Genomic DNA, 72,089 nt, shown 5'->3' on the forward strand with positions numbered 1-72,089 from the left:
ACGTGGAAACCAATAGAACAAATGCATTTTGATTTCCAAAAGGTGTTCATTACGGTGTTTCGAATGAAACCACTTCAGATAAGAACCATGAGCCCACACTGTTTGGGCTATGTATTAGTCAAGCTTATTGATCAATGATTAGTATATGAATTTACGGCAGAGAGTAGAGATCAAGAGGCCATTTTCTAGATGGCAAATTGTAACTTGTGGAGTCCCAGATTCATCAATACTTGCCCATAATTATTGACTTGATTTACTGATCATGCGTATGATGGGAATGAACGTACTGTCGTTCGAAGCTGATACAAAATAAATCGCACAACGTGCAGACAATCAGGATAAGTAAACAAAAACTGACCGGAATGTACTGTGTGGAAAGTAAATGAAGTTTATGCATTTTGGCATGAAGAATAGGAAACCTGAATATTATTTAACTGGTAAAACCACTGCAGTACAACGAGAATTATAGGTCCTTGGCCTTGTCAGATGAAAGCTGGCATCCAGGTTCAGTAGGTAATCAGAAAAAGAAATGTTTTATTGGCCATCATTCAAATAGGATGGGGATGTATTATCGAAACTATACATGACACGAGTCAGTCACAAATAGAATTCTAAACAGTTTTTGTCCCCCTATTTCAGGAAAGGCAGACTGAGAATTTTAACAAGAGTGATATCAGACGAGGGGGATTTTCTCGGGAGATAGCACTAAGCCGACTGGTCCTGTACTCGTTGGAGTTTAGATGAAAGAGTGATGACCTTACTGAAAGAGATTAGATTCTGAGGGGCTTAATAGGAAGATTCAGAAGAACTGATTCAACTTGTTGAGAGTCGATGACAATAGGACATAATCTCAGAGTAAAGAATCACAAATTAACGACTGATTTGGAAATATTCCTTCGCATGGACTGAAGTGGAATTTGTGGAATTTTTTAGATATTGGCTGTTCAGTGTATCCAAGGCTGACATAAAGAGATTTTAATCAATAAGGGAGTAACGGGTTGGGGAAAATACAATAAAGTGAATCTGAGGATGATCCGATCAGCCCTGATATCATTGCATGGTTCGAGCAGACGTGATAGCTCGTATTGCCGCCATTTGTTTCTTAATTTTATCGTCTTTGTCTTTTTTTGGGTTCTCACTTGTTTTATTTTTCTTTCAACTAATTTCACAGGATATTAGAAGCGGAAGATTTGCAGTTCTAAGACTTAAAACCAAACATTACCACAGGACCTGACAGAGTCACTCAGTTGATTATTGTCTGAATATCATTGGATTTTGAAAATGGAAGGAAAAAAGCACCATTCGCAATGGGGAGGAACATTACACGCGTTGAACCTGCGGACAATGCTTCAACAGATCATCTGCCCTGCCAGAACATAAATGCAATCAGACTGGGGAGAGGACATTCATCTGTTCTGAGTGGGGGCAATGATTTTCTCCGTCGACCAAGCTGCTTAATTACCAGAAATTTCTTACAGATGGCAGAGCTTTTAAATAATCATAGTGCAGGATATGGTTATCTGGGGCGCTGACACTGCATCAGCGTCTTCACAGTGACGAGAGATTCTTCAATCGCTCTCATTGTAGGGCTGGGTTCAGAAAATCATGTGACATTCGCAAACATCAGCGGATTCACACGGGCGAGAAACCATTCACGTGCTCCCAATGTGGAAAGGGATTATTTTCGGAAATAGATTCTGCTCAAACACCAGTGAATTCATGCAGTGGATCGATATTTCAAACCAAGTACTATAAAATTCTTAGACCCTGATATCGCATCAACGTGTTCTCATTAATGAGAGAGTGTCCAGTTGCTCTCAGCTTGGGAGTGAGCTCATGTGTGGTCATCCTAAACCACTCTACATCAGCTCTCACACTGGGGAGAGAGCACAGGCCTGCACTAAGTGTGGGAAGCCATTCACTCAGAAATCCAACCTGCTGAAACAGCAACAGATTAACACAGAGGAGAGACATTGTCAATGTCCATAATATGGGAAGTGCCATAAAATCTGTGTGAATCTGATGATGCATCAACGTGTTTAAACTGATGAGAGACCGTACAGGTGCTCTCACTGTGGGCCTGTTTTTAAGTGGTAAACCCAACTTACTGTACACCAGCGATCTCACACTGGGGAGAGACCACACACCTGCACTGAGTGTGCCAATGAAGTTACTGTGAAATCCCACCTCCTGAAACGCCAGCAGGCTCATGAGACATGGCAGATATTGGTTTTTAATCTGAACATCTCCCTGTTTCATGGTATCCCTAACTCTCAGCCAGAAGGTCTGCTTTCAAATCCCCGCTGCTATGCAGCTATATCAAAAAGTTGAATTGTTTTTGATTAATGACAGAATGATGTTCATTGGGGTGTGTTTCTGCTGAAGGTAATGAACTCCAGTGCTGTGAAATGGATTACTTTCACATGACCGTCAAATAAATCCACTTTGTGCTGAATGCCTTGTATCAAGCCTATTTAAACCCGTCATCGCTAAGATATGTGAGGATTCTAGGTAATCTAAGATGGAGGATGGGAAAACATTCTGGTTGTCAGAGCTGCTCCTTTCTTGAGGCATTTCAGGTGTTGTAGGTGATTTCCTCGAATTCAAAGCGCAGCAATTACTGTTTTATATGTTGTTGCATTGTCTTGGAACTTTGGAAAAAAAGTCAAAACAACAGCAGTTCTAAAAGGGAGAAGAGCAGACAAAGGAAGCACTTGGTGAGGACAGTGCAAGAGAGAGAGACGGAGAAAGAAACAGAGCGAACCTGCACAGTTACTGCCTTTGCTGTTTGAATTCGTGTATCGCTGGACATCGGAGTGCATCTGGGAAAATTAACAAACGGTGGAATTCACTTCTAATCTTGGAGGAACTGTTGGGCGAAGTTCACAGCACAGAATCAGATAAGTTAATTGTTGTTTTAAGTCTGTCCAAGAGAAAGGCTGCAGTAGTGAGTATAGTGGATTCTTCTTGATTATATGTTTTTGGAGATAAGTCTCTTGAATAAACTTAACATATAGGCCATAGCTATTAACTTAACCTGGGGCAGTGTTTGTAGAGTAATAAGACAGTGTTATTTTATGGTTCTGTAGATTGTGAAGGAGCAAAAATGGCCTTTGAAATTATATGTACTTCTTGTCAGATGTGTGAGTTGAAAGAGAGTTTAAGGGTCACTGTGGAGTATATCTACCATAAATGCTGTTGTATACGAATCTTATCAGATCGACTGGATCGATTGGAGAGACAGATAGAAGCGATGAGGAATTTGCAACAGCAGCAGTATGTGATGGATGGCAGTTATAGGAAGGGGGGATGTCTCAGATATAGTCATATAGATGGGTTAACTCCAGGAAGTGTAAGAGAGGTAGGCAGCTAGTGCAGGAGTCTTCTGTGGATATACCCAGTTCAAACAGGTATGCTGTTTTGGAAAACGTAGGGAGTGATGGATTCTCAGGGGAACGTAGCATGAGAAGCCTAGTTTCTACTATGGAAACTGGCTCGAATGCAACGAGAGGTACGTCGGCTTCCAAGAGATCAATTGTGTTAGGGAATTCTGTAGTCAGAGGTACAGACAGACGTTTCTGTGGCCAGCAGAGAAAGGCAGAATGATGTGTTGTTTACCTGTTGCCAGGATCAAAGATGTCTCAGAGAGTTTGCAAAATATTCTTACGGGACGAGAGGCCAGCAGGAGATCATTTTCCACATTGGAACCAACGACTTTGGAAGGGAAAAGGTTGAGATTGTGAAATGAGGTTACAGAGAGTTAGGCAGAAATTTAAAAAGGAGGTCCTCAAGGGTAGTACTATCTGGATTACTCCCAGTGGTACGAGTTAGTGAGGGCAGGAATAGGATAGAGCAGATGAACGCATGGCTGAGGAGCTGGTGTATGGGAGAAGGATTCACTTTTTTGATCATTAGAATCTCCTTTAGGGTAGAAGTGACCTGTACAAGAAGGACCGATTGGACCTAAATTGGAAGGGGACTAATATACTGGCAGGGAAAGTTGCTGGAACTGCACGCGAGGATTTAAACTCGTAAAGTGAGGATGAGGGGGGAGTGGCACTCAGGGAGATACTGAGGAAAGCGATCGGTCTGAGACGGGTACAGCTGAAAGCAGAAGTGAGTCAAATAGTCAGGGCAGGCAGGGACAAGGAAGGACTAATAAATTAAACTGCATTTATTTCAATGCAAGGGGCCTAACAGGTAAGGCAGATGAGCTCAGGGCATGATTAGGAACATGGGACTGGGATATCACAGCAATTACGGAAACATGGCTCAGGGATGGGTAGGACTGGCAGTATAATGTTCCAGGATACAAATGCTAATGGAAGGATGGAAAGGGAGGCAAGAGAGAAGGGGGAGTGGCATTTTTGATAAGGGATAGCATTATAGCTGTGCTGAGGGAGGATATTCCCGGAAATACATCTCATGAAGGTATTTGGGTGGAACTGAGAAATAAGAAAGGGATGATCACCTTATTGGTATTGTATTATAGACCCCCCCCCCCCCCCCCCCATTAGTCAGAGGGAAATTAAGAAAAAAAACTTGTAAGGAGATCTCAACTATCTGTAAGAATAATAGGGTCGTTATGGAAGACGAATTTAACTTTCCAAACATCGATTGGGACTGCCATAATATTAAAGGTTCAGATGGAGAGGAATTTCTTAAGTGTGTGCAAGACAATTTTTCTGATTTACTATGTGGATGTACCTACCCCAAAAGGTGCAAAGCTTGACCTACTCTTGGGAACTAAGGCAGGGCAAATGACTGAGGTGTGAGTGGGGGAGCACTTTGGGGCCTGCGACCATAACTCTATTCGTTTTAAAATAGTGATGGAAAAGGACAGACCAGATCTAAAAGTTGAAGTTCTAAATTGGAGAAAGGCCAATTTTGACAGTATAAGGCAAAAGGTTTTGAAAGCTGATTGGAGGCAGATGTTCGCAGGTAAAAGGACGGCTGGAAAATGGGAAGACTTCAGAAATGAGATAACAATAATGCAGAGAAAGTATATTCCTGTCAGGGTTGAAAGGAAGGCTGGTAGGTATAGGGAATACTGGATGACGAAAGAAATTGAGGGTTTGGTGAAGAAAAAGAAGGAATCATATATCAGGTATAGACAGGATAGATCGAGTGAATCCTCAGAAGTCTATAAAAAAGTAGGAGTATACTTAAGAGGGAAATCAGGAGGGCAAAACAGGGACATGAGATAGCTTTGGCAAGTAAAATTAAGGAGAATCCAAAGGGTTTTTACTAACATATTAAGAACAAAAAGGTAACTAAGGAGAGAATAGGGCCCCTCAAAGGTCAGCAAGGCGGCCTTTGTGTGGAGCCACAGAAAATGGGGGAGATTTTAAATGAATATTTTGCATCAGTATTTACTGTCGAAAAGTATATGGAAGATATAGACTGTAGGGAAATAGATGGTGACATCTTGCAAAATGTCCAGATTACAGAGGAGGAAGTGCTGGATTTCTTGAAGCGGTTAAAGGTGGATAAATCCCCAGGGCTGATCAGCTGTACCGGCGAACTCTCTGGGAAATTAGAGAAGTGATTGATGGGCCTCTTGCTGAGATATTTGAAACATCGATAGTCACAGGTGAGGTGCCGGAAGACTGGAGGTTTGCAAACGTGGTGCCACTGTGAAAGAAGGGCGGTAAAGACAAGCCAGGGAACTACAGACCGGCGAGCCTGACCTCGGTGGTGGGCAAGTTGTTGAAAAGAATCCTGAGGGACAGGATGTACATGTATTTGGAAAGGCAAGGACTGATTCGGGATAGTCAACATGGCTTTGTGCATGGGAAATCATGTCTCACAAACTTGATTGATTTTTTTTGAAGAAGTAACAAAGAAGATTAATGAGGGCAGAGCAGTAGATGTGATCTATGTGGACTTCAGCAAGGCGTTCCACAAGGTTCCCCATGGGCTACTGATTAGCAAGGTTAGATCTCATGAAATACAGGGAGAACTAGACATTTGGATATAGAACTAGCTCAAAGGTAGAAGACAGACAGTGGTTGTTGAAGCTTGTTTTGCAGACTGGAGGCCTGTGACCAGTGGAGTGCAATAAGGATCGGTGCTGGGCCCTCTACTTTTTGTCATTTACATAAATGATTTGGATGCGAGCATAACAGGTACAGTTAATACGTTGCAGATGACACCATTATTGGATGTGTAGTGGACAGGGAAGAGGGTTACCTCAGATTACAACGGGATCTAGACCAGCTGGGCAAATGGGCTGAGAAGTGGCAGATGGAGTAAAATTCAGATGAATGCGAGGTGCTGCATTTTGGGAAAGCAAATCTTAGCAGGACTTATACATTTAATGATATATTCCTCGGGAGTGTTGCTGAACAAAGAGACCTTGGAGTGCAGATTCATAGCTCCTTGAAAGTGGAGTCGCAGGTAGATAGGATAGTGAAGAAAGCGTTTTGTATGCTTTCCTGTATTGTTGCGGCTGTGCAGGACATTGGTTCGGCCACTGTTGGAATATTGCGTGCAATTCTGTTCTTCTTCCTATCGGAAAGATGTTGTGAAACCTGAAAAGGTTCAGAAAAGATTTACAAGGATGTTGCCAGGGTTGGAGGATCTGAGCTATAGGGAGAGGCTGAACAGGCTGGCGCCGTTTTTCCTGGTGCGTTGGAGGCTGAGGGGTGACCTTATAGAGGTTTACAAAATTATAAGTGGCTTGGATAGGATAAATAGACAAAGTCTTTTCCCTGGGGTCTGGGAGTCCAGAACTAGAGGGCATAGGTTTAGGGTGAGAGGGGAAAGATATAAAAGAGACCTAAGAGGCATCATTTTCACACAGAGGGTGTTACGTGTATGGAATGAGCTTCCAGAGGATGTGGTGGAGGCTGGTACAATTGCAACATTTAAGAGGCGTTTGGTTGGGTATCTGAATAGGAAGGGTATGGAGGGATATAGGCCGGGTGCTGGCAGGTGGGACTAGATTGGGTTGGGATATCTGGTCGGCATGGGCGGGTGGACCGAAGGGTCTGTTTCCATGCTGTCCATCTCTATGACTCTATGTCTCTATATGGAAATCTGTGGAATTCTCCGCCCAGTGAAGTAATTGACACTAACGTATTCAATGTTTGTAAGGCTAAGATAGGTATATTTTTGAACAATAAAAAAAGTAAAGCAACTAAAAGATCAACCATGATCTCTTTGAATGGGGTGCCAGGCTCGAGCAGCCAGATGGTCTACTTCTGCTCCTAGTACTTTTGTTTTAGGTGCTTTTTGAATGGTCTCCCTCTGACAGAGGGAGTTCGAATTTGCTGTTAATCACATCCAGTACACACTGTGATTAAATGTGACATTTTTCATATAATCATAGAATTATAACAAAGTGAAAACAGGCCGTTAGGCACAACAAGTTCACATTAAACCTCCATTCTGTGTCGCACATTGCATTATGGTAGCTCAGCAGCTAGCAAGACTGCGTCACATCTTCAATGACCAAGTTTCGATTCCAGTCTTGCGTAACTGCCTGTGTGGCGTTTTCATATTCGCCCCGTCTCAGCGTGGGTTCCCTCCCACAAGATGAAGATGTGCAAGTAGGATAATTTTTCCATGCTAAATTGCCCGTAGTTTTCAAGGATATGTAGGTTACGTGCATTGGTTAGGAGTATATATATGGCAGAAAAAATGGGTGTCAGTGAATTCCTAGTGGGAGGGTCCGTATGGGCTTGTTGGGCCAAAGGAGCTATTTTTGCACTGTAGGGAGTATAATTCTACACAGACCCATTCCTCTATCATTTTCCTCGACATTGCCTCCAACTAATGCATCTAACCTTCTCATCCTTCATAACTATAGGCAATTTAGCATGACCAATTCACCTAAGCTGACATCCTTTGATTGTGGAAGGAAACCGCAGCACTCAGAAGAAACACACACAGGTATGAACAGATATTCAGCGTTCCATTAAATCCATGACTCTGCCTGCCACCTCACACGTGAACACTATCTCACACGTGAACACCTCTATCTCCTGCCACCTCACACGTGAACACTACTTTACCATATATGCGAGGCAAAGCAGAGTCAGCAGAACTCTGAACTATGTTCGTTCAGCAGTCTCACAGCAGCCACAGCTGCTCTCTGCTCATTCAGGAGGTGTACCTCACACACCATCTGTGTTTATCTGAAATCAGAATGGTCCGTTTCATTTTTTTCAATTATTTTGCTGTCATTTTTTCTCAGTTAATTCCCACTTCAAATCATCAGTTTCTTGACAAGGTTCGTACTCTTGCATAGTACAATCTACTTTACCGTACAAAAACACTTGCTTCCCGATTATTACTTTTCTATTACAATTGATATACCACCTGCCATAACTGCTATTTTTCAGCTGTTGAGCACACAAATGTGAACTAGACTACCAAAGTATTCTCGAGTGTTCCAAATTCAAGTGTTCCTTTCCGAACATCCTCAGGACTCTCAACCTATTTATTACTCTTCCACCAGTTTCAGTACTTTTCACTCCTGATGCTCCGTCAAACTGTGTGGAGGTTCCTTTCTAAAACAACCCAAAGTCAAACCACCAGATTCATTTGACAGAATAATAGTTATTTCAGCACAGAAAGATATCATTTGGACCATCACGCCTGTATCAATTCAAAACTCTGTTGCCATTCTGTTGCCTTTACCACATATCTCTAAACATCATTTCTGTGCAAATAATCATCAAATGTCACCAACAACGCAACACGCCTGCTGAGGTCGAACGGGTGTCTTGTACAATTTTAACATTGCCTCCGTGTTCTTGTGGATATATATCCACATGTTTCTGATCTTGCACCATCTTTAAAAATGTCATCCTGTTTAAAACACCTTTCAGTATTCTTGAGATGAAAGTGCATTACCACACACTTCTCTGCATTAACCCTGGCCTGTCTACTCCTCCAACTCAGGAATGAGTTTTATTACACTTTAAGAAGTGAATGGCACAGGTCTGACGAAAACACAAAAGTAAATTGAGTTGAATGAATTTTATGATTTCTGGAGGTAAACTGGCAAATCTTAACTCAATTGTTACATTACCTTCCTTCAGGGAAGGAAATATATCAGCTGTTCTGGACCGACTGCAGATCTGTGCCTGGATTAGTGAAGTTAATGGGGTTGCCGTGGTTCAACAAGAGGTATTTTAGAAACACGATTCTGAAGCAACTATAACCGTCTTAACAGCAAGCGCATGTTAGTAACTGCAACACCAAATTCTCATTCAAGTCACAGACTGTGCTGACCTGTTTGACATTCAGTTATGAATGAACAGAAATTTCCGTCATTTTATTACAGAAAATGGAGAAGCCTGAAATCACTGTCTTTTGTGCCTGCGACAAACGGCACTCTGAAGCTGCTTATTTCATCTGACACCGAACTACGCAGTGCACAATCGTACAAAATGTGAGAGTTGTGCACGCTTTTGATAATTTGGCAAGTCCAATCAGAATCGTTCTTCACATTAGCTGATCAGAAAACAACTACAGGACACAACTTATATTCAGGCACAAGCTTTCCTCGGCTAATCATCATTGTCAATGAAGGATTCACACCATTCTCTCCTCCTGTGATATAGTTCACAGATGCCAAACCAATCAGCCTGTTGAACATTCCCTTTCTTTTCCATTGCTTGACCCTGTATTTGAAGATGGTGTTGACTCACTTTCCTTAGTTTCTGCTGAGGGCTTTCATGTGACCAAACAGAGCCACAGGTCTTTGGACAAATGGGGCGAGACAGTGCAGGGATTTAGAGTGCAGGACATGAAGTAGGATCACCAGAGTCGAAATGTTAACTTTACTTTTCTCCATAGATGACAGCTAAACTGCAGATTTCCTTCAACAAGTTTTGATTTTGTTGCAGAATGTTTTGCCTATTCCTTCCTTCGTTATCACATCTTTGTCCCATCAGCTGGATTGACAAGTTATGATTCTCCACCTACGAAGAGGCTAGCCGCTCGTTGCCCTAATAAGCAATGACGTATTTTACCTCTGGGACACCAAGCTGGCCGACGAGGCCACGGTGTTTATACAATGTTAGTCAGACTACCCGAGGATTCGCTGATTCATCGCAGTTACCATCACCGTACACATACTGTTTTTGGATCCGAGGAACGATCATCCCTCCACCACCATTAATCTTTACGTGCATGTTCCATATCCTCTTCCTGATTGCGCCTGAGCATTGCTTTCCCATTTTATACATAGGAGACATCACCACCGTTGTCACTATTATGTAGCTCATCACCACTGAAAGGTCGAATTGGCTTGTATTAATTCATTTTAACCTAACCGCTACCTGGCAGTAATAACATCTAATTAAAAAACACACTTCGGGCCAATGTTAACTATTGCCTCTGTTCACTTGTTCCCCATTAATGTGAAATGGCATGATCATCAGTGTCAAATCCATTGTGTCATCTTCAATACTCCCTCGTCAGGTCCACACACCCCCACCAACCCAACCTCCACTCCCGGCACCTCACCCTGCAACCGCAAGAAATGCAAAACTTGCGCCCAGACCTCCCCACTCACTTCCCTCCAAGGCCCCAAGGGATCCTTCCATGTCCATCACAAATTCAACTGCACCTCCACACACATTATTTACTGCATCCACTGCACCCTATGTGGCTTCGACTACATTGGGGAGACAGGCTGCCGACTTTCGGAACGTTTCAGAGAACACCTCTGAGACACCCGCACCAACCAACTCAACCGCCCCGTGGCTGAACACTTTAACTGCCCCTCCCACTCTGCCAAGGACATGCAGTTCCTTGGCCTGCTCCATCGCCAGACCATGGCAACACGACGCCTGGAGGAAGAGCGCCTCATCTTCCTCCTAGGCACCCTCCAACCACAAGGGATGAATGCAAATTTCTCCAACACTTCCTCATTCCCCCCCCCACCTTTTCTCAGTCCCAACCCTCAGAACCGCCTTCATGACCTGCAATCTTTTTCCCGACCTGTCCGCTCCCACCCCCTCTCGGGCCTATGACCCTCACCTTAACCTCCTTCCACCTATCGCATTCCCAACCTCCCGCTTCCAAGTACCTCCTCCTTACCTTTTAACTTAGCCTGCTTGGCACAACCTTCTCATTCCTGGAGAAGGGCTTCTGCCCGAAACGTCGATTCTCCTGCTCCTTTCATGCTGCCTGATCTGCTGCGCTTTTCCAGCAACACTTTTTCAGCTCTGATCTCCAGCATTTGCAGTCCTCACTTTTTCCTCTTTGACCCACAAGCCTAATTCCTTGTGAGGAGTTTATGTCCGAAACGTCGAATGTACTACTCCTAAAATGTTGCCTGACCAACTGTGCTTTTCCAGCACTATAATCCTCGACCAATCAACTGTGTCTTGACAGATTGCTGGATGTACATGAGAAAAGAGTCATGTTCTGGCGACGTCGGTGTTGAACTGATGTGTACAAAGTTAAAAATCACACAACACCAGTTTATAGAACAACAAATTTATTTGGAAGCACTAGCTTTCGGAACACTGCTCCTTCATCATGTCATTGTGGAGAAGAAGATGGAAAGACACAGAATTTATAGCAGAAATTTTTAGTGTGATGCACCTAAAATTATGTATCGAAAATGTCTTGGATTATTTCATTGATATGCAAATTACAAAACATTTTTTAAAAATTACATTCGCAAATTTTGTTATAAATTCTCTATCTTACAATCCTTTTCTCCACAGTGACCTGATGAAGGAGTAGCGCTTCGAAAACTAGTGCTTCCGAATAAACCTGTTGTTCGGTAACCTGGTGTTTTGTGATTTTTACCTTTATACACCACAGTTCAACACTGGCATCTCCAAATCATGACTACAGTCGACACCAATAACTGCAGGCCTCAAGTGGAGAAGATCTCCAAAACGTTAGCTCATATCGATACAGTCATCAAGTTTCTACAGGAATGCAGGCAAGCCAGAAGGTTACCAAAAGGATAACGGATCAAGAACCCGCTCATGTCGACCAACAACACAGAATACCAGGACAGACTTTGCCACAGCACCTTTCGCAAACACCTCGATCATCTCGTGCACTAGCCTAACAGCAGGCGCCATAACTTCGAAACTAAGATAAAGAACACACCTCAGCCTGCACTCACTTATAGTTACGCAACATTTTCAAAGAGACAAGGCGACAACACTACACCACGGACATGCACAACGAAAACAAGAAATTGGAGAAACTTGGCATTAACAACAGCAGTAGCCAATCCCACCCTGGCACCACAGTGGATATTATCACCGTGGGGAATTCAATGGTTAATTTATCTGACCACCCCCTTCAACCGGAAGAGTTTGAAGTTCATAGCAGGGGTCTCATTTTTTGCCCAACCAACAAAAAGGATCCCGTGGAATTCCAGCAGTCGCTGAGGAATTCATCCGACGAATGAGGCCCCTGGAATTCTACAAGATGCTGGCAATGATCCCAATGAGCCCACCACCGAATGGGAACAGTCATCACAGGGATCTGTAAAGGAGCGACCAAAGAAGGAGTCAACCTGGAATTCAACGGAGGGCCGCTGCACTGAGCTTGACATTTATGCGCAAACCGACAGGTAATATATAAATGCCAGATTCATCAGTCGTACCCACAAGTTAGAAAAGAACATCCGATCACAACGCAACACCATCCATGCTCTCAAAATCAATCACAACATTGTCAACAAACCAGCATATAAAAGAGGAGCCATCGTCATTCAGAATAGAACAGATTACTGCAAGGAAGTGCACCGACAACTGACAACCAGGAACACTACAGGCAAATACCGCAAATCAGCTCAAAACCACACGCGTGAACAAAATGCATTGATCAGGAGTTTGGACAATATTCTTCAGAGTTCCCTACGCGCACACAAATCCCACATACTTGTCGTGTAGGGTACTTCTACTGCCTCCCGAAGGTACACAAACCAATACTCCAGGACGTCCTATTGCATCAGGGAATGGGACTCTCTGAGAAACTCTCTGGCTATGTCGATGGCAGCCTGAAAGCCATTGTACAGGGGACCTCCAGCTTCTGCCATGAGAATACACATTTCTTGCAGAAACTCAACACCCACGGACCAGTCGGGCCAGGAGCATTCCTCCCCACAACGAAAGTTTCAGCACTCCAAACCAGCATCCGACATAATGACGGCATCGCGGTAGAAGACTCAGTACTCAACACCAACAACTCCCCATCTCCAAGCACCGTCCCAAAACTCATTCCCTTTATCTTAGATCACAATGTCTTCACCTTTGACAACCAGTTCTTCAGCTAGCCACATGGAACAGCCTTGAGGACTAAATGTGCACCCCAATATGTCAACACTTTCATGTACAGGTTCGAACAAGAATTCTCCTTGACACAGGACCTCCAAGCAACATTGCACACCAGGTACATTGATGGCATTTTCTTCCTCTGGATCCAGGAAGAGGTGTCACTGCGAAAATTGCACAGTGATATCAACAAGTTGCATCCCACCATCAAAAACACCATCGACTACTCTCAACAATCTGTCTCATTCTTGGACACATGCATTTCCGCCAAGGAATGGCACCTCAGCACCACGCTGTACTGCGAACCCACGGATAACCTCACAAAGCTACACTTCTCCAGCTTCTAGCCGAAACATATTAAAACAGCCATCCCCCTCATAGGTCGGAGTAGGTCGGAGTAGGATGGAGGCAGAGAGGTCAAGAAGAAGACTGCAGGTCAGGAGGGCGGTGCCGAACTGGAGGGATTCGGCTGAGACAAGGTGGGGGGAGGGGGGATGAAGACACTGGTGAAGTCCAAGTTCATCCCCTGTGGTTGGAGGGTTCCCAGTCGGAAGATAAGACGCTCCTCCTCCGACCGTCGCGTTGTTGTGGTTTGGCGGTGGATGAGTACAATGACCTGCATATCCTCGGTGGAGTGGGAGGGGGAGTTGAAATGCTGTGCTACAGGGTGGTAGGGTTGGTTCGTCCGGGTGGCCCAGAGGTGCTCTCTGAATCGCTCCGCAAGTAGGCGGCCTGTCTCCCCAATATAGAGGAGGCCACACCGGCTGCAGCGGATGCAGTAGATGATGTGGGTGGAGGTGCAGGTGAATCTGTGGCGGATATGGAAGTTTCCTTTGGGGCCTTGGAGACAAGTGAGGGGGGAGGTGTGGGCGCAAGTGTTGCACCTCCTGCGGTTGCAAGGGAAGGTGCCAGGAGTGGAGGTTGGGTCGGTGGGGTGTGTGGATCTGACAAGGGAGTCGCGGAGGGAGTGGTCTCTACGGAAAGCTGATAGGGGAGGGGAGGGAAACATATCCTTGGTGCTGGGGTCTGTTTGGAGGTGGCGGAAGTGACGGCGGATGATGCGCTGTACATGGAGATTGGTGGGGTGGTAGGTGAGGACCAGTGGGGTTCTGTCCTGGTGGCGGTTGGAGGGGCGGAGCTCAAGGGCGGAGGAGCGGGAAGTGGAGGAGATGCGGTGGTGGGCACCGTCGACCACGTCGGGGGGGGGGAAATTGCGGTCCTTGAAGAAGGAGGCCATCTGTGTTGTACGTATTTTGAACTGGTCCTCCTGGGAGCAGATGCGGCGGAGACGAAGGAATTGGGAGAATGGGATGGCGTTTTTACAGGGGGCAGGATGGGAGGAGGTGTAGTCCAGGTAGCTGTGGGAGTCGGTTGGTTTGTAGTAGATGTCCGTGTTGATTCGGTCGCCTGAGATAGAAACAGAAAGGTCTAGGAAGGGGAGGGAGGAGTCCGAGACTGTCCAGGTGAATTTAAGGTCGGGGTGGAAGGTGTTAGTGTAGTGGATGCACTGTTCAACCTCCTCGTGGGAGCACGAGGTAGCGCCGATACAGTCATCAATGTAGCGAAGGAAAAGATGGGGGGTGGGGCCAGTGTAGGTGCGGAAGATGGATTGTTCCACATATCCTACGAAGAGGCAGGCATAGCTGGGGCCCATGCGGGTGCCCATGGCTACTCCTTTTGTTTGGAGAAAGTGGGAGGATTGGAAAGAAAAGTTGTTCAGGGTGAGGACCAGTTCGGTCAGTCGAAGGAGGGTGTCGGTGGAAGGGTACTGGGTGGTACGGCGGGAAAGGAAGAAGCGGAGTGCTTTGAGTCCTTCGTGATGGGGGATGGAGGTGTACAGGGACTGGATGTCCATGGTGAAGATGAGGCGTTGGGGACCGGGGAAGCGGAAATCCTGGAGGAGGTGGAGGGCGTGGGTGGTGTCACGAACGTAGGTGGGGAGTTCTTGGACTAATGGGGACAGGACCGTGTCGAGGTATGCCGAGATGAGTTCGGTTGGGCAGGAGCAGGCTGAGACGATGGGTCGTCCGGGGCAGTCAGGTTTGTGGATTTTGGGCAGGAGGTAGAAACGGGCGGTGCGGGGTTGTGGGACTATGAGGTTGGAGGCGGTGGATGGGAGGGCCCCTGAGGTGATGAGGTTATGGATGGTCTGGGAGATGATGGTTTGGTGGTGGGGGGTGGGGTTCGGAAAAGTAAATGTTTTTTTCGTTGAAAAGCTTTGCAGCGAAAGGAAAGGACGCATTGCGATTGAAATTGCATGCGTCCGGACATTGTGCTTAATTTTGAATATCAGAGCAAATGGTTAAGTCGAGTATGCGCGTTCGGAAAAGTAAATGCTTTTTTTTTCGTTGAAAAGCTTTGCAAAGAAAGGAAGTATTTCAGACGATCGTGCGATCGACATGAAGCAGAAAATGAACAGCCGCCGCGGTTGTGAGCACCGGGAATATAGGCATTTGTTTTCGCGGCTTGACAGCTCAGCTGGTTAGAGCGTGGTGCTGATAACGCCAAGGTCGTGGGTTCAATCCCCGCACTAACCATATGAGGCGCTTCCGTCGTTAGCAGGGCTGTGTCAGTGTTCGCCGTGGCTTTTCCTTTCACCGTCTGCAAGAACTTGTCACATGGTCGGTTGAGATGTGTATTCATTCGAAAGGCGACCATCGCTGTCATGGACATCAACCCGCTGGTCCCATGCCGGATCTCAGCTGCGTTGCTATTTTTCCAAACAACGTGCTCCACCAAACCACGAAACAGGAAGCCTCACCTGCGCAATAAAACATTTGACAGGGATAGACGCACGACTTGATCGCCGTACCCATGATGACTGCTGGATGTTGTCTGCAGCAAATCAATCAGTCTTAATTGTTTTCACAAACAAATGCAAAGCATGAAATATATGCAGTATTAAGCAGACCTGGCACAGTCTCGGAGCAGAACCAGAGTTCGGGCTTCAATTGATATCAAAGATTCGTTCATGTTATTTTCCTTGATCTCTGTTAATACTTGTCACGCGACTTCCGGAGGGAATTCATTCACTTACACACCTCTCATGCATCGAAGCTGGAGTTATCATGACACCAGCAATATCATAGAGCCATTAATAAAATAAAATTACTGCGGGTGTTGGAATCTGAAACCAAAAGAGAAAATGCTGGAAAGTCTCAGCAGGTCTGGCACCATCTGCAAGGAGAGAAAAGAGCTGACGTTTCGAGTCTAACTGATCCTTTGTTAAAGATAAAAAAGGGGGAGAATTAGGGAGCTGTTTACACCAGGCTGAGAGATGGTGAGTCAGGGCTCCAGATGCAGAGGTGATACTGAGAGTGCATGGAGAGATCTAAGGGAGATTAGGAGCCGTGAATGACGCAGGTTGTAGCCAGTGCTGTGTGAGAAAATATGTGGGGGGTGGGTGAACCTGAGACAAAATGGAAAACAGGGGAGAAGGGTAGCAAAGCGGGAAGTGAAAAGGAAAAAGATATTGATGGTGTGGGGAGCGAGAGAAAGAGAGACAATCAAGAAATAAGAGTTACAGAACAATGAAAAAATCACAAATAAAAAAGATAAATAAAATTATTGAAATAACATTACCTGAAATTTTTTGAATTCAACAACTTGAGACAATTTTCTTCATTGAATTTATTTATCTTTTTTATCATTTCAGCTGCACTATCATAGAGCTCATTAGATATGGACAGCACTGAAAGCACAGTCTTCGGCCGAACTCGTCCATTCCAAACAGATATCTTCAATTGATCCAACCGCGATTGCATGCACTTGACCCATGTCTCTCCAAACCCTTCCTATTCAAATACACGTTAAGATTCCTTAAAAGTATTGGAATTATACCATCCATCACATGCTTGTCTGGCAACTTATTCCACAAACACACCACCCTCTGCGCGCAGCCATTGCCCATCACTGCCTTTCCAATTCTCGCCCTCCCACACCTGGTTTATACCCTCTAGTTCTGCACTGCCACACTTGAGCGAAAGAAACTTATCTATTTACCCGATATATGCCCCTCATGATTGAAAAGCCTCCATAAGATCCGCTCCCAGCCTCTGACGCGCCAGGCAAAATAGTGAGTGAGTGTTCAGCCTGGAAACGTTTGCAACTGTTCCATTTTCAAATGTAGGATGTAGCATGCTGTCTGAAGCAATCATCTTAGCATCTGATCTGTCACTGACGAACGCTGCAGGAAGGCATGATAACTTGCTAAATATGCTGTCAAGCGAAGATTGCATGAGCAACGTGAGTGATTGAGGAAAACGTGCAATTGGCTTCTGAGCTGTTGCTGACACCAAAGCAACTGCGTCGTTCGGGAGCAGAAAAAATCCCACTGTTCGATTACAATTCAAATGCATTTGGCATAAGGTTCGTAGCAGTTTATCAGCAGCACATAACCCTGACTCCAAAAGTCTGTGAGTATCCAGTAGAACAGTGAGCGATCGTTGAAGGTACGTTTCTCCAGACGATATTTGTCAACATGACAAGCTGCAGCTGAGCTGGTGGCATTGCGATTGAAATTGCATGCGTCCGGACATTGTGCTTAATTGTGAATATCAGAGTAAATGGTGAAGTCGAGTAGGCGCGTTCGGAAAACTAAATGCATTTTTTTCGTTGAAAAGCTTTGCAACGAAAGGAAGTATTTCAGACGATCGTGCGATCGACATGAAGCAGAAAATGAACAGCCGCCGCGGTTGTGAGCACCGGGAATATAGGCATTTGCTTTCGCGACTTGACTGCGTTGGTCGGTTAGCTCAGCTGGTTAGAGCGTGGTGCTAATACCGCCACGATCGTGGGTCCAATCCCCGCACTGACCACGTGAGGCGCTTCCGTCGTCAGCAGGTCTGTGTCAGTGTTCGCCGTGGCTTTTCCTTTCACCGTCTGCAAGAACTTGTCACATGGTCGGTTGAGATGTGTATTCATTCGAAAGGTTGATGTCATGGAACATCAACCCGCTGGTCCCATGCCGGATCTCAGCTGCGTTGCTATTTTTCCAAACAACGTGCTCCACCAAACCACGAAACAGGAAGCGTCACCTGCGCAATAATACATTTGACAGGGATAGACGCACGACTTGATCGCCGTACCCATGATGACTGCTGGATGTTGTCTGCAGCAAATCAATCAGTCTCAATTGTTTTCACAAACAAATGCAAAGCCTGAAATATATGCAGTATTCAGCAGACCTGGCACAGTCTCGGAGCAGAACCAGAGTTCAGGCTTCAATGCAAATCAAAGATTCGTTCATGTTATTTTCCTTGATCTCTGTTAATACTTGTCACGCGACTTCCAGAGGGAATTCATTCGCTTGTACACCTCTCATGCATCGAAGCTGGAGTTATCATGACACCGGCAATATCATAGAGCCATTAATAAAATGAAATTACTGCAGGTGCTGGAATCGGAAACCAAAAGAGAGAATGCTGGAAAGTCTCAGCAGTTCTGGCACCATCTGCAAGGAGAGAAAAGAGCTGACGTTTCGATTCTAACTGATCATTTGTGAAAGATAAAAAAGGGGGAGAATTAGGGAGCTGTTTACACCAGGCTGAGAGATGGTGAGTCAGGACTCCAGATGCAAAGGTGATAATGAGAGTGCATGGAGAGATCTAAGGGAGATTAGGAGCCGTGAATGACGCAGGTTGTAGCCAGTGCTATGTGAGAAAATATGTGGGGGGTGGGTGAACCTGAGACAAAATGGAAAACAGGGGAGAAGGGTAGCAAAGCGGGAAGTGGAAAGGAAAAAGATATTGATGGTGTGGGGAGCGAGAGAAAGAGAGACAATCAAGAAATAAGAGTTACAGAACAATGAAAAAATCACAAATAAAGAAGATAAATAAAATAATTGATATAACATTACCTGAAGTTTTTTGAATTCAACAACTTGAGACAATTTTCTTCATTGAATTTATTTATCTTTTTTATCATTTCAGCTGCACTATCATAGAGCTCATTAGATATGGACAGCACTGAAAGCACAGTCTTCGGCCGAACTCGTCCATTCCAAACAGATATCTTCAATTGATCCAACCGCGATTGCATGCACTTGACCCATGTCTCTCCAAACCCTTCCTATTCAAATACACGTTAAGATTCCTTAAAAGTATTGGAATTATACCATCCATCACCTGCTTGTCTGGCAACTTATTCCACAAACACACCACCCTCTGCGCGCAGCCATTGCCCATCACTGCCTTTCCAATTCTCGCCTTCCCACACCTGGTTTATACCCTCGAGTTCTGCACTGCCACACTTGAGCGAAAGAAACTTATCTATTTACCCGATACATGCCCCTCATGTTTGAAAAGCCTCCATAAGATCCGCTCCCAGCCTCTGACGCGCCAGGCAAAATAGTGAGTGGGTGTTCAGCCTGGAAACGTTTGCAACTGTTCCATTTTCAAATGTAGGATGTAGCATGCTGTCTGAAGCAATCATCTTAGCATCTGATCTGTCACTGACGAACGCTGCAGGAAGGCGTGATAACTTGCTAAATATGCTGTCAAACGAAGATTGCATGAGCAACGTGAGTGATTGAGGAAAACGTGCAATTGGCTTCTGAGCTGTTGCTGACACCAAAGCAACTGCGTCGTTCGGGAGCAGAAAAAATCCCACTGTTCGATTACAATTCAAATGCATTTGGCATAAGGTTCGTAGCAGTTTATCAGCAGCACATAACCCTGACTCCAAATGTCTGTGAGTATCCAGTAGAACAGTGAGCGATCGTTGAAGGTACGTTTCTCCAGACGATATTTGTCAACATGACAAGCTGCAGCTGAGCTGGTGGCATTGCGATTGAAATTGCATGCGTCCGGACATTGTGCTTAATTTTGAATATCAGAGCAAATGGTTAAGTCGAGTAGGCACGTTCGGAAAACTAAATGCTTTTTTTTCGTTGAAAAGCTTTGCAACGAAAGGAAGTATTTCAGACGATCGTGCGATCGACATGAAGCAGAAAATGAACAACCGCCGCGGTTGTGAGCACCGGGAATATAGGCATTTGCTTTCGCGACTTGACTGCGTTGGTGGGTTAGCTCAGCTGGTTAGAGCGTGGTGCTAATAACGCCAAGATCGTGGGTTCAATCCCCGCACTGACCGTGTGAGGCGCTCTCGCAGGTCTGTGTCAGTGTTCGCCGTGGCTTTTACTTTCACCGTCTGCAAGAACTTGTCACATGGTCGGTTGAGGTGTGTGTTCATTCGAAAGGCGACCATCGCTGTCATGGAACATCAACCCGCTGGTCCCATGCCGGATCTCAGCTGCGTTGCTATTTTTCCAAACAACGTGCTCCACCAAACCACGAAACAGGAAGCCTCACCTGCGCAATAAAACATTTGACAGGGATAGACGCACGACTTGATCGCCGTACCCATGATGACTGCTGGATGTTGTCTGCAGCAAATCAATCAGTCTCAATTGTTTTCACAAACAAATGCAAAGCATGAAATATATGCAGTATTAAGCAGACCTGGCACAGAACCAGAGCAGAACCTGGAGCAGAACCAGAGTTCAGGCTTCAATTCAAATCAAAGATTCGTTCATGTTATTTTCCTTGATCTCTGTTAATACTTGTCACGCGACTTCCAGAGGGAATTCATTCGCTTGCACACCTCTCATGCATCGAAGCTGGAGTTATCATGACACCAGCAATATCATAGAGCCATTAATAAAATGAAATTACTGCGGGTGCTGGAATCGGAAACCAAAAGAGAGAATGCTGGAAAGTCTCAGCAGTTCTGGCACCATCTGCAAGGAGAGAAAAGAGCTGACGTTTCGATTCTAACTGATCATTTGTTAAAGATAAAAAAGGGGGAGAATTAGGGAGCTGTTTACACCAGGCTGAGAGATGGTGAGTCAGGGCTCCAGATGCAAAGGTGATAATGAGAGTGCATGGAGAGATCTAAGGGAGATTAGGAGCCGTGAATGACGCAGGTTGTAGACAGTGCTATGTGACAAAATATGTGGGGGGTGGGTGAACCTGAGACAAAATGGAAAACAGGGGAGAAGGGTAGCAAAGCGGGAAGTGGAAAGGAAAAAGATATTGATGGTGTGGGGAGCGAGAGAAAGAGAGACAATCAAGAAATAAGAGTTACAGAACAATGAAAAAATCACAAATAAAAAAGATAAATAAAATAATTGATATAACATTACCTGAAGTTTTTTGAATTCAACAACTTGAGACAATTTTCTTCATTGAATTTATTTATCTTTTTTATCATTTCAGCTGCACTATCATAGAGCTCATTAGATATGGACAGCACTGAAAGCACAGTCTTCGGCCGAACTCGTCCATTCCAAACAGATATCTTCAATTGATCCAACCGCGATTGCATGCACTTGACCCATGTCTCTCCAAACCCTTCCTATTCAAATACACGTTAAGATTCCTTAAAAGTATTGGAATTATACCATCCATCACCTGCTTGTCTGGCAACTTATTCCACAAACACACCACCCTCTGCGCGCAGCCATTGCCCATCACTGCTTTTCCAATTCTCGCCTTCCCACACCTGGTTTATACCCTCGAGTTCTGCACTGCCACACTTGAGCGAAAGAAACTTATCTATTTACCCGATACATGCCCCTCATGATTGAAAAGCCTCCATAAGATCCGCTCCCAGCCTCTGACGCGCCAGGCAAAATAGTGAGTGGGTGTTCAGCCTGGAAACGTTTGCAACTGTTCCATTTTCAAATGTAGGATGTAGCATGCTGTCTGAAGCAATCATCTTAGCATCTGATCTGTCACTGACGAACGCTGCAGGAAGGCATGATAACTTGCTAAATATGCTGTCAAACGAATATTGCATGAGCAACGTGAGTGATTGAGGAAAACGTGCAATTGGCTTCTGAGCTGTTGCTGACACCAAAGCAACTGCGTCGTTCGGGAGCAGAAAAAATCCCACTGTTCGATTACAATTCAAATGCATTTGGCATAAGGTTCGTAGCAGTTTATCAGCAGCACATAACCCTGACTCCAAATGTCTGTGAGTATCCAGTAGAACAGTGAGCGATCGTTGAAGGTACGTTTCTCCAGACGATATTTGTCAACATGACAAGCTGCAGCTGAGCTGGTGGCATTGCGATTGAAATTGCATGCGTCCGGACATTGTGCTTAATTTTGAATATCAGAGCAAATGGTTAAGTCGAGTAGGCGCGTTCGGAAAACTAAATGCTTTTTTTTCGTTGAAAAGCTTTGCAACGAAAGGAAGTATTTCAGACGATCGTGCGATCGACATGAAGCAGAAAATGAACAGCCGCCGCGGTTGTGAGCACCGGGAATATAGGCATTTGCTTTCGCGACTTGACTGCGTTGGTGTGTTAGCTCAGCTGGTTAGAGCGTGGTGCTAATAACGCCAAGATCGTGGGTTCAATCCCCGCACTGACCGTGTGAGGCGCTCCCGCCGTTCGCAGGTCTGTGTCAGTGTTCGCCGTGGCTTTTCCTTTCACCGTCTGCAAGAACTTGTCACATGGTCGGTTGAGGTGTGTGTTCATTCGAAAGGCGACCATCGCTGTCATGGAACATCAACCCGCTGGTCCCATGCCGGATCTCAGCTGCGTTGCTATTTTTCCAAACAACGTGCTCCACCAAACCACGAAACAGGAAGCCTCACCTGCGCAATAAAACATTTGACAGGGATAGACGCACGACTTGATCGCCGTACCCATGATGACTGCTGGATGTTGTCTGCAGCAAATCAATCAGTCTCAATTGTTTTCACAAACAAATGCAAAGCATGAAATATATGCAGTATTAAGCAGACCTGGCACAGTCTCGGAGCAGAACCAGAGTTCAGGCTTCAATTCAAATCAAAGATTCGTTCATGTTATTTTCCTTGATCTCTGTTAATACTTGTCACGCGACTTCCAGAGGGAATTCATTCGCTTGCACACCTCTCATGCATCGAAGCTGGAGTTATCATGACACCAGCAATATCATAGAGCCATTAATAAAATGAAATTACTGCGGGTGCTGGAATCGGAAACCAAAAGAGAGAATGCTGGAAAGTCTCAGCAGTTCTGGCACCATCTGCAAGGAGAGAAAAGAGCTGACGTTTCGATTCTAACTGATCATTTGTGAAAGATAAAAAAGGGGGAGAATTAGGGAGCTGTTTACACCAGGCTGAGAGATGGTGAGTCAGGGCTCCAGATGCAAAGGTGATAATGAGAGTGCATGGAGAGATCTAAGGGAGATTAGGAGCCGTGAATGACGCAGGTTGTAGCCAGTGCTATGTGACAAAATATGTGGGGGGTGGGTGAACCTGAGACAAAATGGAAAACAGGGGAGAAGGGTAGCAAAGCGGGAAGTGGAAAGGAAAAAGATATTGATGGTGTGGGGAGCGAGAGAAAGAGAGACAATCAAGAAATAAGAGTTACAGAACAATGAAAAAATCACAAATAAAAAAGATAAATAAAATAATTGATATAACATTACCTGAAGTTTTTTGAATTCAACAACTTGAGACAATTTTCTTCATTGAATTTATTTATCTTTTTTATCATTTCAGCTGCACTATCATAGAGCTCATTAGATATGGACAGCACTGAAAGCACAGTCTTTTGCCGAACTCGTCCATTCCAAACAGATATCTTCAATTGATCCAACCGCGATTGCATGCACTTGACCCATGTCTCTCCAAACCCTTCCTATTCAAATACACGTTAAGATTCCTTAAAAGTATTGGAATTATACCATCCATCACCTGCTTGTCTGGCAACTTATTCCACAAACACACCACCCTCTGCGCGCAGCCAATGCCCATCACTGCCTTTCCAATTCTCGCCCTCCCACACCTGGTTTATACCCTCTAGTTCTGCACTGCCACATTTGAGCGAAAGAAACTTACTATTTACCCGATACATGCCCCTCATGATTGAAAAGCCTCCATAAGATCCGCTCCCAGCCTCTGACGCGCCAGGCAAAATAGTGAGTGAGTGTTCAGCCTCGAAACGTTTGCAACTGTTCCATTTTCAAATGTAGGATGTAGCATGCTGTCTGAAGCAATCAACGTAGCATCTGATCTGTCACTGACGAACGCTGCAGGAAGGCGTGATAAATATGCTGTCAAACGAAGATTGCATGAGCAACGTAAGTGATTGAGGAAAACGTGCATTGGCTTCTGAGCTGTTGCTGACACCAAAGCAACTGCGTCGTTCGGGAGCAGAAAAAATCCCACTGTTCGATTACAATTCAAATGCATTTGGCATAAGGTTCGTAGCAGTTTATAAGCAGCACATAACCCTGACTCCAAAAGTCTGTGAGTATCCAGTAGAACAGTGAGCGATCGTTGAAGGGACGTTTCTCCAGACGATATTTGTCAACATGACAAGCTGCAGCTGAGCTGGTGGCATTGCGATTGAAATTGCATGCGTCCGGACATTGTGCTTAATTTTGAATATCAGAGCAAATGGTTAAGTCGAGTAGGCGCGTTCGGAAAACTAAATGCTTTTTTTTCGTTGAAAAGCTTTGCAACGAAAGGAAGTATTTCAGACGATCGTGCGATCGACATGAAGCAGAAAATGAACAGCCGCCGCGGTTGTGAGCACCGGGAATATAGGCATTTGCTTTCGCGACTTGACTGCGTTGGTCGGTTAGCTCAGTTGGTTAGAGCGTGGTGCTAATAACGCCAAGGTCGTGGGTTCAATCCCCGCACTGATCATGTGAGGCGCTTCCATAGTTAGCAGGTCTGTGTCAATGTTCGCCGTGGCTTTTACTTTCACCGTCTGCAAGAACTTGTCACATGGTCGGTTGAGATATGTATTCATTCGAAAGGCGACCATCGCTGTCATGGAACATCAACCCGCTGGTCCCATGCCGGATCTCAGCTGCGTTGCTATTTTTCCAAACAACGTGCTCCACCAAACCACGAAACAGGAAGCCTCACCTGCGCAATAAAACATTTGACAGGGATAGACGCACGACTTGATCGCTGTACCCATGATGACTGCTGGATGTTGTCTGCAGCAAATCAATCAGTCTCAATTGTTTTCACAAACAAATGCAAAGCATGAAATATATGCAGTATTAAGCAGACCTGGCACAGAACCAGAGCAGAACCAGAGTTCAGGCTTCAATTCAAATCAAAGATTCGTTCATGTTATTTTCCTTGATCTCTGTTAATACTTGTCACGCGACTTCCAGAGGGAATTCATTCGCTTGCACACCTCTCATGCATCGAAGCTGGAGTTATCATGACACCAGCAATATCATAGAGCCATTAATAAAATGAAATTACTGCGGGTGCTGGAATCGGAAACCAAAAGAGAGAATGCTGGAAAGTCTCAGCAGTTCTGGCACCATCTGCAAGGAGAGAAAAGAGCTGACGTTTCGATTCTAACTGATCATTTGTTAAAGATAAAAAAGGGGGAGAATTAGGGAGCTGTTTACACCAGGCTGAGAGATGGTGAGTCAGGGCTCCAGATGCAAAGGTGATAATGAGAGTGCATGGAGAGATCTAAGGGAGATTAGGAGCCGTGAATGACGCAGGTTGTAGCCAGTGCTATGTGAGAAAATATGTGGGGGGTGGGTGAACCTGAGACAAAATGGAAAACAGGGGAGAAGGGTAGCAAAGCGGGAAGTGGAAAGGAAAAATATATTGATGGTGTGGGGAGCGAGAGAAAGAGAGACAATCAAGAAATAAGAGTTACAGAACAATGAAAAAATCACAAATAAAAAAGATAAATAAAATAATTGCAATAACATTACCTGAAGTTTTTTGAATTCAACAACTTGAGACAATTTTCTTCATTGAATTTATTTATCTTTTTTATCATTTCAGCTGCACTATCATAGAGCTCATTAGATATGGACAGCACTGAAAGCACAGTCTTCGGCCGAACTCGTCCATTCCAAACAGATATCTTCAATTGATCCAACCGCGATTGCATGCACTTGACCAATGTCTCTCCAAACCCTTCCTATTCAAATACACGTTAAGATTCCTTAAAAGTATTGGAATTATACCATCCATCACCTGCTTGTCTGGCAACTTATTCCACAAACACACCACCCTCTGCGCGCAGCCAATGCCCATCACTGCCTTTCCAATTCTCGCCCTCCCACACCTGGTTTATACCCTCTAGTTCTGCACTGCCACACTTGAGCGAAAGAAACTTATCTATTTACCCGATACATGCCCCTCATGATTGAAAAGCCTCCATAAGATCCGCTCCCAGCCTCTGACGCGCCAGGCAAAATAGTGAGTGAGTGTTCAGCCTGGAAACGTTTGCAACTGTTCCATTTTCAAATGTAGGATGTAGCATGCTGTCTGAAGCAATCATCTTAGCATCTGATCTGTCACTGACGAACGCTGCAGGAAGGCGTGATAACTTGCTAAATATGCTGTCAAACGAAGATTGCATGAGCAACGTAAGTGATTGAGGAAAACGTGCATTGGCTTCTGAGCTGTTGCTGACACCAAAGCAACTGCGTCGTTCGGGAGCAGAAAAAATCCCACTGTTCGATTACAATTCAAATGCATTTGGCATAAGGTTCGTAGCAGTTTATAAGCAGCACATAACCCTGACTCCAAAAGTCTGTGAGTATCCAGTAGAACAGTGAGCGATCGTTGAAGGGACGTTTCTCCAGACGATATTTGTCAACATGACAAGCTGCAGCTGAGCTGGTGGCATTGCGATTGAAATTGCATGCGTCCGGACATTGTGCTTAATTTTGAATATCAGAGCAAATGGTTAAGTCGAGTAGGCGCGTTCGGAAAACTAAATGCTTTTTTTTCGTTGAAAAGCTTTGCAACGAAAGGAAGTATTTCAGACGATCGTGCGATCGACATGAAGCAGAAAATGAACAGCCGCCGCGGTTGTGAGCACCGGGAATATAGGCATTTGCTTTCGCGACTTGACTGCGTTGGTCGGTTAGCTCAGTTGGTTAAAGCGTGGTGCTAATAACGCCAAGGTCGTGGGTTCAATCCCCGCACTGATCATGTGAGGCGCTTCCATAGTTAGCAGGTCTGTGTCAATGTTCGCCGTGGCTTTTACTTTCACCGTCTGCAAGAACTTGTCACATGGTCGGTTGAGATATGTATTCATTCGAAAGGCGACCATCGCTGTCATGGAACATCAACCCGCTGGTCCCATGCCGGATCTCAGCTGCGTTGCTATTTTTCCAAACAACGTGCTCCACCAAACCACGAAACAGGAAGCCTCACCTGCGCAATAAAACATTTGACAGGGATAGACGCACGACTTGATCGCTGTACCCATGATGACTGCTGGATGTTGTCTGCAGCAAATCAATCAGTCTCAATTGTTTTCACAAACAAATGCAAAGCATGAAATATATGCAGTATTAAGCAGACATGGCACAGAACCAGAGCAGAACCAGAGTTCAGGCTTCAATTCAAATCAAAGATTCGTTCATGTTATTTTCCTTGATCTCTGTTAATACTTGTCACGCGACTTCCAGAGGGAATTCATTCGCTTGCACACCTCTCATGCATCGAAGCTGGAGTTATCATGACACCAGCAATATCATAGAGCCATTAATAAAATGAAATTACTGCGGGTGCTGGAATCGGAAACCAAAAGAGAGAATGCTGGAAAGTCTCAGCAGTTCTGGCACCATCTGCAAGGAGAGAAAAGAGCTGACGTTTCGATTCTAACTGATCATTTGTTAAAGATAAAAAAGGGGGAGAATTAGGGAGCTGTTTACAGCAGGCTGAGAGACGGTGAGTCAGGGCTCCAGATGCAAAGGTGATAATGAGAGTGCATGGAGAGATCTAAGGGAGATTAGGAGCCGTGAATGACGCAGATTGTAGCCAGTGCTATGTGAGAAAATATGTGGGGGGTGGGTGAACCTGAGACAAAATGGAAAACAGGGGAGAAGGGTAGCAAAGCGGGAAGTGGAAAGGAAAAAGATATTGATGGTGTGGGGAGCGAGAGAAAGAGAGACAATCAAGAAATAAGAGTTACAGAACAATGAAAAAATCACAAATAAAAAAGATAAATAAAATAATTGAAATAACATTACCTGAAGTTTTTTGAATTCAACAACTTGAGACAATTTTCTTGATTGAATTTATTTATCTTTTTTATCATTTCAGCTGCACTATCATAGAGCTCATTAGATATGGACAGCACTGAAAGCACAGTCTTCGGCCGAACTCGTCCATTCCAAACAGATATCTTCAATTGATCCAACCGCGATTGCATGCACTTGACCCATGTCTCTCTGAACCCTGCCTATTCAAATACACGTTAAGATTCCTTAAAAGTATTGGAATTTTACCATCCATCACCTGCTTGTCTGGCAACTTATTCCACAATCACACCACCCTCTGCGCGCAGCCATTGCCCATCACCGTCTTTCCAATTCTTGCCCTCCCACACCTGATTTTTACCCTCTAGTTCTGCACTGCCACACCTGAGCGAAAGAAACTTGTCTATTTACCCGATTCATGCCCCTCATGATTGAAAAGCCTCCATAAGATCCGCTCCCAGCCTCTGACGCGCCAGGCAAAATAGTGAGTGAGTGTTCAGCCTGTAAACGTTTTCACCTTTTCCATTTTCAAATGTAGGATGCAGCATGCTGTCTGAAGCAATCATCTTAGCAGCTGATCTGTCACTGACGAACGCTGCAGGAAGGCGTGATAACTTGCTAAATATGCTGTAAAACGAAGATTGCATAAGCAACATGATTCTGTTCGCCAAGCAGGATGTTTTTGTTGCAAACGTTTCGTCCCCTGGCTAGGTGACATCATCAGTGCTTGGGATCCTCCTGCGAAGCGCGTCTTTGATGTTTCCTCCGGTTTTTATAGTGGTCTGTCCCTGCCGCTTCCGGTTGTCTGTTTCAGCTCTCCGCTGTAGTGGTTGGTATATTGGGTCCATGTCGATGTGTTTGCATTCTCACCAGAACGAAGGACCCGATACCCAACATGAGCAAAACTAATATAGTGTACAAAATACCATGCAAGGACTGCACAAAACACTATATAGGACAAATAGGAAGACAGCTAACAATCCGCATACATGAACATCAACTAGCCACGAAACGACACGACCAGCTATCCTTCGTCGCCACACGCACAGACAACAAGCAACATGAATTCGACAGGGACAACATCACTTTCATAGGGCAAGCCAGACAGAGAACAGCCAGGGAATTCCTAGAGGCATGGCATTCATCCACAAACTCCATCAACAAATACATCGACCTGGACCCCGTATACCAACCACTACAGCGGACAGCTGAAACTGACAACCGGAAGCGGCATGGACAGACCACTATAAACACCGGAGGAAACACCGAAGAAGCGCTTCGCAGGAGGCCCCCAAGCACTGTTGATGTCGCCTAGCCAGGGGACGAAACGTTTGCAACAAAAACTTCCAGCTCGGCGAACAGAACCACAGCAACGAGCACCAGAGCTACAAATGTGCGCACATTCACACAGTCTGAATGTTACAGTCGCCAACTGCTCCAACTGGTTCAAATTTGAACATTTTGTTGCCACAGGTTATCAGAAGGTGGAAAATATTTATTGTAGTGAGAAAAAAATGGTTGTTGATCTGAGAACAGTGAATGCATTGATCTTTTCAAGATACATAATCTGACCTTTTATGTACAATATTAATTAATGTTTTATGCATGATAACATGTTTTGTGGAGAAGAGTTAGATGAAGTTTATTTCACGTTATGGATCACAATTGAAGTTGCTCATTACATTCTAACACCCTATGTCGTATTTGTACGAATTTTGTGGCTCACCATTTTCACTGTCAAGATAGTTTTCGTAAGCAGGAGAACCCGAGGGGGATTCTGGGCTCAAGACAAAGGACAGTGTACCAAAGATAGTGAAATAGGAGACACAAAAATCTATTATTTTACTGATCCCTTTTTCAATCAATTTAATCCTGTTATCGACAGTTTTTTGTGGTTTTCTCTAGACTTGACCGAATTGATGATCATGGTAGTGGAATTTCGCTAAGAATTTGACTTCATGCTACAGCAGTGAGTTGAAACACAAACGCTGGTGTTTCCGAAGCTACGATGAGGTAATAGTTTATAAATCTGGTGGTTTTCCAAATTTATTCTAATTGTTAAACTAATGAATCAATGTGAACACTGAATGCAACACACCATTGGACCTCAATCCTGTTCTGCACAACATTCTGTCCGTACTTGGAAATGCACTCAGTGACGCGTGGTGTACACTCATGGACATAAAGCTCCTGGAATCATAATCAATTCCACAATGCAGGGAGGAAAATTTCCAGAGGGTTGAACTTTCAGCGAGGTGGTGTTCGATAGAGTTGGTGCGTATTTAGGGGTGTTTGTTGGCTTCTGATAAGAGTGAGTGCCCACATGGGATTTGGGGTAGAGCAGCTACATGAATGGACAATTGCGTGGCGGACATTGAACACATTTCGGAAGAAATATATCATTTCCTGAGTGACCAATGAGTAACACAGCGATCAGTGTTTTGACTCTAGGTATTCACAATAAATATTAGAGATTGAGATTCGGAATGAAAATATAACATCTGAATATTTGCTGACGGCAAAAGACTTGGTGAGTGAGTGAAATATATGGCGGAGGCAGAGAAGATTCTGTGGCAGTTGGACAAGTTGAACGACCGGGCAATTGCATGGCAAATGTATTTTAATGGGGACCAACGTAAGGCTACTACAATTTATGAGCAAGATCAACCAGATTATTATCTGAATCATTATAGAATGGAAAGAAGAGTACAATGTTTCAGTGTAATCTTCACCAGTCGCTGTAAGGAAGCATCTTAATTAGCGAGGAAAGCAGACGCTGGGATGCAATTCATCACAAGAAAAACATGATTTGGGTAAGAGAATTGGGCCTTTGTGGAAGTACAGCTAGAGTGCTGTATGCAGTTCTCGTTCTTCATTATGAGTGGAAGGATGGTCTGACCATAAAGGGATTACAAGGATAGCTCAACAGCCTGAAAAAAAAAATCAGAAGATCCCCGGCTGTTATAAATCAGAGAAAACAGAAATTGCTGGAAAAACCGAGCAGATCTGGCAGCATCTGTGATGAATAATCAGAGCTACATTTTCGTGACCAGTCATCTTTCTACAGAATTCTGTTCTGAAACGTAAGCCCTGATTTGTCTCCACGGATGCTGCCACTTAAACTATGTTTTTCTGGCAGTTTCTGTGATTGTGTCTTCCTAGTCTGATTCCTTGGCTGGCAGGACTGACGTCTGAAGACAGATAGGAACGGTTTGCACAATATCGATTGGGCTGACAAGGAAGTGAATGGGGCTGTCTAATGCTGTAGAAGGCTCGAAACGTGGAACAGAACGAGACAGTATTAACTCAGGAAGGATGTTCCCGATGACTGGAGCGAGGCCAAAACCAGGGGACCATAGACCAAGGAGACGGGACTCGACGGGAAGAGGAGATATGTCATTAGTCAAGCAGCAGAATGAGTCTGTTGATTTTTCCGTCACTGAAAACGGTTGAGGCCAAAACATGGAATATTTTCAAGGAAAACACAGATAGTATATAATACAGAGGTACATGTGATTTTTTAAAAAATCAGAGATTAGAACTAATCTTTCCATTTAATCTGGATTCTCGTCTGTGCAGCCGGGTATTCAGGAGACTTAAAAGAATAAATTGTTGAGAGAGGAGAGGTTCAAATTGCCAGACAGTTTGACGTTACAAAGAACGGAATCGTGAATGAACAACAAAAACCTCTTAACGACTCAAATGAAGAAGCTGAACAGTAGAGATTGCAAAGATTGCAAATACCTGAGATGGGGATGTGCTTCATTTGGCCTTGAGTATCTGTGTTAGATAGTGTTTCAGAAAATAAAGGTTGAAGTTTTAATTTGACATTCACATTCATGTCTTTTAAATTTTCTTTTCTCTGCAAATCGTTTGTTATTTTCGTCATTTCATGTCATAAACTTGTGTTCTGCTCTTCAATCAAAAGCAACAGCCTCGTGCAAAGTTGTTTTAGTAACGATCAAACACGTGCATAGACGGGAAATACCAGATGTATGATCCATTAAGCTAACTAGGATTGTAGGTTTTAACATGTCCATTTTTGGCCACACTCAATTTACTAAACAGAATTTCAGAAGTTTACAGCCACAACATCTGGTCTTACTCAGGAGCTGCAAAACTCAGAGAAGAACTTTTCTGTAATTTGCACATTCCTGTAGTATTCTCTCCGGCAAACCTACTTTGGGATTTCTGCAGTGCCAAACGCATTAACGCAGTCCACGTGCCGACACTCACTGGCACAGCTGATGCATTGCCTATGGCATCACCAATAGTACAGAAACCATCAGAATAATCAAATATTTATAATACACTTGGGGAACATAGAAAAGCTTTACACTTTATTCAAACTCGTGTTATCCCTGCCCTCACACTGTTTAAGGGACAGAGTCCAGGTAACTGTAGTGTTTGTGTAGTCTCATACAACATTTTTTCGAGGAGTTTTGAATGCGGAATATACGGAAAAAGTTGTACCACAAACAGCATATCAGTTAGCGCTGTGTAAGTGCATTATCACTTTCTGTCTCTCCCTGTGAAATCTCCGTGGATATTTTATCTTTATTACATTCTCACACGATATGTTCTATTTCAGCTGTGAGAAATGGGGGAAAAAGTGTTGATTTTGCAGATATAGAAAAAGCATACAGGTATTTAAGGAAGCGTGTCTATACTTTTCAGTACATAATTATGGATAATTAAGTAGTAACTGTAATGTAGATTTTTTTAAAAAAAATTCCTTTTACAATAATGTTTAAAACAACTGTTCCAGCAAAAAGCTAAGATTACTGAAACATAGAAGCGAAGCACGAGAAAGATACATTGTTAAGATGTATGTACAAGAATGGAATGTACCAATGGACAATGAAAGAAGTTACAAAGGGAACATCGAGACAAGAGTTTAGCCTTATGACAGCACGTGCAAGGGGTAAAATTGCCAACTTGGAAAGATGGGAGCAATGGGCGTGGAGCATAGATGGGCAGAGGCGAAATAGTAAAAAAGATGAGGTAATGTAGGGATCGGAAGAGGTGACCTCACGTAGCTCAAAAGTATAACAGTGTAATAGTTTGAATAATCATCACTTCAATTGTTCTATGCAGTTGGGGATCCTTTCTTGCAAGATCGTGGAATAAATTGTCTTGTTTCCAGCTTTGGTGGTCTCGTCTAAATTTTATTGAATTTTGTTTCTAACACCGCTGAATCTGCAGGTCAACGTTTTCACCGTCAGACACATTTCAGTGAGCTGCAGAACCCTCTGGAGACTCCAGGCTCAAAGAAATGGGGAGAGTTCGGAAGAGCCTGTGATGGAGCGCCGAACGAAATTATTTTATTATTTTAGTGTTTGTATTTTTCCTGGCAAATCGATATTGTTTTGGGCAATGTTTAACTGTAATCGCTACACGTGACCAAATAGGGCATCTTGATAGCTCAATTGATAGCTCAATTGCCTTCAAAAGTCCATGAGATCGGGTTCATTCGAAAGCTCGTGAATTGCTGCACAAAGTCTCGAGTCGATGCTGTGGCCAAGGCTATGTCCAGAAGATAATTGAAGAATGTGGTGATATATCCCGTCACCCTAATAGAGAAATAAATTCAATGTTCAAAATGCTGAATTCGTCCGAGCACTGAAACTCAGTAACAAATAAATTAATCAACGGCAAACTGTCCCACATGGGTTCTATAATTTACATCACGAACACAGACGGGTTAGACTCAGTGACGCAATAATCCTTTCAGGGTATTGGGATTGATGGTGATTGGTCACAAGGAGGTTGTGGACTGGGTTTTAGATAGTAATGGTCATTATTAAAGCGGTGCTGGTCTGTTAGAGGTCATCAGGCTACTTAAATCCAGCAAATGGTTCAGATAGATCACCTGAATCAACTTTTTCTCACTTTGATAGAGACCACTAAATTTGGCTTTGAAAGGATCTCATTTCACTGGTTACAATGCTCACATGTCATCCCTCTGGAAAACGTCAGAATCTCACAGCTTTTATATGCTCCATGCATTGACCTTTTTAGTTGGTGCTTAACTCATTCACCTACTCGATTTAATTCCACCCTCACCTTCGATAAACAATCTAATTGTGAGATCTCCGGCTTTGATCCTGTCACCTTTTTCCTTAATTAATGTCAAATGGCCTATCACTTCATGAACGAATATTCACTCGAACGCAGTGAACTGGGGAGAGTAACGTGAGGCATATCTAATAGCAAATACCGTGAACGGGATACCTTTATCTCAATCATTCGGACAATCCTGACAGAATGCTGTCAACATGGTCTTCAAAGCTTAATGCCACCTTTCTAATGCTCCCTGGGATTCAGGATAATGCGCACTGGATTTATAGTGCTCTATTAGTAAACTATCCACAACCTCTTTAAACAACAGTGCAGTAAAAGTTGACATTTGGTCCGATTGAATCTCTGTGTGTTCCCCATACCGTGTGCAGAAAGCTGTTAACTCCTGTACGACCTTTTTCTTGCCTTGATACACCACAATGTAATTGCCTCCGGAAATCTGGCAGACACATCCATTGTATTTAACAAAGAACAAAGAGAACAAACAGAATTATCGTCCCAGGAACAGGCCTTTCGGCCCCTCGAGCCTGAGGCGATCCAAATATGCTGTCCAAATCTGTCAGACAATTTTTAAGCATCTGTATCACTCTGCTCCCCATCTACTCATGCACCTGTCCAGACACGTCCTCAGTGAATCTGCCATCCTGCCTCTACCACCTCTGCTCGCAACGCGTTCCAAATGCCCACCACACTCTTGCCGCGTGTATCCCCCTTAAACATTCCACTTCTCACCTTGAAAGCGTGAATTCTCTTATTGAATCCGTCACCCTTGGAAAAAGCTTGTTTCTATCCATACTGTATATACCCTTCATGGTTTTGTAAACCTCAATCAGGCTCCCCCAAAATCTCATTTTTTGTAATGAAAATAAACCTAACATATTCAAAATCTCTTCATTGCCAGCATCTTCCATACTAGGCAACATCGTTGCAAACATTCACTGCGCCCTTGCCAAAGCGTCCACATCCTTTTGGTAATGTGGTGACCAGAACTGTACACAGTATTCTAAATGCGACGGAACCAATGCCTTGTACAATTTTTACAATTGCCAGCTGTTATACTCAATACCCCGTCCAATGAAGGCAAGTATACTATATGCCTTCTTGACCACTCTATCCACCTGTGCAGTGTCGTTCAGTGTACGATTGGCCTGTATTCCTAGATCTCTCTGCCCATCAACTTTTCCCAATGCTCTTCCGTTCATTGTGTAATTCACTCAAGAATTAGTCTTGCCTAAGTGCGTCACCTCACATTTGTCTGCACTGAAATTCATCTGCCACTTTTCCACTCAAATCTCCAGTCTATCCATATCCCCTATATTCCCGGATAGTCCCCTATTCTTTCTGATACTCGACCAATCTTCACGTTATCTGCAAACTTGCTGATCATACCAACAGTGCCGTCTTCCAGATCATTTATGTATATTCCGAACAACAGTGGCCCCAACACTGACCCTAGTGGAACACCACTGGTCACCTTTCTGCATTTCGAGAAACTCCCTTCAACTGCTACTCTCTGTTTCCTGTTGCTCAACCAGTTCTTTATCCACCTAGCTAGAACACCCTGCACACCATATTACTTCACTTTCTCCATTAGTCTACCATGGAGAACCTTATCAAACGCCTAACTAAAGTCCATGTACATGACGTCAACAGCGCTCCCTTCATCTATCAACTTGATAACTTCCTCGAATAACTCTATTAAGTTGGTAAGGCACGATCTCCCCCGCTGAAAACCATGTTGCCTATCACTGATAAGCCAATTTTTTTCTAAATGTAAATAGATTCTGTCCCTCAGTACCCTCTCCATCAACTTTCCTACCGCCGATGTCAGGCTCACTGGTCTGCAGTTAACCGGAATATCCCTACTAGTCTTCCTGTACAAGGGAAAACCTGAGAATCTTTCCAGTCCTCCAGCACCTCCCTGAATTTAAGGATGCCACAAAGATCTCAGTCAGGGCCCCAGTTATTTCCTATCTAGCCTCCCTCAGCAACCTGGGATTGATCCCATCCGGTCCCAGCGATTAGTCCACCTTAATAACCTTTAGCCTAACCAACACATCTTCCCTACTTATGTCAAGGTGATCCAGACTAATCAAAATTCTATGCTGAATATATGTTGCTGGAAAAGCGCAGCAGGTCAGGCAGCATCCAATAAACAGGAGAATCGACGTTTCGGGCATAAGCCCTTCTTCAGGAAATCAAAATTCTATGTCTAATCTCTAATCTCAAGACTCACCTGATACAATTACTGCTCCCTGATTTTTATTCTCAGGAGGGGACCTATGCAATAAATTATAGCTCGTGTGAAAGTTTCTTCAAATGCAGGAATTGGCAACGAAGTTGCTGGTTTTATTATCGCCTGTGTTAAAACCTAACCAGATCCTTGTGCATTCCAGGGCAAGAACAATGTTTTTGTAACTTAACCTGAGTCTAAGTGACCTGCTACACGTAGTTCATGTGCTCCGGGCAACGCTTCCCGTCTGCATGCCGCCATCAACACAATCTGGTGCTTTCCAGCCCATTTATCCTCTGCACTAAAATTCTATGGTTTCCATTTCTGTCTTGGGATTATATCGTGAAGAAAATAACACTCCAAAATATTCTCTGCCTCCTTTTCGAGCTATATATTCACATATATATGTTTTATCGTCTTGTCATTTTGTTGCAACTAACTTAGACTTTCAGGATGAATCAATTTTATCTGATGCGTTGCCTGTTTAGGTTTTGTCTGTACCAGTAGGGTGTCCGCTAACTAAACCTCAACGCCTTCATTTTTCTCTTTATTTTTTCACTTTGTGCTCTAACTTATGAAAATTGGATGCGGTTACCACAGAATCCTGGAATATATCAGCATATTTCTGTTTACTTCCACAGTTTCTTGGACTTTCTTGGGCTTCTCCACGAAAAGGAGTATCACTCCCAACTTGTATCCTGCCAAAATTTTCCCGAAAACGAACAGAATTCCTGGAACTGACACTATGTCAATTACTCCCACTCTTACTTCCCCACTCTTCAGTTGGTTCGTCAACCTGATCTTACATAAGGGAACTTAAGAATTCAGTTCATCTATACCCCAAGTTACCACACTCTCGGGTAGTGGATCAGTAATAGTGCATATTCGCTCATTCCTTGCTCTCAGCGACTGGTGAGTTCCTGTATCTTTCAGAATTATAACTTATTGTCCTTCCCCCCTATTCTTTCTGAATACATTGTACCCAGATAGGCGAATTCCTTGTGCAGATCAGATTCAAACTCCATACCCAGCACCTGCCGAGGTTGTGACTTCTCCGGCAGCTCCCCGCCTCTTCTTGCGATTTACTTTACTCCTTCATTAATGCCTCTGTTAGCTTCATTTACCACAGATATACCCGAAATGTTTTTCTTTCAAGACCAGACTATGATTGATGTGTCCCATTTTCCCACAATGGAAACACATGATTCCTTTCACATCCTATGACACTTGGGCTTCTTTTACCCCTGGATAATGTTACCACTGTTCTTTACTCTTGGCTTCCTCATGGAGATCTCGCCTTCTCCCAACTTCTATCCGTCACAGGACGAATTCTGGCCAGAAGCTTGGCTTATGCTCATTTGCTAATTGTGCTGCCTTTATCACTTCCTGAAATTTCTGTTCTTCCACGTGAAATCTTATCATCCCTAGAAGCGAATTTTTAAACACTTCCAACAGAATGCACCCTCCTCGAGCTTCAAAGGTTATATCTATTTTAAGGCAGGCACCCGTCGATAAAATGTCAATGTTTAATTCTTCAGAACTCAGCGGTATCTGACCGTGTTCCTTCTTTGTGTTTCTGAACCCGCCGTCCATATGCTTCTCGTACCAAAACATAAGCACTTAAGGTAGACTGTTTAAACTCTTCATTATCTCTTCACACCTCAGCTGACAGCACGGCAAGCACTTCATTCGCTGAGCCTACCAATTTAGTCTGAACGAACATTGCCCATAAATCCGCGGACCACTCCATCTGCCCAGCCATTTTTTCAAAAGAAGGAGAAGGCTTCATCATCTTTCGCATCAAATGTGGCAGAGATTGATATATTTGTGGAAATCACTACCTTCTCTTTTAAACTCCACCTTGTTAACATGACTTTTCTGACTCAGTCGCAACTTCTCCAGTACAATCTCTCCCTTTTTGCTCAGCTAAGAACCGTCTATCTCTTTCTCTTCCCTGTCTCTCGTTCTCTCGCTCTTTCTTCTCTTTCCCTGTGTTAAACAAATCATCTTCACTCCCTGTCTTTTCTCTCTCCGTATCTTCTCTCCGTCTATCTCTTTCTTCTCTCTCTTTTTTCCTCTCTCTATCTTTGTTTATCTTGTAACTCTACTTCCCTCAATTGCTGTTTATTTTTTCTGCATCTCCTGCACTTGTCTGTTTCTCTGGCACACCTACGTGTCTGAATAATTCCCATACAATTTCAGCTTTACTATTATTCTTGCTTAAACCCAAATCTAATTGCATTGCTAATTCTAAACGTATGGCCATTTTATTTCAAATCCCAGAATCTCATTAGCAATTCTAAGAGCCATTTGTCTCAATTTGAATTTAATAACATCAAGTAACCAAAATTAAGCAAAATGTCTCACGTAAGTTTTAGATAAACATCTAGGACACTAACCTTCAAGTGTTTAAATCTGCTGGGCTTTTTTCGTACCACAAATCTATTTGAAACTGTCTGAACCATTTCAAATCCCAAGACGAGCCCACAAGCTATTTTGACATGGGGTAAACCCTCCTGCTTAATTTAAACCAGCAACACAGACAAGGTGTATCCCTTGCATGAATCAATGAAAATTAGAGAGACCAATAACTAAAATAAAAATTAACAACTTTATTTATTCAAGTATAAGCGAGAATAATTAATTGACAGCTATTTACAACTCCTTCCTACAAACTATCTTTTACCTTCCCATTGTAAAATACTAGGAGAAAGTGAGGGCTGCAGATGCTGGAGATCGGAGCTGAAAATGTGTTGCTGGAACAGCGCAGCAGGTCAGGCAGCATCCAGGGATCAGGAGAATCGAAGTTTTCTGCATTGTAAAATACGAATCCCATAAAAAAAAACACGATTACAATTTACCTGAAATTCATTCAAGTGTTGAAAAACAGTCAATTGTCGAATGTTTTCCTGTATCCTCCTCGGTTTTCATTTCTCCTGAGGTACCTCTGTTTCATTCTATGAAGTGATCATTAAGAGGGCTATTCTGCGGGAGGTCTGCAGGTTGGTTTGGCAGTTCTCCCCCCAAATTGTAAATAAGTTCCCATGTCTTAACCACTCAAAGAAGCGATTGTGTCATTGGTTTTCAAGATTTTAATACTCTAAATTAAAACTTGACGTGAATTTTGTATGTTTTGGGGTATAATTTAATGTGATTGGCCGAATGCGAATTTAATTTGTCTTCTCTATGTATCTAGTCGCTTGATTCGATTACATTACAGTGTGGAAACAGGCTCTTAGGCCCAACCAGCCCCCACCGAAGCGCAACCCACCCATAACCCCATATTTACCCCTTACCTGACACTACGGGCAATTTAGCATGGCCAATTCATTTTACCTGCACATCGTTAGACTGTGGGAGGAAACCGGAGCAAGCCCACGCAGACAACGTGCAAACTCCACACAGTCAGTCGCTTGAGGCGGGAATTGAACCCGAGTCTCTGGCGCTAAGAGACAGCAGTGCTAACTGCTGTGCCACCGTGCCGCACACTAATGCGACAGTATATCTTGGTCAGAACACTTGGTTAAGTATCAGGTAGTTCTGCTCGAGTTTAACTCTCTTAAAGGTACAGTACACCCACATCTTCATAACTGATCTCAGAGGTGCATTCTTTATTCAGAGCTTAGTAGTTGCACGGAACGCCCTGCCGGCAATAGTAATAGACTCGCCAGCATTAAGAGCATTTAAATCGTCATGGGTTCAACGTATGTATCATAGTTCAATTGTGCAGCACATATGAGCTCCAGATTGATTTCACAGGTCGGCGCAACATCCCCCTGTACTGCGCTGTTATGCTCTAATTGCTGTGCTCTAAGATTTTCAAGTGTGTTCAGGGAGCCCATGATCAAGGTGGCATTAGCATGGCAGGATTGGGGCGGGGGTTTGGCATAAATATGGCTGCATTGTCATAATTAGCATGTCTGATGCAGCATTAATGTGAATCTATTGGTTAGCAAAATGGTAGCTTTGAAAAACTGTTATCGCAAGCTAACAGAGTCTACTTTGAGCACAGAATCTTACAAACTAATATTCAGCGAATTCTGTGAAAACAAGAGCTGCAGAATGATGCAGGGACAGTTCAATAAGAGATGGGTTTGAACATGTAGCCTGAGGTTGGTAAAATGCTTTCAAAAGAAACACGCGCACGCGGGCACGCACGCGCGTGCGCACACACACACACATTCCTACATAATCACACATACACACAGACCCTCCCTCATACACAAACTCTCATTCATATCCACGTACATACACGCCCCACAGTCACATCAACATAAGCACCCTCTCCCAATCACCTTATCACACTCACACACTTAACCAAGCTTACGCACACCTCTATACACACACTGTCACATGCATTCACATCCACACGCACAAACTCACATGCACACTCAATTGATCGCTCCTACATGCGCACACATATAAGATTATGGGAAAAATTTGTTTTCAGTGAATTACATTTTATATTGCTCGCAAACTGCATAAATCCATGAAAAGCTCCATACAACTGTACAGGGTGTTTGTCAGTCTGATAAACCATTGGGGCACAGACAGACGTCAGAACTATTTTTTGAAAACCTGAGGTACCTTGAAAACGGAATTTAAAAGAAGTTCTGGGATTTACACATCAAATAACAGAAACCAGCATATCCCAGTTTCGAAGATGAAAGTTTTAATCCAAGATTATTTAATGTATTACATCTCCATGACACTGGACTCCTTTGGATGTAAGTTCACTGAGTATGACTTTAATCTCCACAACTACATGATAAAAGAACGGAGCTCTGAAGGCTTGTGCTTCCAAATAAACTTGTTGCAGTATAACCTGGTTTTGTGTTATTATTAACTTCGTCCACCCAAGTCCAACATCTGACAAGTTAATTGAAATGCGAAAGTGATTGAGTTTTCGTCTTATCAAGAAAGAGAGGAACAGAGAAAGGAGGAAACAGAAAGATGAAGGGGGCGGAGAGAGAGGGAGAGGCAGAGAGAGAGGCAGAGGGGGCAGAATGAAAGAGAGAGATTTATGTCGAGAAACAGAGGAACGGAAGACCACAAATCTGGGCACACAGAGGAAAGGGACTTCGAGTGAAAGAGATAGAAAGAGAGAGAAATATAGATAGATAGATAGATAGATAGATAGATAGATAGATAGATAGATAGATAGATAGATAGATAGATAGATAGATAGATAGATAGATAGATAGATAGATAGATAGATAGATAGATAGATAGATAGATAGATAGATAGATAGATAGATAGATAGATAGATAGATAGATAGATAGATAGATAGATAGATAGATAGATAGATAGATAGATAGATAGATAGATAGATAGATAGATAGGTAGATAGACAGTCAGATAGATAGACAGTCAGATAGATTGTTTGATTTATAGAGAGAAATTTACTCAGAGTGATAGAGAGATTGATGGAGAGACAGAGAGGGTGACAAAGACAATCAGAGGGAAAGAGAAAGAGGTAGAGAGAAACGGAGAGATGGGCAGAGAGAGAGGGCTCAGGGGAAAGATTCGGAGACGAAATGTGCGAGTGACGCAAGGACAGAGTGAGAGTTGGACAGAAAGATGGAGAAAGAAAGGATATGGAGAGAGCGAGGGGAAGGGAGAGAGTGTGTGTGTGAGAGAGTGGGAGAGAGATGGAGAGGGAGACATCGTGTTGGGACAAAGAGAGAGAGAGAGGGCAGAAAACGAAGTGGAGAGGGATACATGGAGAGGGCCAGACAGGGAGAGAGCGAGCAGCGAGAGTGAGGACAGAAATAGACAGAGAGGTAGATACAGGTCAGTGAGTGACGGGCAGAGAGAAAGAGAAGTTCTGAAAGGAGGATATAGAGTGACAGACAGAGAGAAATACAGTGAAGGGGAGAGGGTGAAAGAAATAGAAGGACAAGAGGGTGGGGAATATGGAAGGAAAGAGAGGGGGCGTGAGGCCAAAAGAGAGCGACGGGGAGTAGATATGTACAGAGCAAGAGAGGGACAGCAAAAACGAGGCAGCGACAAGGCACAAAGAGGAACAGGGAAAGGCAGGGATGGAGAGACGGAGAGGGAGGTAGAGAGAGAGATGGACAGAGGGACTGGGAGAAAGAAAGGGAAAGGGACAGAGAAAAACAGAGGGAGACAGAGGAGAGAAAAGGCAGGGAGAGACAGCGAGGGGGGCAGCAAGACATAGAGAGAGCCAGAATGTGAGGAAGAGAGAAAATGACAGGCACAGAGAGCGAGAGCGGGGTGGAGGACAGACAGAGGGCAGGACATAAAGGGATAGACAGCGCGTGAGAGGGGAGTACGGGAGAGAGACAAGCACAAATCGAGAGTGGGAAAGAGAGAGAAAGAGTCAAGAGAGAAGGGCAAGGAGGTAGAAGAGAAGCAAGGGAGAAACACATAAAATGCTGACCAGGCACAGAAAAGGAGAGAGGGGGATGGGGAGAGACAGTCAACGAAATAGTAGGAAAGGGTATGCAAAGGAAAAATGAGAGGGAAGATCAGAGAGGGAGTTTCACAGAGATAGAGAGTGTGGAATAGAATAAAAAGGGGCAGACAGGAACGAAGGGAGAGGGAACGAGAGAGAGCGAACAGAAGCAGTGAAACAGAGAGCGAGACCGGTTCTGAAGTGTACAGAGAAAGAGTGGGACAGCGAAGAGTGGGCAGAGAGCGAGAAGGGGGCAGAGAGGGAGAGGTAGGAAGGTAAAAGGATTGAGAAAGAAATAGATGAAGAGAGAGATTTGCATGTTGAGATAGAAAGAAGCAGAGGGTGAGATAGTGAGGGACACAAAGGCAGACAGGAATAGAGAGGGAGAGAGAAGAGAGGAGGCACAAAGAGAGAGTGGAGCAGAGAGAAAGTTGTCAGAGAGACAGACGGAGAGGCAAAGAACGAGCGACAAAGTCACAGGGACATTGAGAGACATAGAGAGACAGAGAATGTGACCGAGGGAGAGATATTGGAAGAAAGACAGATAGAGGAAGAGTGAGATATGGAGAGAAAGAAGGAGAGCAGAAACAGAGAACGTGGCAGAGAGAAAGCGATGGGGCACAGAGAGAAATGGAAAGAGAGAGGGAGATGGACACCGGGATACAGAGGGAGGAGCATTGGGATAAAGAGGGTCCAAGAGAGAGGAAGCTGGACAAAGACTGAGCGAAACAGTGACAGACAGACAGAGGAAGAGTGTCGGGAGAGGGAGCGAGTGGAACAGAGCGCGCAACGGAGCAAGGGGACAAAAAGAAACCGAGTGAGATAGGAAGCAGCAGAGAAAAATAATGCAACTACATAGGCATACAGAGCGGGAGGGACATCGAGAAAGAGAGACAACAGAGAGCGAGGGAAAGGCAAGTCAGAGAGAGAGAGGAACAAAATGAAATAGAGAGAAATCGACGAGAGAGGAGCTGACAGGGAGGGAAAGAAATACAGAGTAAGGGATAGAGAGGGACAGAGTGTGACATTCAGACAGAGAGCCAGGGAAAGAGACATACAGTGGGAAAGTAAGATGCAGGATATTGAGAGAGGGAGGATATAGATGTAGGGCAGGGCACAGATGGAGAGAACGATAGAGAGGAAGAGAGAGAGAGAGGGAGAGGGAGAGAGAGAGAGGGCGAGAGAGAGAGGGGGAGAGAGAGAGAGTGAGAGAGAGAGAGACAGGGAGGCCGAGCCAGTGAGGAACTGAAGAAGTGCGGGACCCAGAGAGTGGGACAGAAAGAAACAAGACTGGAACTGTTTCACAGAAAATTAAGGAGAGAGGGAGTGCGCGGGACAGGGAACGACGGAGAGGAGCACACAGTAACGGAGAGAAGACATGAGTGACAGAACGGCAAATTGAGAGAGAGAGAGACAGACAGACAGGGACAGAGGGAGAGAGGGGCAGATGTAGAGAAATGGACCGTGATAAAAGGGGACAAAGACAGAGTGTGACCGAGGAACGACACGAGAGGAAGTGGGAGAGAGATAGAGAACGAGTGAGTGTTAGAGAGAATGATAGTCAGACAGAGGGAAAGTGACAAAAACACAGAGCTCAATGTCAAGAGGCAGACAGAGCGGGCCAGAGGGATAGCGAGAGAGAGGGAGAGAGACAGAGACACAGAGTAATATGAAGGGTTTGAGAGAGGAAAGACGGAGGTCAGAGAGAGAATGAGTGGGTGGCGGGACACACACACACACGCGGGCACACACACACACACACACGTGGGGGGAGAAAAGAGGGAGACTGATAGAAAGGGGATAAAGATGAGACAGAAAGATATATATTGAGAGAGTGGAACACAGCGACAGATGGACATAGTCTGAGCGAAACATAGAAAAAGAGGGATACAGAATGAGACAGGCAGAAGAAGTGGAGAAAGGGGGCAGAGAGTGAGAGGTGCATTGATAGCGGGTGGTGAACTGAGAGAGACAGAGTGAGAGGAAGGATAAAACAAAGTGAGACAGAAGGGCGGAGAGACAGAGATAAACAGTGACAGTGGAACAGCGAGTGTGCAGCTCAGTGAGAGAGAGGGAGAGATGGAGAGATAGGGAGTGATAGTTACAGATAGAGGGAGTGGTTCATAGGGAGACAGAGGAAGAGACACCGAACATGACAGAAGAAAAGAGAGGCACACAATGAGAGAGACAGTGGCTGAGGGAGAGACAGAGGATGAGAGAAAAGCAGGGAGAGGGAGAAAACGAGGAGAGGCAAGCAGAGAGAGGGCCACAAAGAGAGAGTGACAAAGAGACAGAAATAAAGGGGAAGAAACACAGAGAGAGGGGGACAGTGAGGGGGCCAGTGAAAGAAAGGGAGTGGAATTGGAGAGCGAGATAGAAAGACGGGCAGAAAAAGTCAGAAAGAGGCAGAGAGGAAGACAGAGATAGAGGGGCACAGATAGATGAAGAAAGACGGACAGATACAGGAACAGGGACATAGAGGTGGGCAGCGAGAGGATGGTGACAGAGAAAGTAAGTCAGAGAGAGGCCGGGTACGGGAAAGGGGGAGGTGTGTGAACTGAGAGAGACAGAGTGAGAGGAAGGATGACACAAAGTGAGACAGAGGGGCGGAGAGACATAAATAAACTGTGACAATGGAACAGCAAGAGTGCTGCTCAGTGTGTGAGAGAGGGAGAGAGATGGAGAGATAGTGAGTGACAGAGTTTGGCAGAGAGAGATGCGAGTAAGACAGAGAGAGGACTGTAGAAAGAATGTGTGAGAGAGAGGCAGAGAGCGAGAGGAATAGAGAGACACGTACAGAAAGATGGGGACGAGGACAGATAGAATGCTTGAGACACACAGAGAAGGACTGAGAAAGAGATGGAGCAAGAGAGAGAGGGATCGAGAGAGGGGGGAAAGAGGAGCAGGGGGAGAATAAAAAGATATACATGACCAAAGGGGGGGAGAGAGAGAGAGAGAGACATAAAAATAGACAGGGAGGCAGGAAGGCAGAAGGTTAGAGTGTTATTGAGAGAAAATAGTTAGGAACAGAGAGAGAGAATTGTGAACCCGTCCTTAGTCTATTGCCCTATCAACAGAAGGTATGAAGATTTGGAGGGAATTGGTGAGATGCATATTGGGAGGTAGAGAGTGTGGGAGACGGAGAGAGACTGAAGGAGAAGGTTTCAAGGCGGGGCAGTCTAAAAGATTTCGTGAAAAGAGGAGAAGAGGAAGACAACGTGATATTGTTTAATTCTGAGGATGACATGGAAGGGGAGGGAGCATGTTCGAGGGATAGGTTTGGCCAAGACCACGTTGGAGTGGTTGATGCAGAGGTGAAATGAAGGACGGGGCCGCTTAAACACAACTCCAGAACTTGGCTCTGGTGCCCTTCCCCTTCTCTGAGGAACAGGAAATTACGCAGAGTCTGTTACTCTCACGCAACTTCTTCAATAAATCAGACGAACTAATCTTGGCTCGCTCCTTCACTTGACAATTTTTATTGAATTTTTTTATTGTTTAAACTTAAAATTATATATACATCAGATGAATTTTACCTTTTCTGACTGCCCCTTGAATTGAGAGAAACTTTGAACTTTGAAATGTGTCACTGTAACATCCTGTGGAATATGGTTAGACAAACTACCATTTCATTCTGTCTGCTACTCTAGCAACAGGACTCTTTATTTGTGCATAACCAAATTGAAATGAAAAAGTCCTGAATGGATTTATTAATGCATACATTTGATTGAGAGATTGATTTGGGTAAAGGGATAAATCAGCACATTCTTTAGCTGCTGTCTGAACTTAGTCTGGGTCACAGCATAAATCAAAGTGTTTGTGCAGCAACTGAGGAGCTGGAGCATAAATCCCAATTCTGCTACAAAGAAATCTAGATACACAGACTGATATCCGAAATCATGCATGCGACTCCATATAGAATATAGCATAAACGTTGACCATAACAGAATGAAATTGGCCGAGATAACAAATAATAAAATGATGGATTTTTTTCGATTTTGCATTTCTGTGTCACATTGACCGTCCCCACTCATGTTAGCCCGGAGTCTCTTTCGGGCTCTGCTGGTCACTAAAATGTGTCTGACGGTGAAAACATTGAGCAGCAGAATCAGGAGAAATGGGAGTGCAGGTGTAATGATATGGTGAAGGAACTCGATGGTGACCCAGATCTGAAAGAAATATACCTCGCCTATTGGACTACAAAACCATGGGTTGTTGATCAGCCAATACTGACTTGTGAGGATAAAATACCAGAAGATGTCCTTTAAACAGCTCACTACTGTCACTGTTCCCAGAACCAGAGCCGCAGTTTTCTCAGTGCAATATGTACTTTTCTGCTTCTGACAACAAATGGCCACAAATCGATCAAAGGTGAAAGTAACAGTAAACCAGACAGAACAGTCAGTGGCTGCACAAATCAGGGCTGCGTGGATATTACACACGGGGATTGACTCCAGGAAAACAAACTGTTCTTGAAAAACAATTGGAATGTGTCGCAGTATCAGGTCGAGAATTATGACCATTAGATCTGCCATTGCCATGGCCCCCAGGTAACGTCTGACACATGGAGACAATCCACAGTCTTTATAAAGCAGGACGAAGATCGTCACTACGTTAACTGTGAGGAAGGTAAGCTAACAAATTATACATCAGCCTGGAGGCAAACTTACCAGCTTGATTGGGAAGACAGTGAGATTTTTAAACATATAACTTTATTGAGAGATGTATTAAAAGTACTAAAATACTTGGAACTGCAGAAACAAATGCTGAGGTCAGAATTACATGCAGAAATGTAATGCAAAGCATTAGAAATACCCCACTCGACCAACCTCAGAGGCTCACATTCATGCGAATAGCTAACTTGTAGAAGCATTCCCGTGCAATCAATCAATCAAAAGTGGAGATGATTATTTTTATATATATGGCAATTTCTTTCCACAGAGAATGTTCTGTTCATCTAAAATTATGTAATAGCAGCGTTTACATTACATTTGGATAAGTACACGAACAGGAATAGTTTAGAGGAATATGGGCCAAGAGGCAGTTGGGATTAGTCTGGTTTGTGACGAGGTTTTCCATGGATTGGGTGAACCGAAGTGTTTCTCTGCAGAAGCTATGTCTACCTCTTGTAAACGTAGAGAAAGTGTGGAACGGATCCGTAATCTAACTCGAGGCACAGATCTTCTTGCACAAATATAAGAAGGGAGATAGTTAATATATCACTGAGAATATTGCATTTCAATGAGCGAATTACAAAAAAATAGGTTAACGAGCTTCCAGATTGAATTGAATGGTGACTGTCATGCTGTGGGTATTAGGGACCTTGCTGCAAAGACATCAGGGCTGGGGAATAAATATGCAAGGATCTATGCCTTTTTAATGAACAGGCATGTGGACAAGTCAGGCAGGGATGTTTTCTTCAAAAGAGATGAAATGAACTCAATACCAAGAATGATATATGGTCAGAAAGACAAAAAAGAAGCGCCTGTGGGATTTGCAGACAGCCTCCTAGCAGCAGTCACGATGTGAGGCAGAAAATAAATCCGTGGATGCAAAAGAAATGTAAACAAAGGTACTATTACAATAATCACGGAACACATCAATATGAAGGTGGACTGGGAATATCAGATTGGTCGTGTACCCCAAGGAAAAGTAATTGTGGAATGTATATGAAACTTGTCTTTGGAGCAGCTTGTGGTAGATGCAACTGGGGAACAGGCAATCCTGGAGATGCTGTTATGTAATAAGGCTGCTTGGTAAGAGAGTGAAAGGTGAAGGAAGCCCTCACGGACAGAGACCACAATATGATCAATATCACTCTGCAATCTGACAAGGAGAACCTTAAATCAGATCTAATAACACCGATGACTAAATGGAGCAACAAAGACCTGACAGAAGAGCTGCTCAGAATTTGTTAGAGAGACGAGCAGGGAATTCCATGGATTAGCCAAGACTGGACTTTTGGGGCTAATTCGGGAATCAAAGCAGAAATTCATCGCAAACAACAAAAGTCATAGCCAGTGGAGAGACGGGGAAGATACGAAAATAGATAATGTGATCAACCTGTTTATAGTCGGCAGATGGCGGACATTACAGACAAGGTATAAATGAGGAGTGCAGAGGCTGGAGATCACAGTCTAGATTAGAGTGGTGCTGGGAAAACACAGCAGGTTCGGTAGCATCGAGGAGCAGGAAAATCGACGCTTCGGGCAAGTTTGGCTCACCTCGGTCGATGGTTCGACTTGTTATTGATTATTAAGAATGAGATGGTGGAGTACATTAAAGTGCATGCTAAAATATGGCGAAGTCAACACAGTTTACTCAAGCAAAAGGAATGCCTGATAATTGCGCCTGAATTCTTTGGAGTGGTAACAAACAGACAGATGGCGCGGATGGGACTCTGGATTTGCAGAGAGCCGTTGATGAGATGCCACACAGGAGGCTGCTGAATAAAATCACATCCAGAGCTGTAAGGAGAAAGATACGGATTCCCTGACTAGTGGGAGGCCACGATTAAGAATGAAGATGCGTTTTTGAGGTATCATAAAGCTGAAACTTTTTTTCTAAACGGTGTTCCTTTTCTCAAGAATACGGTGCCCTTGATTTTTTTTTTCAGAGGGGTCGTAAACAGCTCCCTGTTCCAAATACATTGGTTTGGTACAGACCTTAAAATAAACTGATCGGCATTTTTGTTTAGATGTAAACAGATGAAGTTTCAGGCCAACGTGATTATGTTTTAGGAGTGACATGTATAATGAAAGGGGAGTGGTCAGCTCTCTAGTTGAGCTATTCAGTCCAGAATTCGTTTGGAGTTCAGCAGTGTGGAAACCGGTTGCGAAACTCTCTCTTGAGGGGGGTTTAAACTAAATCTGCAGGGGCATGGGAACCTAGACTGTAGCTTTAGGGTGCAGGACCTGGAGTGTAGGGAGGTTAGGAACATGGCATCAATCTCAAAGGAGGGTGCCTGGAAACAGGAAAGTGGCTTGAAGTGTGTATACTTCAATGCAAGAAGTATACAAAATAAGGTAGGTGAACTTGCAGCGTGGGTCGATACCTGAGATTTCGATGTTGTGGCTATTACGGAGACATGGGTAGAACAGGGACAGGATAGGCTGTTGCAGGTTCCAGGGTTTAAATGTTTTAGTAGGGTCAGAGGTGGGGGTAAAAGAGGGGGAGGTGTGGCATTGCTTGTCAAAGATAGTATAACAGCGGTGGAAAGGACGATGGATGAAGACTCGCCATCTGAGGTAGTTTGGGCTGAGGTTAGGAATAGGAAAGGTGAGGTCACCCTGTTAGGAGTTTTCTACAGCCCTCCTAATAGTCCGAGAGACGTAGAAGAAAGGATTGCGAGGATGATTCAGGAGAAGAGTGAAAGTAATAGGGTGGTTGTTATGGGGGACTTTAACTTTCCTAATATTGAGTGGGAAAGCTATAGCTCGAGTTCGTTAGATGGGTCGGTGAATGTCCAATGTGTGCAGGAGGGTTTCCTGGCACAATATGTAGACAGGCCAACAAGAGGTGAGGCCATACTGGATTTGGTTCTGGGTAACGAACCAGGCCAGGTGTTAGAATTGGAGATAGGTGAGCACTTTGGGGACAGTGACCACAATTCGGTGACTTTTACTCTAGCGATTGAGAGAGATAAGTGTGCACGGCAGGGCAAGAGTTATAGCTGGGGACAGGGAAATTATGATTCGGTGAGGCACGACTTCGGATTGGCTTGGAAAAGTAGGCTTCAAGGGAAGGGCGCAATTGATATGTGGAGCTTGTTCAAGGAACAACTATTGAGTGTCCTTGATAAGTATGCACCTGTCAGGCAGGGAGGAAAGGGTCTGAAGAGAGGGATAAGAGCAGCATGGAGGAGACATGAGAAGTCCTTAGTTGGTAGCATTAGGGAAAACCCAAAGGCTTTCTCTAGGTATGTCAGGAATAAAAGAATGACTAGGGTAGGAATAGGTCCAGTCAAGGATAGTAGTGGGAAGTTGCGTGTGGAGGCTGAAGAGTTTGGGGAGACACTGAATGAATACTTTTCATCAGTATTCACTCAGGAACAGGACATTGTTGCCGATGTGAATACTGATTCACAATTAAGTAGACTGGACGGCTTTGAGGTATTTAGGGAAGAGGTGTTAGAAATTCTGGAAAAGGTGAAAATAGATAAGTCCCCTGGGCCTGATGGCATTTATCCTAGGATTATCTGGGAAGCAAGGGAGGAGATTGCAGAGGCATTGGCCTTACTTTTTATGTCCTCGTTGTCTACAGGAATAGTGCCAGAAGACTGGAGGATAGCAAATGTGGTTCCCTTGTTCAAGAAGGGGAGTAGGGATAACCCTAGGAACTATAGGCCGGTGAGTCTCACTTCTGTTGTGGGCAAAGTCTTAGAGAGAATTCTAAGGGATAGGATTTATGAACATCTGGATAGGAATAATGTGATCAAGAATAGTCAGCATGGTTTTGTGAAGGGCAGGTCGTGCCTCCCAACCTTATTAAATTCTTTGAGAAGGTGACTAATGAGGTGGACGAGGGTAAAGCGGTAGATGTGGTGTATATGGATTTTAGTAAGGCGTTTGATAAGGTTCCCCATGGTAGGCTACTGCAACAAATATGGAGGTATGGCATTGAGGGTGAGTTGGAGATTTGGATTAGGAATTGGCTGGCTGGAAGAAGACAGAGGGTAGTAGTTGATGGTAAAGGTTCATCTTGGAGGGCAATTACTAGCGGTGTTCCGCAAGGATATGTTTTGGGACCATTGTTGTTTGTCATTTCTATAAATGACCTAGAGGAGGGACTAGAAGGTTGGGTGAGCAAGTTTCCGGATGATACGAAAGTCGGTGGAGTCGGTGTTGACAGTGAGGAAGGATGTGTCAGGTTACAGCAGGATATAGATAAGCTGCAGAGCTGGGCAGAAAGGTGGCAAATCGAGTTCAATGTAGGTAAGTGTGAGGTGATTCACTTTGGTAAGAGTAACAAGAAGATGGGGTACTGGGCTAATGGTCGGATACTTGGTAGTGTGGATGAGCAGAGGGATCTTGGTGTCCATGTACACAGATCTCTGATAGTTGCCACCCAGGTAAATGGTGCGGTGAAGAAGGCATATGGCGTACTGGCTTTTATTGGTAGAGGAATTGAGTTCCGGAGTCCTGAGGTCATGTTGCAGTTGTATAAGACTCTGGTGCGGCCTCATCTGGAGTATTGTGTGCAGGTTTGGTCGCCATACTATAGGAAGGATGTGAAGGCACTGGAACGGGTGCAGAGGAGGTTCACCAGGATGTTGCCTGGTATGGTAGGAAGATCGTATGAGGGAAGGCTGAGGCACTTGGGACTGTTTTCATTGGAGAAAAGAAGGTTTGGGGTGACTTGATAGAGGTGTACAAGATGATTAGGGGTTTAGATAGGGTTGACCATGAGAACCTTTTTCCACGTATGGAGTCAGCTGTTACGAGGGGGCATAGCTTTAAATTAAGGGGTGGTAGGTACAGGACAGATGTTTGGGGTAGATTCTTTTTCAGTGAGTCGTGAGTTCATGGAATGCCCTGCCAGGAGCAGTGGTGGACTCTCCCTCTTTATGGGCATTTTATCGGGCATTGGATAGGTATTTTTCCTGCTTGTTTTAAATGGAGTTTGCGTATTGGGACTTTAATAAATATTCAGAACAGCCTAATTACGTCTAATTTGGACAGGCTGAGTTCAGTAAGGGTTCTTTATTCTGTTCTTGGTGAATCATTGTGTAATATTGCGAATAAGCATTTGTCTGCTTTAGAACCTGTTCGTCAACTTAGCTAAGTTACAGCGGATAATTTTCACTATACACTTGTGGTCTGAGTAGCCTGATTCAGAATGTTTTGAGAGGTATGGCCTGTTCCACAAAATAGGACAGTAGCCAGTAAAGAGTAGATTTCCGTAGGTATCAGTGTTGGTATCACCAGTGTTCAGATTGTACTCAGAGATCTGGACAAAGGAACTGAGGACATTGTGGCGAAGTTTGCACGTGACCAAAAGTAGGCAGAGGAATAGGTTGTATAGTGAAATCAGGGAGGCAGCAGAGTAAAATGCCTTTAATAGGACAAGTTAGAACACGACTGGCAGACATTACTTTTTAAGGCATTGATCATAAGAGCAAGAACGCTGTTTTTCACTGTTGAGATATTTGCTTAGTCCACAGTTGGAGTAATGTACGCAATTCTGGCAACTGCACTCTAGGAAGTATTTGATTACACGAAAATGAGTGCAGAGGAGACTCAACAGGATTTAGCCTGGGTTAAGCTCATATAACAAAAGAGAAGAAATACGCCATTTAGCCTCTTTCTACACTCTTCGCTAATCTGATAACCCTCAAGTGGCCTCTCCTCGTTTCCCCTTGATTCTCCTCCTGATTAAAAAAAAGTACATCTCATCCTTGAATGTACTTCCTGAGGTAGCCTTGACAGCTTTCTGAGGTTTGGATTTCCAAAGAATAACTAGCAGTCAATGTACAGATTTACAGGTCAGCCAAGTAGAACATTGAGTACAGAGGGATTGTCGAGTTTATGTTCACCGTTCTCTGAAAGTCGAGTCACAGGTCGACAAGGCAGTGAAGAAGTCTTTTGGCATAATGGCCTTCATTAGGAAAGTGAGGCCACACTTGAAGTATTGCATTCAGTTTTGGTTGCCTTGTCACAGAAAGTGCACAACTAATTTGGAAAGAATGCAGAAGAACTTTAAAAGCATGTTGCCTGGACTCAATGATCCGAGTTTCAGGAGTTGTTTCACAAGTTAGGACATTTTATCTTCAGTGCGAAGGAGACTGAGGGGCACCCTTATAGAGGTCTACAATGTCATGAAAGGAATGAATACTTTGCATACATTCAGTCGTCTCACCATGTTTGGGGAGTCGAAGACTAGAGGGCATTCAATTTAAGGTTAGAAGGGAAAGAATAAATGGGAACCTGAAAAACAGCCTTTTCTAAACAGGTGGTGGTAGGCATATTAAATGAGCTGCCAGCCGAAGTCGTTGAGGCAGGCACATTAACAACACTGAAAAGGCATTTGCACAAATATATAGACAGGAAAGGATTAGATGGATGTGGTTCATGTGCAGGGAAATAGTGTTAGCTTGAATGGATTTGTGTTTTTGTCAGGGATCAGTTTGGGCCAAATGGCCTGTGTCTGTGCTATCGGACTCTATTCCTCTCTGATTCTGTGATTATATGATATGGACCTCGGAATATGAGTTCTCTGACTGAGGCTGTTATTCCAGTCCAATCAAGGAGCGCTGGTTGACACTTATAAACAGTTTCATTTCACTTGGACAGCTGACTCTGAGAAAGTCGAATCAGTGCCAAGGACTCTCCACGTGTAAATAAAGGGTGAGTTGATGACGGGATATTGTCTTGTGTTGAGTTATATCAATGATGTTGTCACAGTGCTGCCGAAGCAGAGGCCTGATCTCTCATTGAAGAGAGATGGCTGTCTGCCATATAAATTTCAAGCTTTCATGCATGAGGTACCGCGAGAGTTGATGTGTAGATTCTGACATGGAGATCTCAGCCAGTAAGAAAATTGACGCCATGCCTTTGGCATCTCTTTGCATTACAAACTATCTATCCAGCTATCATCAAACGGAACACCCAAACAAGTGCACTACCTTTTGTTTAGAAAAAGTCTTTCTTTTTGATCTTAAAAGGACGACTCCTTCTTTTGTGAGTTGTGCGGTCCCACACTCTTGATTAAAGGGAAACAACCTCTACGCATTTATCATCTTAAGTACCTCATAATTTTGAATGATTCAACAAGAACTTGGGAAGCAGTTTACCAAGGCATCACCTGTGAGATTTGGAAGCAATGCATGCATAGCCAGTCTGAACCTATCTCCCTAGAATCGCTTCTGCTTTCAATGGAACAAGACAATTTATCAGTTCTCTCCTTGAAAGTACAACTCCAAGTCAAAGAAATTGTCAGCAATGCTGGTCGTGCACATTTCACAGGTTGAAAGAAATCTCTTCAAAAAAGGCTTGAAGTGAAACCATGACGTCAAATAAAGAATGCTTTTCTTTCACTCGTCTTTGCGTCGTTTCAACCGTCTCCACCCTACGCCAGTCCTGACTATATACAGCTTGCTCTGACCTCAATTCCATAAAGTAAACACGACCTTTGCTGAGGCATGCAACACAGATTGTTACACTACATGAGGTGGCTATTCTTACTACCATTTCTCTGCATAGTCTTTGAATACGCAACTCGTCTCCTCTCAGTCTCAGTAATCCTGCACATTCTTCTTTTTCAGGCAATAATCCAGGCATGCTCAAATGAAACTACTTGCATTGCAATGTTGGGCAGAGCATTCCGGTTCCTAAAAGCTCAGTGCAAGACAACATTTTCCACTTTTTTGCCATTGCTTCTTTGGACAATTACTCGACAAATGTAGCCTTTTGTTCTCGGTCCTTCCATCAATTACGAACTGTTTTTACGTATCTACCTTGTCCAGGCTCCTCGTGATTCTGAACACGTCCATCAAATCTGCTCTCAACTGTCGCTTCTCCAAGCATAACAGCACCAACTTATGCATTCCATCAACATCACCCAAGTATGAGAGATTCACAATCAACTGTATATGGGAATTAAGGAAAGAGGGGAGTCATCCGATCTGAATCACACACGTTATTGCGCCACAGGCTGCTCACTCGTTTTCAATTGTCAGATCAGACTGAGATCACTGTGGATCAGTCTGATCTGTGAATTGCACATAACGATATTACAGGGATATGAAAAACTGAGAGGTTCAACCTTTCCAGAAACGATTGAAGAGTTTGAGGCACATTTTTACAGAAAAGATGAAACATAGAAGCCAAAGAATATGTATTTTAAAATTTACAAGAAACGTGCCTAAGCGTGTTGTCAAGGTGTTTTCCACTGGCGCAGGAGGAGGAATGACTAATTAAGGCCGCTATTAATGAAAGCAATGAGAGAATCACAAGGAAAGGCTGAACACATTGTGAGGCCAGAAAAATGATCTTGCTCTTCCGTTGAGCAGATTTCTCAGCTCTGTAGCGAGTGTCCTCACAATGGCACAAACATCCTCCTTTTGTGCTTTGACAGCGATGCAGCACATGTGCCTAAAGGTAAAGTATTGGAAATGCTAATGGTTTTGGATGAAGTGGGTAGGAGAATGATCACGTGGAACACAAACAGAAGCACACATCGAGGGTAGGGAGAAACATGGCCTGCTTCCACATTGTATATATCATGTAGCAAGCCTGAAACATAATGTGTGAGGCATAAACCTAACCAACTCAGTGATGACTGGCACAGGTATCAGATAGAGTAGCCGCATGCAGAACATTATTGTCCAACAATGTCAGCATTTTCCGTGTTGAAACAGATTGCGACTGCTAAATTCAGGTTCGGGAAGAATTGCACAAACCAAGCCTGAATGATGTAAATCTCTACGTCATGGAATAATAATTTCATTGTCTTCGCACGCCCGAAATAAGATGATCTTGTAAGACGCCTACATCACAGATCAACGTCGCAATGCGCATCACACAATGCCAGCAGGCATAATTTAACACTCAGCTTGAGGAGGTGATAGGCCGAAAATTCTGGGTCAAAGATGTCTGAGGAGACAATTCAGTTCTGCAAACCCGTACCAACATCCAGTAAGATCAAGACTGATCTCCCACAGATCTCAACTTCAATTTTGCATGAGCTGTTCATTCTTAAAATGCTTGATGCTTCAAAATATTTTCCATAGTATCTTTAAACATTTCCAATAGTCTAGCCTCCATACCTGTCTACGGTAGAGAACGCCAGATAATCACGAACATATGAGAGAATAAATATCTTCATATTTCAGTTTCAAATGGTGGTGCCTAATTGTTTAACTACGTCCCCTATTTTCACGTTTAAACACGAGTGGAAACATGCTCTCAACAATTATTTTTCTAGCCAGCTCTGAATCACGACGTTGAATGAGATCACCCACTACTTCTACAAACTTTAATGGGTAAAGATGTAACCTGCAACTCTTGAATCGTTGAAAATTTCATCTCAGGAATCAGTCTTGCAAATCCCTGTTAAACTACCTCCAAAGCTGGAATTGTCCTCTCTGGTGTGAGATCAATACGGTTCACAATACTTCAGGTGCAGTCTCACCAACAACATTTCAGTTATAAATAGACTTACATTTTAAATATAAAAATAAAAAAAAGTGAGCTCCCTCACGATAAAGGCCAAAATTCTCTTTGCTGACATCGTTGCTTGCTGCAGCTACACTCTAAAGATTTGAGTTCCAAACACAAGAATGCCCATGCCCTTTTTGCGTGACAGCTTCTGGAGTCTGTCTCCATTGAAATAACCAACAAGTGGTTCGATTCATCTGAACAAATAATGCCACTCTTTCCGACATTAACATCCATGTGCCATAGTCGGAACATACACATGTATTTTACCTGTATTTCATCAGTTTTTATTTATGAACTCAGCACAACATATTCTACCATATTTTTTGAGTCATACGCTAATATGGATGCATTGAATTCTGCCCATGCAAGTTGTTTCTAATGACCAAACGTAATTGAGCATCGAGGGTGTATCATTTTGGTGTTCTACTACTTAGGATTTTCCAACCGGAAAAGGCCCTTTATTGGGCCCGCTGTTGGAAATATGACCTTAATCCATCTTCCTTTATCAGTTGATCCGGTTTATTCCCAGAATCCATAGACGTGCAGATGAATTGGCCATGCTCAGTTGCCCATGGTGTTCAGGGACATGGAGGTTAGGTGCATTAGTTAGCGGTAAATATAGTGCAGGGGTATGGGTCTGATTAGGTTACTCATCGGAGGGTCAGTATGGACTTGTTGGGCCAAAATGACCTGTTTTTCACACTGTAAGGATTCTATGAAAAACACGTATATCACGTTCCAAAATGATAGCTCTCATGTTATGCAATAATCTTTCATTTGACATTCTATCGAATGTATCTGGTATTCTGAGTGCAGAACATTCATTCGTTCCCATTTACAGCTTTGTTTGTCTGATTCGCAGAAAACACAAGCACATCTGTCAATGTCGATGATCCTTTGCCAAAACTTTGGTGAATCTGCTTGATAATGTTGATGTTTTATGATGAGTCATGTTATTTCATTTAAATTAAAGGACACAAGCATTTACACAGCAACAAATATCCAGCGAACTGGTTTATAGTTTCTTCTTTCTGTCTCCCTCTCATTTTTAGCAGTCTCGTCACTCTAGCATTTTCCCAATCGGCTGGACCAATCCTTGAATCCAGTGAGCTCCGGGATATTTCAAGGAAAGCCTCCATTGTATCTTTTCAGCCACTTCATTTAAAATCAATGTATACAGGCCATAAAATTCCAGTGATCTGTCTTGCCTTCAGTCCCATTATGTTGTACAAGACGTTGTGCGTTGCAAAAAAGAAACTGTTACAAAATAACTCCTCCCTTCCTTAACTTTCTTTTATGCCTTTTAGAATTTTTATTTTGTCCGTTATCATGATCACCAAATAATTACTTATCATTTTCGTGATCCGATTATCAATTCCCCAATTCCTGAAGAAGGGCTTATGCATGAAACGTCGATTCTCCTGTTCCCTGGAAGCTGCATGACGTGCTGCGCTTCTCCAGCAACACATTTTCAGCTATCAATTCCCCAAACCCATTCACTGAGGAGCCCAGACATACATGCGTTACTCTCTCTCTGTTTACAAATACAGACAAAGGTTTTCAGTTTCCTGATATGATTTTAGACAATTTACATCCATAGTGCATTTTATTTTACATGATTAAGATTTCAGTCAACCGCGGCTGGCTCCTAAAATTACTTTCAATCCTATGGATTACAAATTGTTTTCATTGATGTTGTTGCCTTTTTTTTACTGTCCCATTTCATTGACTGACTTCGTTAACCACAGGTGGATCATCTTCTCATAGAATCCTTCATTTTGAGGAGGAAAATATTTTGGAAGCATTGTGAACATCGGCTTAAATCTCTAGCATTGTTCACTGACTTTCCTCTCAGTCGAAATTCACTTTCCTCTTCAATCCACAAGTCAGCCAAAGCCTCACAGCTGCTGGTTGCATGCCTGGTTCTGTGTAATGTTTCAAGGGAATCCCTCGCCATTGTACCAGCTGACAGAGTTTAACACAGAAATTCAATTAACAAGTGCAGAACAATTTTGAAAGGCGTGAGTCAAAGATGCAGAAACGCTATATCCATCAATGAAAAACACACACGACATTAGGGGCAGGGAAATACATGGCAAGCCACGTAACTTCATTGTTTCTGAATTTACCTGTGCCGGCATCACCGACAATACAGAGATTAGAATTACAGTTGGGAGGAAAACATACGGAAACATTTTCTGTATAAAAATAGAACTGACCCCTATGTGAAAGATATTCAAGAAAATTGGAAGAATGAGCGTAATAGACAGGGCAGAAAGAAAACAAGTTAGATGATAGACAACATAGCGGGTCGACAAGACTGAGAAAATTAAAATGGAGCTGTCGACACATCAGAGACCAATTTAGGTCCAGTCATAAAGGAATGATGCATGAATGGGACAGGGTAGGGCAGTGAACCTAGTGGTAAGCGTTGAACTGGACAATATTGGTAGCAAAAGGGTGAGGGGGAACTGGAACAGTGTACATTAGCGAGTACACGAGTGATGGTAAATGGCCAGAGTAGTCCACTGAATTCATTGATGATTGGTGAAGGGAAAGTATCGGTCAGAGAGTGCAGGCGGAATGTATGAACGCGACAGTGTAAGCCAGTGAGCACTGGGCTGACGGGTGAAGAGTAGATTAGTGTGATTACAGGCGTGAGGGTTCAATGTAACAGTGTAGGTCATTGAATCTGGGATAATGCGTGAAGGGGCAGTAAAGGTTAGTGAGTAGAGGGCTGATTGGAATGAATGGGACCGTTTCAGTCAGTGTCTATATTGATGTTGAGTGAAAGGGACAAAGTAGGTCATAAGTAGAGAGGTGACGCGTGAAGAGACAGTCGAGGTCAGTAAGTAGAGGGGAAACAGGTGATTGGAACAGTACACCTCAGTGAATACAAAAGTGATGAGTAAACAGGACATTGTAATTCACAGGTCACCGAAGTGATGGGTGAATGGGACAGTACAGGTTAAACAGTACAAGGCTGAGGGGTGAACTGGACAGTGCAGGTCGATGAGCATTGGCGTGATGTCTGAACGGAACCGTGTAGATCAGTGAGTACAGGGGTGGTTGGGGAGCCGTACAGGACAGGTTTGTGAGTACAAGGGTGATGGGGAGGACGTCAGTGTTGGTCAGTGAGCACATGATTAATGGGGGATCCGTTCAGTGATGGTCAGTGAACACAGGTGTTAACAGCAAAGGGGACAGCGTAGGTTAGTGACTGCATGGGTGAAGTGTGAACATGAAAGTGCTGGTCAGTAAGTACAGAAGGATGGATGAATGGAACAGTATCGATCATTGAGTCTGTGTTGACGAGTCAAGGTTTCAGTGTCGCCTCATGTCAACAGGAGTGATGAGTTAACATGACGGCATAGATAATTGATAATGGAGTCTTCAGCGAGTACTGGCACGTTTAGTAAACGGGACAATTTAGGTCAGTGAGTAGAGGGGTGATTGGCTATTTGGGCAGTGTAGGTTGCTGAATGTAGTGATGATGATTGAACGAGCAAGTACAGGTCATTCGCTACAGGGGTAGCAGTGATCGAGACAGTACATGTCAGTGAGTGGAGCAGTGATCAGTGAATGTGCCTGTCTCCGTGTGGCAGTTGAACTGGATAGTGCAGTTCAATGAGTGCAGCGTTGATGGGGAACGAGACAGTGCAGATCAGTGGGTACATCGATGATTATTGAACAATGCAGTGTCGGTCAAACGTGCAATGGTGATGGGAGAATGGAACTGTGCAGGGTGCTTTTTACGGGCCTAAGCGGTGAACTGACCAGTGCCCGTCAATCTGTTCAAGGGTGATGTAGGAAACGTACAGCGTTTGTCAGCGAGTACGGGCTGATGGCTGAACGTAAATGTGGAGTTTAGTGGTTATAGGCATGATGTGTGAACGGAAGAGTGTAGGTCAATGTGTACGAGGTGATGGGTGAACGGGACCATGTAGGTCCCACTGTACAGTGATGATGGGAGATCAGAACAGTGTAAGTCAGTGAATACAGTGTTCACGGGTGAACATACATTGCAGGTCAGTAAATACAGTTGCGGTCAGTCAAGGAATCTGTGTGGATCAATGAATACGTAGGCGATGGGTAAACATGACAGTGCAGATCAATGTGTGCAGGGGGAATGGGTAAATGGGGCAGTATAGTTCACTCAGCCTCGCATGGTAGGAGAAAGAACAGTGTAGGTCAGTCAGAAAAGTAGTGATGAGTGAAATGGCCAGTTTAGATCGCTGAGTGCGGGGTGATCATTGAACTGTACACTTTCGGTTACTGAGAACTGTCTTGATGGTTGAACGGAACATTGCAGGTGAGTGAGTACTGACACGATAGCAGAACTGGATATTTTAGGTCATAGACTATGGCGGTTATCGATGAACTGGACAGTGTAAGTCGATGGATACACTGTGTTGAATGAGACTGCATTGGTCAGTGACTACAAAGGGTTATGGATGAACTGGGCATGGTATGTCACGGAGTGCAGAAGTGATGGTTTAACAGGACAGTGCATGTCACTGAGTACAGGGGAAATAAACGAATGGCAGTACCGGTCAGTAAGTATGGTGATAATGGCTGAATGCTTCAAAGTTTGTCACTGAATACAGGGGTGATGGATGAATAAAACAATGTGGATCATCCAATACAGCGGAGTTCATTGTCGTCAAGGAATGTGTCAGTACGAAGAGTGGGCATGCGTGATTGTTTCAGTGTAGATCAGTCAGTGTAGGTTATGCGTGAACAAGACAGTGCAGGTCAGTGAGTCCAGGTCTGATGGGTGAATGGGACAATGTAGATGAGTGATTCCAAGTGTGATTGGTGAATGTCAGTGTGTATATCAGTGAGTACTGGCTTGATGGGTGAATGGAACAGTGTAGTTCAGTGTGTACAACGGAGATTGGTGAACGGGACAATGTAAGTCACTGAATATTGGCGTGGTTGGTCAACAGAACAGTGAAGGCTCAAGACTGCATTTATCATGAATGAAAGGCACGATTGAAGTCAGTGAGTGGTGCAGTGATGCTTGAATTGGACATTGCAGGTCACGAAATGGTGATGGGTGAAGGAACAGTGCAGGTGAGTGAGTGCTTGAGTGATGGACTCTATGAGACAATGTCGAACAGTGAGTACACGACTGATGGGTGCATTAGTAGGTCAATGAGTCCAGGCATGATGGTTGAACAGGACAATGTAGTCCGGTGTGCAGAGGGATGATGGATGAATGGAACAGTGTCGGTCAGTGAGTGCAGGGGTGATGGTTGAACCGCTCAGAGTAGGAAAATGGTTACAGGGAATCAATCAACTGAGGAATGTAATTCAAAGGTACAGGGATGGTGGGTGATCGTAACTTTGTAAGTCAGTGAACATAGGGGTGATGGACTAATCGAAAAATGTTGGTTAGTGAGTAAACGAGTGATGTGAGAACAGCAAATTGTATGTCAGTGAGATAGGGTTTTAATCGTGAATGGATCAGTGCAGATCAGTGAATACAAGGGTAATAGGTGAACAGGATAGCGTCGGTCAATAGGCATGGTGTGATGAGTTAACGGTACAGTGCAGGACAATTCACTGTTGGGTGCATGCAAACGTATAAGTCAGCGAGTACGGGGGTGAGATGTGAATATGACAGTGCAGGTTAGTCTGACCATGCTCGATTTGTGGTTCAGGAATAGTGGTGCATGGAGACAAAAACTCAGCTGAATCAAGAATGAGATGAACCACAAATTTATTTGCTGGTGGAGCAGTGTCCATCGATACGTTCGAAAATACTAAGCAGGACCTGATCCACACCACTTCAGTTGTTATGTGTTAGATAGCAAACGTACGTCAAAATTCAGTTTATGTCAGGAAAATACCTCTAATCTCTCTTTACAACTCAGAGATTTCAATATTTGCTCCAGATGTTTGTCATGGTGCAGACCCAAGTCACTGTCAATACAATCTCCATATCTCACTCAGATTTGTCTCAAGCAAGTCCTCTGGTCTCATTGAATGCAACATTGCCCACACAACATCCACAAAAGTAAAAAATGATTTTCCAAAAACAGAACTGAAGACTGGCTTTAGGGGATGTATCTTGTTTTGTTTTCGGATGAATGGCTTCGAAACATATCTGAAAGTAGTCAACCAGAACCACACAATGAAAGTGCTTGCCAGAACTCGGTTTGTTTCTGATGTTTGAAGTAGCCTGAATGTGTATGATCAAGCACGCTCAGAAACGGTAATTTCAGTTTAAACTTCCCGTTACTGTTGGGGTCTTGAAGAAGTGAAAGCTATTCTTGCTTCTCAGGATTACGACCAAATCTGGGGATTGTCTATCTGCACGGAGAATTCCATGTGAGACAAACTGTTTTCTGCATTTGTCGTTTCTCAAGGTTGTGATTATGAAATGCTCCCCTCTTGGAAGTTGAACAGTAATTGTTGCTATATCTATGATCATGTTAAATTTTCCAGTCGAGATAAGTAGTTCCAGTTCCTTCTTTCTTTTGTTGTATTGTAACTAGAATTCATTAAGAAACTCTTTTTTATTGAAGTCTAGTAGTTTGAACAAAGGAATGTCATCTGGAATGCAACAATTTGCACTTACGTTTAAAATACGGAAGTGTTAGACAATTGTCTGAATATTTTAAGGGCATTTGGTCTGGCCTATTACATAAGAACATAATAATTCGGATCAGAGATAGGCTTTTCCACCCCTCAATCCTGGCCTTCCATTCGACAAAAGATTAGGTGATTTGCTCTATGGTCCAAATCAGCTTTCATGTCAATTCCAAGTGTCCTATAAATCGCCAATATGTCAAAACTCTCTGCAAACGTCTTTAAATGCATTAAATGATCGATCGTCTCGAGCCATCTAGGTAGTGAATTCCAGACATTCAGTACATTTTCAGAGAATAAATTTCTTAGCATCTCAGTTTTAAATTGCTTTCTCTTGTACAGTTCGTATGTTTCCTGGCTCAAGACTCATCCCAAGAATGGAAACATCTTTTCAACACTGGGCCCGTAACATCCCCTCCGTCTTTTTGTGTGTTACAGTAATATCACTCCTCGTCAACTCAACTGCAATGAATCACCAGCGATCATTTTAGACACCCATAACAGTTCGAAACGTTCATCCCAGGAATCAGCTGAATGAATCAAAAAGTATTTGCTGCACCATCGTGTTTTCTGTTTCATAAACAGAAACAAACGAATCCTTTTGTACTACACCTTATTTGGAGATCTCTCTATATAAAATTGCCTGTTTTTTTAGTGCCGATCTCATACTTTCTTGCACGATTACCCATTTGCTCCTGGTCACACGTCGCAGTTGAAATATGAAACATGGTATATCCCCGTATTTGTTTCTTGTAACGAGAAATGTCCACTTAATGTCTCATCTTAGCCATTTCACATTTGAGACTCATTGCATCATTAACACAAAACGCCCTCCGACCGATCGTTTTGTCATCCACAAATAAGGATATATAATGCAAATAGCACTCCCCATCAAACTATTGCTATGGAGAACAATAATTGATTTAATTGAACTGATATTTGAGATACGGCTGTGGTTCTGTTCGCCGAGCTGGAAGTTTTTGTTGCAAACGTTTCATCCGCTGTCTAGTTGACATCCTCAGTGCTTGGGAGACTCCTGTGAAGCGCTTCTGTGGTGTTTCCTCCGGCATTTATAGTGGCCTGGCCCTGCGGCTTCCGGTTGTCAGTTTCAGCCGTCCGCTGTAGTGGCCGGTATATTGGGTCCAGATCTATGTGTTTCTTGATGGAGTTTGTGGATGAGTGCCAAGCTTCTAGGAATTCCCTGGCTGTTCTTTGTTTCGCTTGCCCTATAATGGTAGTGTTGTCCCAGTCAAATTCATGTTGTTTGTCGTCTGTGTGTGTGGCTACTAGGGATAGCTGGTCGTGTCATTTCGTGGCTAGTTGGTGTTCATGGATGCGGATCGTTAGCTGTCTTCCTGTTTGTCCTATATAGTGTTTTGTGCAGTCCTTGCATGGGATTTTGTACACTACATTAGTTTTGCTCATGCTGGGTATCGGGTCCTTCGTTCTGGTGAGTTGTTGTCAGAGAGTGGCTGTTGGTTTGTGTGCTGTTATAAGTCCTAGTGGTTATAAGTCCTAGTGTGCTGTTATAAGTCCACAGCAACTAGCATCCGAGCTACAAATCTTCTCACAAACTTTGAATTTGAGATACTGTAATAGACACATCTTTTAAACCTGCGAAGCTCAATGAGAAAGTGATGTCCGAGTGGTACTAACACTGAATGTTTCGTCTAGGCACATGGAACATAGCCTGATGACTGGGTTTTAATCCTGTCAGAGCAGAGTTTGGAAGTTAAATTCAATAAAACTTTGGAATTACGAATCCAATGATAGGCATGAATACTTTGCAAATTGTTCGTTTAGAAAAAAAAACGTTTTTGGTTCAGTGATGGCCTTTAGGGATGGAAATTGTCCACCTTCCCTGGTCTGGCTTACATGCAACTCTTGACTCACATCAATGTGCTTGATGTTTAACTGCACTGCGGGCAATTAAATGCTGAGCTCGGCGAGAGAAGTACAAATCACAAAAATCAATTTTTTTAAAAAAAATCCCAATGATCAAAAATTGTGTGTTAACCAATCCTGATTCTGTGACAATACATTAGCTGTATTACTAGGAACAGGCGGGAATTTCACGTTTATTTTGTGGTACCTCATCTGGAAACTCTGGAAAGCTGTCTTGTAGTTCCCCTTTATCAAGTCTGCTTGTTATGTTTTGAGTGAACTCCGAGAAATTTTTACATGATCTGAAATGACAAAGCATGATTTACCTTCTGCAAAATCGTGTTCTTTCTGATTGCGTCAAACTTATTTGAACTATTTGGAAATCTGGAAACGAGCAGACTCCGAATAATGAATCTAAGACGACCTGTTGGAGAGTTTTATGCTTTATTTGTGTGTTTTTACTTTGTTGAAGACATGCCTCATATTCGAGGTTAACATATTCGCTGGAACACTGCAGGAATCTAGAAAGGTATGGAATATTTCAAACCATGCCACCAGTCACTCTGCTAACATTACTTTTAAAACCGAGTGTCAGTTGTTGTTGACTTTTCTCCCGTTAGTCTTACTTGCTTATCAAAAGCCTCATCACATGTCTTCGAGAGTAAAACAAACTTTCCTCCCTTTACAGTCTTGCTTGTACCTTTAAAATGTATGCATTGTGAGGATTGAAGCAAAATATTGAATTAAATTGTGGGCGGCACGGTGGCACAGTGGTTAGCACTGCTGCCTCACAGCGCCAGAGACCGGGGTTCAATTACCGCCTCAGGCGACTGACCGTGTTGGGTTTTTCATGTTCTCCCCGTGTCTGCGTGGGTTTCCTCTGGGTGCTCCGGTTTCCTCCCACAGTCCAAACATGTGCAGGTCAGGTGAATTGGCCATGCTAAATTGCCCGTATTGTTAGGTAAGGGGTAAATGTAGGGGTATGGGTGGGTTGCGCTTCGCCGGGTCGGTGTGGACTTGTTGGGCCGAAGGGTCTGTTTCCACACTGTAATCTAATCAATCTAAAAAATTATCTGCAATTAATTCACTCGTCATATCACCAAAGTATCCACATGTACTTTCGGGAATTTGTTTCTTCCAAGGTTCACAAAACCCCTTTTTGGTCTTTTTTTAATGTATGTTAACTGAAAAGCTCTTGTTGATATCTTTTATATGTCTTGCCAATTTATTCCAATTATAATATTACTTCTTCTTTTCAATTTTTACCATCTGCTTGTCATTCCAAAAATACGCATCCCGAAGTTGACCTACACTAGTTCTCACCAATTTGAATTCTTTAATTTTTCGTTGTGTCCTTCTTTGAAAGGCTTTGTGAGCTGTGGGTGTTTCGTCTTTGTAACGACTCTTCCTTTTTGACCGGGATCGTGAAACATTTGTTCACGTTTCTTCCACTGTACATCTATTGACTTTCCCTTGGACTATTGTCAAATCTCACTTTTGACAAGCTGTAAAGCAGAAAGTCACAATTTACTGTAATTGGCTTGTTCTTTTCAATGAGTCGAGGGGAAGGTCTGTATGTGCCCAAATATATGACCAGCTTTAGAGTGACTCTCTTCTCCCAGTTCCTCCTTCCTTACTGCCACATTTAGTCCAATTATGCTATGTTCCAGTTGGAAGCCTCCAGCATGGCGTCCTTTACCTGCATCAAAAAAGCGATGCGTTGTAATTCTTGTGGACAGAGACATGAGCTATGAATGCCACATTTCCTGCGCTTCTGCCCTCTCCGCTTCCCCTCGATTCCATCACAGGTTTAGAGATCCCATTGTCTTGACATTACATTACCTTCATCTCCGGATTCAAGGTGTCATCGTCTCCGCCTTCTGACAACTCCAGGAGGATACTTGGATTAAATGCATGCATTCCCCTCTTGTCCACGTCTTTGCTTCAACAGGGAACATCGCCCCTGTGACATACTCCAACACCGCAAACAGTTTCCCACTTCCCTGTGGCATCTTAACATGCTATTAATGTAGTTGCAACACGTGCCCATTCACCTTTTGCCGCCTCGCAGTCGAAGGCCACAAACAGATCTTCCAATTGTCGCAGCATTTCACCCTTTCCCCTCTAATCCAGTTGATCGTCATTTCTGCTCACAGCGTAGTCTCATTGCCATACACCAAAGAAAGCATAAACGGTTTTGTGGAACACTTCCAGTCTTTCTGAAGCAATGTCCCTGGTTTTCTAATTGTTTCTCTTTGATTAAAAACTAACACATGCTAACTTTTAGATCCTTGGGTATGCAAAATCATTCCGAAGAAGCACAACTCGAGCTTGGGTAACATCTTAGTCTCTACCTTCGCACTTCATAAGATTATCAGCCTGTACGAATGAATAGTAAATTCCATAACTTGTGAAACTGGTCGCATTATGCAAATTTTGCATTTTTCTCACATTTTCTCTAAACGTCTTTCTATGGCTTAGTTTTATTTGTGTCCTGGTTGCATTCCATTCAGTAGATAGGACCCATTTCGCACTTTCATTTCTGACGTTATGCCCATTTCAAATCTCTCTCTCTCTCTTGCCACAAGTACAACACTTTTGCCTTTTGCTATTGGATTCCACACCTCTGTATCCATCACCCCTTCTCTAACTCTGTCAAGGTGTTGACATTCCTATTTTCCAATCCCTTTTGGTCTGAAGAAGAGGCAGTGTAGGTGTCAATTGTGGATGTGTCTCTTTAGGAATTGAGGGACAGGCAGCAGAATTATATTGCAGAAATTCTAAGCTCAAAATTGGATATCCTTGTGTTGCTAAATGACACAGCAGCAACAGAAATGTATTTAACCACACTGTGCAAACGTGACACCTAGAGCAATTCCAAACTATTTCATTGCCATGAAAGGGAGAGACATGAGATGATGTACAAGGTTATGTTATCCCAGTTTATTTTTCAAGAGGTGATGAAAAGTCAGTGGTGCTGTAATAGCTAACATGCATGGCTTAAGTCAACAAACGGCAGAGACCTGTCGGTTTTCTTCCAACCATAGATGTACAATGAAAGGGGAGTGAGAAGTTCTCCCAGTGCAGGTGCTTTCTATTTTGGATAGATTTTAGCATGCAGTCAGAAAACTGCTGGGAACAGATCAACGACAATATTGAAACAAAGTTGCATGGTCAATAGATTTCTGTTTTTCGCCAGCCTCTATTCACCGAAATCTCTCTTGTCATTTCGACCCTGCGTTTGAATTTATATTTTGCCAATGTCTTTATTCATGGGATGTTACAGGGATTGCAGTAGCTTCGTTGAGTTGTACTATCGTTTCGTTTGGGTTGTCAAATAGGTTGTTACCCAAATTTCTTGAATTTTGTTCGTGATTGAACTGAAGTATTTAAATTAATTCTGCACTGTTTCAATTTGTGAGATTTGACTATTTGCATCAATCCTGGAATATCCATTTTTCATTTTCCTTAAAAACTAAAAAAATAGTTTAGGGGGTTGGCTACCATATTACAATGTTTTCAGAAATGCTGTCCTTTGTCTAAACATATGGTACAATTTTGAGTGCGGTTGCATATCCCTCGATCTGCACCATGCAAACCGAAACGATCAAAAATATCTGAACCAAACGTCGCGAGAATGGGCGAAATGATCCTCTTGCAAACATAACATCGACGTTCTGAATTCTTGACACAGGCATGAATAAATTGCGATGGATTATTTAACAACACGTTAGAGGCGGATATTCCATGCATATCATCATCTCAAAGAAAAGCTAGACCCACACGCATCAGTGGAAAATGCAAGACAGGTGTACCACACAATGTTCAGCGTGGAATGGATGACTCACCTCTCTATCATTATGATGCCCACAGAATCACAGACGAAGTGTTCGAACATTTCGACTGACTGCACATGAACCCAGTGGATAGACAAAGGCCAGACAATTCCTGAAATGTTATGAAGACCTGTGTAGCACAATAAACCATGGCCCTGGGGAATCCGTTTTATTCTTGTCCCATCTCTGACATATATCAGACCATGTGGAAGGTTGTTGAAACATCTGAGAGAAGGATTATTGCTACCTCCCCAATTGGCATTTTACCAGTCTCTTTGAGGACTATTCCCAAAAGACTGTTCACCGACCGACTGGCGCCCGTGTCTCCCCTCCCGCAGGTCAACCTGGCGCCGGGTTTTCCCAAAAGACTGTTTACCGGCCGACAGGTGCCCGTTACCCCCCACCCCCCCGCGGAGGTCAACCTGGCGCCGGGTTATTCCCAAAAGACTGTCCACCGGCCGACTGAGTAACCATCTCTTTCCAATCCTCCCACGTCCTCCAAACCAAAGGAGTAGCCATGGGCACCCGCATGGGCCCCAGCTGTGCCTGCCTCTTCGTCGGATATGTCGAACAGTCCATCTTCCACAGCTACACTGGCACCACCCCCCACCTTTTCCTCCACTACATCGATGACTGTATCATCGCTACCTCGTGCTCCCACGAGGAGGTTGAACAGTTCATCCAATTTACTAACACCTTCCACCCCAACCTCAAGTTTACCTGTACCGTCTCAGACTCCTCCCTCCCCTTCCTTGGACTCTCCATTTCTATCTCGGGCGACCGACTCAACACGGATGTTTATTATAAACCGATTGACTCCCACAGCTACATAGATTACACCTCCTCCCACCCTGTCCCTGTAAAAACAGCATCACATATTCCCAATTCCTTCGCCTCCACCGCATCTGCTCCCAGGAGGACCAATTCCAATACCGACCAACCCAGATGGCCTCCTTCTTCAAAGACGGCAATTTCCCCTCAGACGTGGTCGACGATGCTCTCCACTTCATCTCCTCCACTTCCCGCTCCTCCGCCCTTGAACCCCGCCCCTCCAATCGCCACCAGGACAGAACCCCACTGGTCCTAACCTACCACTCCACCAACCTCCAGATACATCGTATCATCCTTCATCTTTTCCGCCACCTCCAAACAGACCCCAGCACCAAGGATATATTTCCCTCCCCTCCCCAATCAGCGTTCCAGAAATACCACTCCCTCCGCGACTACCTCGTCAGGTCCACACACCCCACCAACCCAACCTCCACTCCCGTTACCTTCCCCTGCAACTGCAAGAAATGCAGAACGTGCGCCCACACCTCCCCCCTCACTTCCCTTCAAGGCCCCAAGTGATCCTTCCATATCCGTCACAAATTCACCTGCTCCTCCACACACATCATTTACTGCATCCACTGCACCCGATGTGGCCTCCTATGCATTGGGAAGACAGGCCGCCTACTTGCGGAACGTTTCAGAGAACACCTCTGGGATACCCGCACGAACCAACCCAACCGCCCCATGGCTGAACACTTTACCTCCCCCTCCCACTCCGCCAAGGATATGCAAGTCCTTGGCCTCCTCCATCGCCAGACTACGGCAACACGACGCCTGGAGGAAGAGCGCCTCACCTTCCGCTTAGGAACACTCCAATCCACAAGGGATGAGTGCATATTTCTCCCCCTTCCTTATTTCCCCTCCCCCCCACCTTTTCTCAGTTCCAACCCTCGGATTCAGCACCGCCTTCTTGACTTGCAATCTTCTTCCCGACCTCTTCACCCCAACCCCCACTAAGGCCTATCTCCCTCACCTTAACTTCCTTCCACCTATCGCATTGCCAACGCCCCTCCTCCAAGTCCCTTCTCCCTACCTTTTATCTTAGCTTGCTTGGCACACTCTCCTCATTCCTGAAGGGTTTATGCCCGAAACGTCGATTATCCTGCTTCTTTGATGCTGCCTGACCTGCTGCGCTTTTCCAGCAACACATTTTTCAGATCTTACCAGTCTCAGCATGATAGTCAATTTGGTGGACAGAAATAGCTTGCTGAGTGTAGTTTGCAATAGGCCCCATGTGGGGATGGTGCTGTTGTGGAAACGTCACTGGTTTGAAAAACAAATAGTAATTTATACCAAATTTGTAGCGTTACAGATATTTGTAAACATGAAGTTTGTTTTTCAGTTTTTACATGATATAGCAAAAGGAGATGTTGTCCTTGGCTTTGTTTTTCTCAAGAGTTCGTAAAATAGACAGAGTCTGTACAGCCTCGGCTGGACGGGTTTTAGGACCAAATTGATTACAAACAACAGGTACCGCTTCAGGCAAATGGCTTTCAAGGTTTTGTTTCTCCAAGTAGGAATTTACAATGAACGTGGAGTGGCCCGTTCTCCCTGCTCAGCGTTGGGGATTCGGATACGTTACTTTATTCGGTACTCTGTTCTCTTTATATTCAGTCGGATTACTTATAAACAAATTCTGAGTTGTTTAAAATTAAGTGCTTTGACCAACTGTTTCCTTCCTGCCATATCCCCGTTACACCTGCTGAAAAGCGTAACAAAATTAAAGTCTACCCGACCTGTTTGAAATGGTTTGCGGCGCTTTGGCATGGTTCATAACAAACTCAAGGGACTGAATTGAA

The 72,089-nt window shown here is 43.9% G+C and overlaps 3 non-coding genes across 3 annotated transcripts; all 3 read left to right on the forward strand.

The window, feature by feature from the left end:
• Positions 1–15,728: 15,728 nt before the first annotated feature.
• Positions 15,729–15,802, forward strand: trnai-gau (transfer RNA isoleucine (anticodon GAU)). Its single transcript has one exon. It is a non-coding gene; the product is annotated as a tRNA-Ile (tRNA).
• A 9,038-nt stretch (positions 15,803–24,840) lies between these two features.
• On the forward strand, positions 24,841–24,914 carry trnai-aau (transfer RNA isoleucine (anticodon AAU)). The gene has a single exon. It is a non-coding gene; the product is annotated as a tRNA-Ile (tRNA).
• Positions 24,915–27,120: 2,206 nt separating this feature from the next.
• Positions 27,121–27,194, forward strand: trnai-aau (transfer RNA isoleucine (anticodon AAU)). The gene has a single exon. It is a non-coding gene; the product is annotated as a tRNA-Ile (tRNA).
• Positions 27,195–72,089: the final 44,895 nt, after the last annotated feature.

The sequence above is a fragment of the Chiloscyllium plagiosum genome, unplaced genomic scaffold (genome assembly GCF_037043375.1).
Source record: "Chiloscyllium plagiosum isolate Xiang-an unplaced genomic scaffold, Cpla_swu_hap1 HiC_scaffold_52, whole genome shotgun sequence".
Taxonomy (NCBI): Eukaryota; Metazoa; Chordata; class Chondrichthyes; order Orectolobiformes; family Hemiscylliidae; genus Chiloscyllium; species Chiloscyllium plagiosum.